The sequence below is a fragment of the Amblyomma americanum genome, chromosome 2 (assembly GCF_052857255.1).
Source record: "Amblyomma americanum isolate KBUSLIRL-KWMA chromosome 2, ASM5285725v1, whole genome shotgun sequence".
NCBI classification, from domain to species: domain Eukaryota; kingdom Metazoa; phylum Arthropoda; class Arachnida; order Ixodida; family Ixodidae; genus Amblyomma; species Amblyomma americanum.
The window spans coordinates 151,997,230-152,069,318 of NC_135498.1; the positions used below are offsets into that span (position 1 = coordinate 151,997,230).

At 47.1% G+C, this 72,089-nt stretch overlaps 1 long non-coding RNA gene and 3 pseudogenes across 8 annotated transcripts; 1 reads left to right on the forward strand and 3 right to left on the reverse strand.

Annotated features, from left to right (window-relative positions):
• Window positions 1–5,683: 5,683 nt before the first annotated feature.
• Window positions 5,684–56,410, forward strand: LOC144121910 (uncharacterized). 8 transcript variants are annotated; one of them, XR_013312728.1, is made up of 6 exons: window positions 5,684–5,757; window positions 6,433–6,518; window positions 7,214–7,303; window positions 7,373–7,417; window positions 11,490–11,629; window positions 34,419–35,700. It is a non-coding gene; the product is annotated as an uncharacterized LOC144121910 (long non-coding RNA). The 8 variants fall into 8 exon arrangements; XR_013312733.1 differs by lacking the exon at window positions 34,419–35,700 and adding an exon at window positions 53,157–56,410 and having other exon boundaries at window positions 7,214–7,417; XR_013312734.1 differs by having other exon boundaries at window positions 7,214–7,417; window positions 34,510–35,700.
• Window positions 23,160–28,861, reverse strand: LOC144121907 (uncharacterized; annotated as a pseudogene).
• Window positions 47,672–48,752, reverse strand: LOC144120153 (uncharacterized; annotated as a pseudogene).
• Window positions 50,393–52,747, reverse strand: LOC144121908 (uncharacterized; annotated as a pseudogene).
• Window positions 56,411–72,089: the final 15,679 nt, after the last annotated feature.

Here is a 72,089-nt window from a genome sequence, read left to right on the forward strand (position 1 = left end):
TAGCTCGAGGGTACACCGAGCTCCCCCCCCCCCCCCCCCCCCCAAGCGACCTCGAGGAAGCCGAACCTGTCCCTAGAGATTATTCGGAAATCTTAAACCTCTACAAGGGCTGCAGGAAACGGTACCCCCCACCACGTAAACCTCTCTCCAGGGAAGATGCCGTCGCCTGGAGGCTGCTACAGACGGGTTCATACCCGAATCTAAATACCGTCAACAAAATACAACCCACACAATACACAGACAAATGCCCATGGTGCCATGAAATACCCATGCTCTATTACAAAACGTGGGCCTGCCAGAAAATAGAGGTGGCACCAAAAATACCAAACACTAGTGGGGAGCAATGGGAAGGAATGCTCTCCAGCGACCGTCAGGACGTCCAACTTGGGCTGATCCGGCGAGAACAGCTGGCAGCGGCATCCAGCGCAGCCCTGGACTAGGGGCAGACGACCATTGCTAAGAAGATGGAAGACGCTATCTGACTCCGCCAAATTCCTCACCTACTCTCTAGAGCTCAATAAACGTTTTCCTTCCTTCCTTCCCCATCTTGACGTCCGTAGTGCAAACGGTAGAAAGACTGGTATCCCCTGTACCATGTACAGGCACAGACGAGGACGCAACAGGAATAGGAGCTAGGGGAGAGACACCAGAGAGGCTATGGGAAGGACTAGTTGATAGAATGGGAAGGCCAACAGTTGAATGAGCAACCTGACTTGGAATGACCTGGGACAGAGCTTCACTGAATGTAGTCAGCATACGGTCCACAACACCTGCAAGCGCCTTCTCGACAGCTGACACCACAGACTTTGTCAGCAACGCCTCTTCCTCAGAACCAGATGATCTTGCAATACCCGCATAAGACTGCTTCTTTCGGTGTAATTATGCATAAGCATCAGCTCTAGAGCACCTTCTCTGCTGAATGATGTCCAGAACATTCTGCACTTCTGAACGTTTGGGACAGCCAGCATCATCAGCCGGATGAATGCCGCCACAGAGACTGCAAATGGGGCCTTCAGATGTGCAGAGGTCTGCGGAATGATTCTCCCCGCATAGTCGGCAACGTGTCGCAGATTTGGAAGCTTTGCTGCTATGACCGAAGCGCCAGCAATTCCTGCATTGCAACGGACGAGTATGTAGCGGGTCGACTCGGTACACTATGGGCCAAACCTTTAGCTCAGACGGGCATGAATATCCTGCAAATGTTGCAATCACAGACTCTGTCGGCACACGTGAGCCATTAGCATCTCTGGTGCCGCGGTAAACTGATAACACGCCAACACCGGCGTCCGGAAAGTCGTCAAGTAGTTCCTGAGGAGAAGCCGATGGGTCCACGCCGCGGATGATCCCTTTTGAACATGCAAGTTGCTCTGCAATAAAAGGCTTCACTGGAAATGACGCGAAGGATGTGCAGCACAGCAACTCTGACACGCACTGCACACCCGAGGATCGGCACGGAATGCGCCTACGGCCGAAAAGGCGCACTTCAGAGATTTCTAGGTGGCGGCTGGTAACAGCCTTCAGCTGCTCCTGGATCATTTTAGAATTTTTCAATTTTAGTGCCCCGTCTTCAAAGAGCACAAGCGCCACTGGGATGTCTCTGACGCCATTTCGACTGAAGGAATCCAAGGGCAAACTTTGGGCCGGCAGACTGGCGAACCAGGGAGCCGGACCCCTACCCGGGGAAGCTAAAGACATTGCACTAGGCCTAAGGGGACATTGCCCATAGCTAGCGGGACAGCAATAAAAAAACACCTGGCCGAAACCCCAACACGTGGAACGGCCTCACCGAAGAAGGTAGAAGGGAGTCCGCGTCGGTCGACCTTCGGAGAACTTCTGAAGAGAAGACCTGAAGAGCCTTCACGCCCACACACACTCGAACGCCCTAGCTTGCCCAGTTATTGTTATCCTCGGGGTTCGCAAACGCGGCGCCTGCTTCTTCATCGTCTGTGTCGTTCCCCGATACCTCATAGTCAGTGTCTTCGCCAAAGTAAAGTTCTTCGCATTCCGACTAGGAGCTTTTCACCATTGCGACTTGCCCTGCTCCCGTCTCTCCGTGTTTACGCGCACCACGTGCGTGTCAAACAGACGACGTGCCCATAATAATAATAATTGGTTTTGGGGAAAGGAAATAGCACAATATCAGTCTCATATATTGTTGGACAGTTCCCGGGTTCGAACCCGACCGCGGCGGCTGCGTTTTTATGGAGGAAAAATGCTAATGCGCCCGTGTGCTGTGCGATGTCAGTGCACGTTAAAGATCCCCAGGTGGTCGAAATTATTCCGGAGCCCTCCACTACGGACCTATTTGTTCCTCTCTTCTTTCACTCCCTCCTTTATCCCTTCCCTTACGGCGCGGTTCAAGTGTCCAACGATATATGAGACAGATACTGCGCCATTTCCGTTCCACCAAAAACCAATTATTATTATTATTATATTGTTGGACACCTGAACCGCGTCGTAAGGGAAGGGATGAAGGAGGGAGTGAAAGAAGAAAGGAAGAGAGAGGCGCCGTAGTGGAGGGCTCGGGAATAATTTCGACCACCTGGGGATCTTCAACGTGCACCGACATCGTACAGCACACGGGCGCCTTAGTGTTCTGCCTCCATAAAAACGCAGCCGCCGCGGTCGGGTTCGAACCGGGAACTCCCGATCAGTAGCCAAACGCTCTAACCACTGAACCACCGCGACCGTCGCGGTTTTTCGGACCCGCGTGACAACGCATTGTCTGCTTTTGACGTCATGTAAAAACCTGGCAACTAGGAACCGAAACCGAAAGTGATGGGTTCAAATAGTACGATTATTAATTATATCGTATACGAGTTCGTGCTTTTAACATCGTGTAACGTGCTTACAGAATCGCTATTCATTATTTACAACCGAGAGGTGCAACAGCGAGAGGTGGTGTCTCTACCTCTTTAGTGCTTTTTCTTCGTCCTCTTGTCTGGCATACTTGCTAGCTTTCTAGTCGTTTTCCGCCAGTGTGAGTCAACGCTCTTCCTTTATAGGTATTTAAATATCTTAGCTGCCCACCTGTTATCGTCCATTTTCCTCAGGCGTTCTTCCCGTGCTTCGAACGATGCCAAGCCCATATCCCCCTGTACTGGCTCGTTTCTATTTTTCCCGTGGGCACCTAGAGCTAGTCTTCCCTCTGATTTACTTCTCTCGACTGAACTTCAGCCCTTAAGCACAGTACCGCATGCCCGAAAGTAACTCCCGGTACCATTATTTCTTTCCAAATACCTCTCAGCACTTTGTTTGTTGTACCCCCATAGTGCCCTATGTTTCATTATCCCAGCATCCCTTCGCCCTTCTGCTATAATAAGAGACGGTTCGTGCTTTTCCATGCCGTGTACTTCTGCCCTTCGTTTACCCATACCGCGAGATATATGTATTCAGCCACTCGGGGTATTTCATGACCCTGTATTGTAAAGCCCCTGATAAGTTATTGTATCGTCGAAAATCATCTCACCCGACTTATGGTGAATTCCAAACGCAGGCCCGGAGCGGTCTGCACGCTCTGTGACAGAGCGCCTGAAACCGGCGGAGAGCGTGTGACCTAAAATTGCGATTGGAGTACGTTTGCTCTGGCCGGAGCATGTAGGTGGCGCTACAATGTAGGTGGCAATACACCAAATCAGGGGGTACAAGGTGATATGGGATGGGTGTCTTTCGAGAGCAGAGAGGCTAGCAGTAAGATAGCATTTGAGGAACGATTGAGAAAGATGGAGGAAAAGCGGTGGCCTAGGAAAGTTTCCAGATACCTGTATATAAAGAATGTTGACACGAAATGGAGAAAGCGAACTAGAAAATTGACAAGCAATTATCTGGACAGCAGTAAGGGGGCAAATCAGCAATTATCGGTTAAGAAAAAGGTTAAAGGAACAGAGAGAGCTTTGTGGAAAACTGGGATGCTGACGAAATCGGCACTGGAAACATACCGGACCTCTAAACAGGAAATTGTCAAAGAAAATATCTATGATAATTGTAGGGGAAGTTCTTTGTTGTTTGAGGCCAGGACTGGAGTTTTGCGGACTAAGACGTATAGAGTCAGGTACCAGGAGATAGACACTTTGTGCATTGCGTGCGGAGAGGAGGAGGAAACGGCTGAACACTTGATACTTTTCTGTAAAGGGCTTCACCCGACAGTGGAAGGCAGCGGGGCTGACTTACCCAAGGCATTGGGGTTTAGGGATAGTGAAGTGAAAGTGGATTTTAAGAGCTTAGAAGTAACCAAGCGAAGGTTATCTGATTGGTGGCTAAAAGCAAGACAGGAGTAAAATTTCACAAGACATGGCTAGGTGGCTTGAGCCACCGCCCGATGTAAAGGGTTCAGCCGTATCCATCCACCCATCCATCCATCCATCCATCCATCCATCCATCCATCCATCCATCCATCCATCCATCCATCCATCCATCCATCCATCCATCCATCCATCCATCCATCCATCCATCCATCCATCCATCCATCCATCCATCCATCCATCCATCCATCCATCCATCCATCCATCCACCCATCCATCCAGAAAAAGGTTAATAAACAGAGAGAGCTCTGTGAAAAACAGGGATGCTGACGAAATCGGCGCTGGGAACATACCGGACCTTTAAACAGGAAATTGTCAAAGAAAATATGTATGATAATTGTAGGGAAGCTCTGTTTGAGGCCAGGACTGGAGCTTCACCCTACAGTGGAAAGCAGCGGTGCTGACTTACCCAAGGCATTGGGGTTTAGGCATAGTGAAGGGAAGTGGATTTTAAGAGGTTAGAAGTAACCAAGCGAAGGCTATCTGATTGGTGGCTAAAAGCAAGACAGCAAGACATGGCTAGGTGGCTTGAACCACCGCCCGATTTAAAGGGTTCAGCTGTATCCATCCATCCATCCATCCATCCAGGAAGTACCCGTCATTCCTTGCGCTTGCCCGCGCTCTTCTCGCGATTCACTTTTGAGTTCATAGCGGCGGGCGAAGCTGATCGTCTGCTACGGAGCCCGGAGATGAGCCGGCGCGGCGGACGCAACAAGCCGCCAGAAATGCAGGGCGCCGCTGAAAAAGAACATCACGCAAACTCGCGGTCGGATCCGCCGATTCCGGCGGAGCAGTCCCGACTGCTCCACGGAGCAATCTCGGCTCGGCAACCGCTCCTTGCCTACGATTGGAAGACGCGATCCGTGGCTCAGATCTGCGTTTGGAATACAGTTGCTCCGAAAAGAGCAGAAAACGTCGCTCCCGAAGTGCTCCAACTCTGCGATTGGAAGACACCATTAGTTGCGCTAAAACTGAAACTTAGAGCGTCTCCTTCGTCTCCACAGGAATGTACCAGAGTTTGCAAACCTTCCTAGCTGTCTGCTAACAGTACAACATTGTCCGCATACATTAAACCCGCAAGTCGTTGCTCAACAACTTTCCGCCTAATTTGTATGAGGAACATTCGACGGCGCGGTTCGTGTGGAGAAGACGAGGAAACTGCTCGACACTTGTTACCTTTATGCAAAGGCTTCACCCTGCAGTTCAGAGCAGCACGTGGGACTTATTTGTTCAAAGCATTGGCTTTTAAGGAGAGTTGGAAGAAAAATAGACATTAAACGGGTAATAATCTTACGGAGGTGTGTCCTTTTTCTGCAATTACAGTTACGGCTAGGTGGCGTGAGCCGCCGCCCGTTTTCAAGGGATCAACCGTTCAGCTTTTCATCTGTCCATTGTTTCCATCGCGGCAGCATTCTTTGCGCGGGTAGCACGGAGTGTTGTGGCGTGTGTGTTCATAGTAAGACGGCGTTTTGTTTCATTTCGTTTAGGCCTTTTGACTCTTTAACTAAATAACTTAGAGGCTGTCAGTTCACAGGGCACATTTTTATTCATAAGAGCGCAACCGCTGGGCATGTCAGTGAGCTCATCCAAAGGCTGCCGTGCATTTCGCCCAGGGTGCACGCAGTTTGTTGCGAGATGAGGAGATTGTCAGGTGCAGCGTTGAGTAGTTGAGTGAAGGTGTGCTTGTCACTTGAGCCTTCGTGTTTGTAACCTTGCGGGTGAGCTTGCCCTTCTGTTTCGCGTGGTTCGCTTGCAGGAGAACGCCTTTCGGTCTTTTCCTACGCATTACAAACACACTTGTTTACATGATCACAAAGTGTTCACATTTATCCCAGATGCATGCTGGCGGAATGTTGGTTTGGTGTCTGTGTGCAATAATTTCATCCCGTGCCTCTGTAGTTTGACTCGGAAAAGCATTTTTCGATGTCTGTGAGTTTGGAGTGCTTTGGTTGCAGGCCTGGGAGTGGAAGTTAATGTGAGAAGCAGAAAACTACGTAGTAACTCGCGTTTTACTGTCATTCGTGTTAGTTGTGTGCTAAAAATGTGCATTCCCAGCCTTTGTGGCGCCTGATTTAACAATTTAAACTTTCAAGCCAACTTCTCAAGAAAAGTACTACTACATTGTTTTCAGCTGTTCTGGTCATCCTTTTGTCGTATTGCGAATGAATGTGTGGAGCCTGCATCGTTTTTACATTTAGTACCCAGTACGACCGAAAGGTGAGCAAAGCAAATTGCTTTTGTTCACACTTTTTTATATCTAGACAAGCTATGTTAGAGGAGTATGTTTTTTCCAGTTACTACTGAATGTGAGACTAATTTGGCAGGACTGTGTGGACATATTGGAACAAGTCTTGCACCTTTTAGCACTTTTTGTTTGTTGTATTATTATCACAAAGGACTCCCTCTGGGGTAGACAGAGCGCCTTTCAGCTCGTAACCTTGTCTCAAGTGAATATCTGGTTTGGGCAGGGAGCATATGAGAGTGTGGCACAGGTGAGGTGCCTTGGAGTAGATGCTGTGGTAAAGTAGGAGGTGGTAGCTCGGTACAGTGGTTGTAATGACAACCACATCCAGAAGAGGGTGAAAAGTCTAGGAGGCTTTTATTGCTGCAACAATGTCTGCAATTCCAGAACTTGTTTGTTGTTTGATGACTATACGAAACAAATTTTGTATCTCTTTCCATTGCATTATTGTTTGATAGCTACGGTGCAAGTGCACACCTAAATGCTCACATATGGTTGCCTTGGTTGCATTGAAGACAAGTCAAAAATATATGCCTGGTGAACCTGAATTTGATGGGTGAATAGGTGACACGCTTTTAATTGTCATATTGTCGTTCAAACCATCTGCATTAGTTTGAGCATGCATCAGAAGATCATGCCAAGTTGTGAGGGTTTTTTTTTTTTTGCACAGGGGAAACTGGATCCTCCTTGTGCTTCAAGAGAATCAGGTCATTCCCTTGGCCTTTATGGGGATGAGGCCTGGACTACTGGTGACAGCACTGTGAGTGATTGGGATTTCATGAGTAGCCAATGCAACAGAGGCCAGCAGGGCACCGGTTCCTTCATGCAGTCTTCTGCATTCTGCTGGAGTTTCTTGAGGAAGCGTCCTGCGCTGGTAAGCAACATTCCCATCATGTGCTCGCGCCATACCATGTCATACCTTACCCCTCCAGCCTTATTTGCATAGCATTTCTTCCACTGTGATGTGATGAAGATAGCATGAAGGGAATGCACACATGATGACAGAGTGTGAAGTACTTTGCACATGTAGTATACGTATGGGTGCACGGGCGGCATTTAGCCTGCCAAGTGTTGGTGCGGAATTTGTTTGATAAAGCTGCACCAGTGTAATGCTGAAATACTATTAAAAGTCTTGGCAAGAGCTTCACCAAATACCAGATGGTAGAAGCGGCAGCCGATAAAGAGGGGAGGCTCAGGCATATATTCACTTCTGTATATAGGGTGACCCAGCTAACTTCAGCCAAGGTTTAAAAAAATATGCCGCGGCACTCTAAGACGACGTGACCAAATGCATGTTGCTGACTATTCTGTGGAGCAACTGACACTATTTTTTGTATTGTGCCTAATTGCTTAACTAATCGAGATTAATTAACTTTGCAAGCAATGAAGATAGGTGAAAAAGTCTAATGAGAAAGTTGTAGAACAGTCCGCGAAACTTCCAATTGAACAGTTTCTAACTTTCTATCTGTTACGTGTCGGCTTTTTTTTTTGCTTGCTGCAAATGCCCGCGAAATACAAAAAATACCACGTGACATGTCCACTTACGTGCCGCGATTGCAGTGCTCTCAAACGTTCTGCGTAGGAACGAACAGATCGTTTAGCCCGGTATGCTGCTGCTTAAAAAGGTGACAGGGCTGCCAAGCAGGCACTGGCTGTGCGATTTACGCAAGCGCAAGCGATAATGACTGTGTCCGCTTGTAGCTATCAAGCGCTGCAAGGGAAGCATACCGCTAGCCTATATTGCACAGCCAGCTTCTGCGTCGCTGCCCCATCATCTGTTAAGCGGCAGCACACCGGGCTAAATGATCTGTTCGTTCCTACATGGACTGTTTGAGAGCACTGCAGTCGCAGCCCGCAAGCGGGTATGTCGCGTGGTATTTTTTTGAATTTGGCGGGCGTCTGCTCTGAGCGAAAAATAGCCAATACGTAATAGATGGAAAGTTAGGAACTCTTCAGTTGAACGTTTCGTGGACCGCTCTACAACTTTCTCTTTGGAGTTTCTTGCCTATCTTCATTGGTTGTGAAGTTGGATAATTAATCTCCACTAATTCTGGAATTAAGCACAATACAAAAAATAGTGTGAGTTGTTCCATACAATAACCAGCAACATGCATTTGTTCACGTCATCTGAGAGTGCCGTGGGATATTTTTAAACCCTGGCTAAAGTTAGCTGGGACACCCTGTATATATGGTCCTCGGTTTAAAGGGGAAACCCGATTTTTCCCAGTATTCACATTCGAACCATGTTATAGCTTGATTTTGTTTAACCGGATTTGCGGCCCCAAAAGGTGCCTACGTGATGCAGCTTTCTAGTGTAAAAAGCTAAATATATCCTGTGGGAACTAGTACATAACTTGAGCCCATTCTATTACGATGTTTCTTAGATAAAGGGGTTGATACACCAAATTTTTAGGCTATAAAAAGCTTATTATGGGCTACCTCGTATGCTAGGTTACCCACAAGGAAGTATTGGGTGCAACAAATGCTTGTAATACGTTTTGATTCAGCTGCAAAGAGCCCTTAAAGGGAAGCTGAAGCATTTTTTGGCATTTTATAGCTTTTAGCCTGCTGAAGAAGGATATCTCATTCAAGAAGGGCAGAAATAATTACAGACAGCTGTTTTTTAGAAGAAAACTTGCACCAGCACCTCAGGGCACCAAGCGAGCGCCGGTGCTGCCCGCGATTGGCCGGGACTGGTGTGACGTCATCCATGTGGATCTCAGGCCAGAAATGACGGTGTTTCTGTGTAATGCATTGCTTCAGCTGGCTTGAGAACGATGCTTAGAAAATTATAGATTATTCAAGCATTGTTGAACAGTTTGGACTCTCACCATACATGTTCGAGCCACCAGCGGCTCCAGAAAATGACGGAACCAATTACGCCATGGAGTGCGCTGACTGCGAAAGTGAAGTCGCGACATTTTCATGTGTTGGAAATTTAAACTGGTACGTATGGTTTGCATAGGTGCATGTATGTGCAAGTGGCAATTAAAAAAAAGGAAATTGCGTCGAAACGCTGTTGTGTACTCGCTGCTGCATAAACTTCTTATAAACATGATAGAATTCAAATAGCCGGCATAATTACACGAGTTGGGTAAGGTAAAATATTTGTTTGTTTATTTACTTATAGTGAGGTGCCTGCTTACACCCGAAGGTCTTTTAGAACTACAAAAGAATGCCATACTGGATGAGTTGGAGTGGGTTCACTGCTGGACTGCAGCACGAAGAGACGGGGCAATGGAGGAAGCTTTCGTGTGTTATTTCTATATTAGAACTTGTGCAAAGAATTATGGTAGTGAGATTATTGCACCGCCTGAAACACCTTGAGGCTTTGTCTGCATTTTTCATATTGTTTTCATTGGTTTCACGTTTGCTTGGGATCCTGTGCAAAGTTTTGGTGGCCACACTACAACTTGGAGGCTTTTATCAGCCGTTTCAGGAATATTCTTTGAGCCACCACCTGTCTCTGCCATGCTGTCTGCTACAACCTCTTTGCTTGGTGATGGTGGTGTTGATGCGGTTGCTTCTTCTTCAGGAGCTCTGTTTTCAAGCATCTCTGCAAGGATCTGAAAGAGCATAAGATGCTGAAAACACAAATATCAGCTTATTATGAACAGATGCGCATGCATGAGAATGCATGAAAAAACACAGCCTAAAGTTTTCTTTCTTCAGTATTGGTAACCCCATTGTCTAAGACATCGTCCAAAGATTGTTCAGAATGTCTGAGACCATTGTCCAGAGACCATATCCTCAAAGGATATACTATCCTAAGACACTCTACTCGGCATCGTCAAAGGTGTAGTTCCAAGAGATTTATATTGGTTAACAGCATAGGCATGAGTTCAACTTTACTAACATGTATAGAAAGTCATTGCACCAATGTGGTGCCATTTAGAGCATCGGAACATGAACATTTTGACAGATATATGGTCAGAGGGTGAATCTGAGAGAAAAAAAAGTAAAACTCCTACAAAAAGTCGTTTCATGCCGCATAGCTAAATCTCCGTGTACTACAGTGCGGCTAGTATGAATTCCATGACAAAAAAATTGCCCTGCCTTGGCGGCTTAGTGGTTATGGCCCTCTGGTGCCGATTTCTAGGACGCCGATTTAGAGAAAAGGGGATTTGATCTGGCCACGGCAGCTGCATTCCAGTCTGGAGAAATGCAAGGGGCCTGTGTAATTTCCGATGTAAATACGGATAGGTGAAATATATCTGGAGCCCGTCGTTACTATATCCTTCATATAGCTCCAGTTGGTTTGTGGAACTTACATTGAACCACACAAACAAGAAACTACTAAAGGTTCAAGTGTGCGTTAAAACACTTATCTCACACTGCTTTGTTTTGGTGAAGACTGCTCTTAGAGGTGGCGAGGCACTTTTGTCGTGCAGGAACACTGGCGGGACGACTCTGGCTTTCAGTTGCGCTGATTTAATTGAAATTCTGAGTCCCCGCATCCTTTGATAATATCGTATATACTCACCTAATGAACCTACTTTTTTTTCCAGAAATGTTGACATCAGTTTGGGGGGAGGGTTCATTGCACGGGAAAAAAAGTTTCAACAGATTTTTTTTGAAAGGTCGATAATTCTTATATCTCCATCCATCCTTCCGTCGTCAACAAACGCAGGTAGTCAGACGCATTCATGCTGCTGGTGTTACCATCATTCACTTCCACGCGATTCAGATTCAGCAATTTCGGTAGCCGGTGCGCAGGCCAATCACATGGTGATAACGCGAACATGCTGAACACCCGCTCTGAACGTCAGGCATGTGTATATGTATAAAACGTGGGTTAAGGTTAAAAAAAAAGTGATTGCGTTAATGCAAATGACTATGCCTTAGCTTACAGCACACAACCTCTTGGTGCTCTGCCAAGTTCCCTGAGTGCACCACTCTCTAACCCCCCCCCCCCCCCCCCCTCCTTCCTTTCACCCCTCTGGCAGGAGCTCTCCTAGGCAGCATCTTGGTGGCTGCCTTAGCAAGCTGGCAGCATCTGGGCTGTCTTGGCACGCTGCCAAGTAGTGCGCAGCACCCCCCCCCCTCCTCTCCACTCCTTCCTTCTGGTGGGAGCTCTCCTCAAAAGGTAAACAAGTGGTGATGTTATGGGCGGCCAGCAGCATTTTGGCGCGCTGCCAAGGTCTGTGCTGTGGACAGCACAAAAACTGAGCAACCAGCTACGAAAAGCTGGCCTACAAAAGGGGGTGGGCGGGCTCATTATGTGAGTGGGTTCATTACGTGTATATATCCCCTCAATGCACCAGTTAAATCTGCTAAAAGAAAAAATCATCTTTTGCATAAATGACGATCAGTAGACTAAGCAGAAGTGATGTGCAAAAAGTTACGCAGAAATATTCATATTTAAGCATATTTCATTCGCGTCCAGATTTGTAAACACTGCTACATTTGCTTGCCTTTTCTAACTGATCGTTAGACATGAATAAATGTTAAGCTGTCAGAATGTACGCTTCAGGGAATGATTCTGTAGTTTATGACTTATAAAACAGATAAAAGCAGTCATTCTGCGATGACAGGCAGAGTAAAATTCGGTATTTCAAGCACAGATGGTGGCTTTTAGATATGCAGCCTTCACGTCGGCACCATGGTGTAGTTAACGTGTTCAGAATTTGGGGCCAATGGTTGCTTTCATCATAAGTAATGCTTCAAGTCCAGCTACACGAAGGGGTCTCGAGTGATCTGAGCACAGGTGGAAAGAGAGAGAGAGCGATAACATCTTGCGGCCTGTTTTACACATGGTATTTACAGAGATGAGAAATGATTTTTAAAGGCCGTTGCTTGCTTAATTTATGTCAGAGACCTGAAACAAACGGTCTCCTTGCTCTACCAAAGTGCTGATTGTTGTTTTGTAGCGTTGGAGCTGAGTGGCCAGCTCTGAACTGACCATGGTGTGAGGGCGCGGGCTCCCCTTTTTCATCCCCTCTTGTGTGTGCTGTGCTGGTACTTTGTATTTTTCTCCATCTCAGGTTTCATAAAAAATGTAATGATTCTTGCTAAAAACTGCAGCGATATTTTTAAAACGAAAGAAAAAATGTTTTGACCGCCACAAAAATGGTTGCTTCCTCTGGATTCTTCCGTTCTGCAACCTAGCACAGGTGGTCTCAGATCCCTTTTTGAATAATGGTAGGGGCCTAAGACCTAGACCTCCCTGACATTATTCACTGGTCATAGCGCACTGTGTTTGTTGGCAGCAGCTCAGCTAAGTGGCGGTTCTTTGCGACCATCGGCGGGTCTTCATTGCTCGGTCGGCCACACTTTGGAGGCGCTTCTACATCGGCTATTTTCATGAAGAACGCTTCATCACTGGAGAGAGAGAGGAGGACTTTAATGGAACAGGAGAGGTCTGCCTGGTTGTCGGCCTCGCATGCTACTCCTGGTGAGGGTGAAAGAAGAGAGGGTGGGGGAAAAAAAGAAAAAGAGAAAAGAAAGGGTGAATGGCGAAATCAAGCACACTCACGCACTCATACACACACACACACATAATTGTCAAAGAATGTCCGCCAAACCCGTGTCTCTTAAAAACACTAAAAATGCTTTTGTCCCCGCGCACACCTGAAGCCGCGTCCCTCCAGGGTCCAAGGACATGCTCCAGGTGCACGGGGCCATCCTGTCGGAGTCCTAAAGCACTTAAAAGCGCCTTGCGATGATTATTGAAGAGTTGGCAGCGGGAGATCAAATGTGGAAGATCCTCAGGCACACCACTTGTGGGGCACAGTGGGCTACTTGATGCACCAATTTTATGTAAATAGGATTTAGTGAAGGCAACGTCCAGGCGAATTTGTGGATTCAATTTTGATCACGTCTAGCTATATTGTGTGGCATGCGGAAGTCACAAGTGGGGCTGATACGTAGAACGGGTCTATATTGATGCTGCGGACTTTACCACAAAGAGCGTTGCGTCTGCCAGGATTTTGTAATTAGAAGCCTTGCGCCATCGCTGCGAGAAAATGGTATAGGTATAGTGCTGGAATCATCCAACGTTCTCTTTGTACAAGCATTGTTTTCAACGCCCGTGAGCAGTAAGCCCATTTCCTACCGCATGTGCACAAAAAAATAGCGCGTTGTGGCGAGAAAATGCCACTGATAATTTGGCCATTAAGGCGCCATGTGCACGTATGTGGACACGCCACTCTGAACATCCACCGCAGCACTTTTTTTCATTATCTGTGACAATGAAAATTGGTGTGCCGTTCCTGCATTTACCTATCGACATATTCCGAGCCCTAAATTGCATCATTCACGATCATTTCTAAAGATGGAATGCAAAAAAGAACTAGTTACTTGTCCCGCCAAAGAACAACGTGGTGCACATATTTTCTTTTTTTTTTACACACGCATTTAACTGTAACTGCAAGAGATGGCTCCACAGACTTGACAGGCAGGGTTAAACTGGTAAGAACGCGGTATTCAAAGTTGGAAATTCGCCTTTCGTACAAAATTATGACGAGGCTTAAGTCACGTCCACATATGTGGACCTAGCGCCTGAAGGGGAAATACGGTAGTCATTGTCACGGAAATAGTAGCAGCACAACCAATTTGGTTTCATAGGCATGGAATATTTCCTTTTCACAATGGAGACCCACCGCGCTGAACGTTTTCTATCCTTTGGGAACGAGTGGAAGTTGTGGAACTTCAAGTCATCTAGGCCATCAGTGTTCGTGCAACCTAACGATGTGCAGAATGAGGGCTTGATGGCCACTCGTCGCTGCACGCACTCAACACAGAAAGCCCAGACCAGAGAAAGCAAACGGCACTGGCACATGATTTCATTTTGTTTGTCGATCACCAAAGCGTGGGACGCAGCGAAGCAAGCAAAGCACGACGGCTGGCTCACTCTCCGTGAATGGCGTCACTTCTGCTAGATCTCTCTTTGCCGTCCCTCCACCCGGTGCTTCCGGAAGCGACGAGGGCATGTTGGCGGCCTTTTTTTAGCGACTGCAGCTCTTTTTGCCGACAGAATCAGGAAAAGATTTACACACATGATTTTCAAGGTCCATTCTTCCCAACCACAGCATTTCACGCAAACCATTTCAGCTTCCCTTTAACTGCTCTTTCTCACAATCGACACCGCCGCCGCGGTGGCTGAGTGGTTACGGCGCTCGGCTGCCAGACCGAAATACGCGGGTTCGATCCCGGCCGCGGCGGTCGAATTAGGCGAAATTCTAGGGGCCCGTGTACTGTGCGATGTCAGTGCATGTTAAAGAACCCCAGGTCGTCGAAATTTCCGGAGCCCTTCACTACGGCGTCTCTCATAGCCTGAGCTGCTTTGGGACGTTAAACCCCCATAAACCAACCATCACAATCGACACCAGTTATAAGCATGATAATTAATAACGTATTAGCTTGGTGTCGATATCAGTTAATATTAGTGATGTCATACCACAGTAATGTGACTTACTATGAACAACGGTGCATGAGATCAGCCAGGTGCTGCGCCAGAGGTCAGTTGGCTGATCGGCAGATGTGCTGTCGCTGATACACCAGCTGGCACCAGCATCAGTGGCTGTGTGAAACCTGCACGCCAGTGAGGTGACTACCTGGCTGTACCCATCCAGCAATCTCATATCCATTGGACATTCAGTAAATATCTGCGACAAGATATGTTCATAATTGTGCACCTCACTGCCAGGCCCTACCTCTCTTCCTTAAGTTTAAGCCTGTATGAAGCATGCTGAAGCCACTTCTGTATATGACACCTTCAGCTTTGCTCACCGCCGTGCCAAAGTGTTGATTGAAAATAACTGCATCTGTAATGAATGAAAGGTCAAAATATTGCCACTCGTCTGCGTTGTGGTCTGTCTCCTCTTGTCGACACCACTATGTGACAAAATTAGTATCGGGGAGCATTGCTAGAACTATGGCATAGATCACTATTACTGGCTAAAGGCACAAAATTGCACAAAAGATACAAAACATTTACTCACATCAAGAAGAATCTATATTACTCAAGACACTGCACATGAAATAAGACTTATTCCTAGCTGTTTTATGAGTACTGAAGTTCATAATTTATTTCCAAATCGCATCCAAAGCACAAATGAATTTCCTGTACATTTGAACCTTGTTGTAACAGAGTTGAAAGGGTCCAACTATTACATCGTTAGATTCATTAATCATTATCACCATTGCTCATTTAGTTATATTGAGGTTCTGCTGGGGTTGAATAGGCACACCACTAATGTGAATCAGTAAAAACTTTGGCAAACTGTATACCCATTACGATTGGCATAACACGCAGGTCACAGAATTTCCTCCTCCCTTTGTTTTCCAATCCACCTTAAATGCTAGGCAACTTCATCCTCCATCAAATATGCCAATATTCTTTTCGTGCTATTGGTCAATTGTCTCCCCGTGGAAACTGAAACTTATGAAGCTGAAAAAAAAAGTAAAGGAGGGATTAAAAGTGTGTGTTTGATGCCAAAAATTTAACCCTTGAACATTGTGGAAAGAAGTTCGTTAAGTAACCTTGTATTGATTCAAATTTGACTCAGTCAGCAATTGTGTATTCCTGATATTTTTATTCTGCAACTTCAAACCAATATTTTGTTTGCACAACTCATACTGAACCCATAATGGACAAGGAACAATCCTATGCACATTCAGTACCTGCAGAAGGGTGCTACCATTCTTCATGACTGCACAGGACAAATGATTTGATTTTAAAATACTTAGCAACCTGAACATTCAAAGTTGGAAATTCGGCTACCATACAAAGGCGAGTTGAGCACATAGCGCGTGTGACCACGTTGCATGGTCAGCACAGAATTTTTTTGCAATTTGAATACAGAATAAGCATACCACTCTGTATGCCTTGATACCGCTAACTGAACTGCACAATTTCTTTACAAAAAAAAAACAAACAAAACATTTGTGTCTATAGACAAGCATCAGGCCATGGCGTCATGGAGATTTGGTGGCGCTGGTGTCAGCAGTGACTTTCATTGTGTAGGCAAAAGGCGAGACCATGTGCCTCGGGTGTGCCTCGCGTGCATGTTTTTGAACGCATTTTGCGATACTCCAACAAGTTGTGGTGTGGGTGGTTGAACCGCAGGGCTGATGAAAGGCAACAGCATAAGTTTCCGCAAGTTTATTGCAGTTAGATAGGGGTTAAAGCAATGGGTGGAAACCATGGAACAGAACAGGTTTGGCAATGGATTGGCTGCATGGCTAGTATTGTATTTCTGCATCTAAATATAATAGCATCTCTTAATGCGCATGGTTTCTCTTCAGTCACGCGGCAAACAGTGCAAAATTGAATCCCTGCAGCTTGTTCGCATTCTCTTGGGCTCTCATTACGAGAAGCTTAGACATGATATTCTGCTTGCGTGTGATCGTAAGTTGAATGCAGGGGACCATTTTCAGATGGCAATCGCCTGGACTACGTCCTGAGCATCTCGTCATGGTAAAAAAAAAAAAAAGCGCCGTAAACAGTTGCTGCCAGATGCCTTCAGCATTCATAGCGGGCCACTAAGCTTGATGTTTGAAGCAGCACAGTACTTTCGTAGTAGGAATGTGCAACGCATAGTTTTTTCTCTATTTTCACTCTCACAAGCTTGAACAAATGTGTCCTTTCGACACACGTCCTAGAAAACGATTAGACATCGCTAAGACCGTGGCAAAATATCACAGTGCTATTTCCCTAATACCTGAATTTTACCATTGCAGGATGGTCAGAACCCAGCAAAAACTGCAAATACCAAACCAAAATCACTGATCATGCAAAGTCAGGCGCGAACTAGAATGCAAATCTTAAGCAGAATGACTTATTATTTAGGTCTGCAAAGCAAATGTAAATTTCGTTGGAAGCTCAAGGTAAACTATTATGCATGCACTTGTGCAGCAGTCCTAAAGCCAAGCGAACAAGAAGTTTTTTTTGCAGACATTAGCAGTGAAGCGAGGCCTCAACTCCTACCACAAATCACTATTTCATGAAGCAGAATAAAGCATTTAAGTTCACTGCGCACTCGTCAAATTTCCAAAGAATAGAGAGTTCACATTTGCATGCCGTATATAAAAGTAACTGTATGACTTCAGTCTCCAGTAAACTGTTCGACTTGATTGACCCTTAATATTCGGCGTTCTTCACACTGAAGTGGCTCGACGAACTCGGGAAGCACATGACAAGGTTCGTCATGTAAAAAAGCTGCTTTGTGTCGCGAGTTCTGTCGTCCTACTTCTTGCATTTAGCAATCGAGTATGCTGTATCGGCTTAGAAGTTAAGACTGCAGACAATTAGTTGCCCCGTATACCTCGTGCTTTCTCGGTTTCGTTTAAAAAGTCAACGTATAGTCGACCGCGGTAGCCACGACGTTTGTCTATAGTTAAGCTGTATGACCCTGTGCTGCTATTTTCATACATCAAAGCACTCGGCCCATTTCGATCTTGCAGTGTAGTGAAGGAGAAGCAGCAATTAAGCAAAGCATTAATGATATCTAATGAGTTGTCTTTAGTCAGCAAATATTTCATTTTAATGTGCAAATGGAATCTTACCAGTTGCTACCTGACTGTCTTAGTACTGCCATCAAATTCATCAAACTCTTGCAGGTTTCTGAATGCATGCTGCACCAGAGCAGGTGTTACACTGGTGCTGTCAGGAAGCCGTGCGGGTGAAAGCTTGTCTAGACGGTCTTGCACTTGCACGTGCTTGCCTCATTACCTGTGAGTGACGGAGGACGTGCTTCTGGAACTTTAGAAGTGCATATAAGAGAACATAGGATGTAAAATTTCTGTGAAATCAGTAAAATTTAATTGTATAAATGCAACACACAAAAGTAAGGCTAACTAAAGAATTTACACTACAGCAGTGTTGAATGGATCATACCTCCTTCCGGAATGGCATTCCGCTCTGGTGGACATTTTGCAGAATACGAACTGATTAGATACCAGGTCTTTTCCCCCAAAACAATAAAGCTAGTTTTAACTAACCACGACCGGGTTTATTACTTGGCGACCTGCTCACTATGCCGGCTCCTATGGCAGTGCGTGTCCAGGTAAATATCACGTGACTCTTTCAGGAGGGACAGCGCGCCACAACCGGTGGCGCCACAAGTTACCCTCATTTCGGCAGCGCCCGCCGTATACTTCTGCTAGCTTCAGTACGCTTGCACTGGCATGTGGCCAGTAGGCCGAGTTAAACCGCATTGTTTTTTAGGCACGCACCACAAAGGTGTGTTAATATTCATCAGATGCAATAATTGTGGACCAGTTTTTGTATACAGTGGTAGTTACGAGAGAGAGAGAGACTCTTTAATGAAAAAACAGAGAATTTAGCCGGCGTTTCAATATCGCTGGCATGCTACTCTGCGTAGGGAGGGGAATTTGGGAGATAAAGACTGAAGGTGAGCAGCGTGAAGAGGTGGAAGGGGAAAAAAAAAACGAAGATAAAATGCAGCCATGAAATGGGTACTAAGGATGCAGTGGCGAGTATTGATGTAACCTATGGAATGATGGAGTGCATAGTCCGACAAATGGGCTGACGAAGTTCACTGCAAGAAGAATGCATGAAGGTAACCTGCAAGTGAATTTAGAGCTTATCGAGATGTCCAGTGTCTTTTAAATATGTAAAAAGAGAGTTCATTGCAAGTCTCTGTTGCCTGAAGCAGGCTAAGGGGCCTAAAACTTTGTCCATTGTTAGGGGCACTGGGCAGAGCTTCTGCATTCAATGTTCATAGTACGCACGCTCGTTAGCATACGCAGGGCACTCAAGCAGGATATGTTCCACAGTTTCTATCGAGGCACAGTTGTCACAATGCGGACTGTTCATTTGTCCAAAACGGTAAAGCAGGCCGTTTGTATATGCAGCATTCAGACGAAGTCGGTGATAAAGTGTTTCGAGTTGTCGAGGAATTCTGGGTGAGAGTCTTGATCTAAGATGTGGGTCGATTGAGTGAAGAAATTGGTACTGATGTGTCGGCAAACTCCAAAACAGATACGTTTCTTCGTACGCAAAACTTTTAGCCATTTGGGACACATCAGATTTTGTGAGAAAACTTCGAATGTATCTCTGACCTTGATGGCCCTTACGGGCCGCTTCATCTGCTTTTTCATTAGCCATAATGCCACAGTGAGCAGGTACCCACTGAAATGTTATGCAGTGGCCTGCGGCAATAGCTAAATGATGGATATACCCAATGTCCAGGGAAACTGGCTGGTGATTCGTTTTCTTCAGCAGGTTGGCCAGGATCTGCAGAGATGCTTTTGAATCGGTGAAGATAACCCAACGGCCGGCGGTTCGGCGCAGGATGTAAGAAACAGCTTCCTTAATGCCGTGAAGCTCAACTGTTGTAGAGGAGGTCCTCCGCTGCAGTCGGTAGGAAAGGGCATGGCCTGTTGAGGGTACATAAAGGCCACAAGAAGAAGTTTCTTTAGTAGTTGAACCATCGGTGAAGATATGGGTGTGCTGCGTATATTCTTCGATTAAGTAGGCGAGAGTAGCTTGCAGAAGTGCTGCCTGTGGCATGCGGCTCTTTGCATTCACACCTGGAACAGACTTCTTCACCTTTAGAGGAGAGAGTGTCCATGGAGGAAAGGCCAGAGGGAGTAGTTTCTGTGGCTGATTAATAGTAGGAAGGGGCAGGAGCTGCACTGCCTGGCCAAAGCTAGAGTTGCTGTGAGTTAGGTGGACACGGTGTAGGAAGTGCTTCTTCCCTTGCAGGACATGGCGTAGATGGGTACGCATAGTTTCCTGGGCGGCAATTACCTCTAGTGGGAGACATCCTGCCTCCGCTACTTTTCCTGATGCAGAGGAACCCTTTGGGAGGCCAAGACATATTCGCAGGCAGTTGTTCCGTGCGGCATTGAGAGTCTTATTGCTTGATGTAGATAATCTTTGAAGCACTGGTAGACAGTAGCGCAAGGTTCCTTCAACATAGGCTTTTTCAAGCAGAAGCATTGATCGGCAGTTGCTACCCCACCTTGTTCCCGCTATGAACCTGAACACTTGCGATGCTGCAGTAATCCCCTCGCGGAGTTTTTTGATCTGAGGTGACCATGACAGATTATAGTCGATTACAACACCCAGGAATCGCTGAGATCGTACATATGGCAGCGATCGTCCGCCTAGGAGCAGCGGATATCGGGTCATCGTTTTTCTTGTAAACGCCATTGCAACACTCTTTTCTGGCGAGAGACGAAGACCTCTGGAGGCCAGGTACATCGAAATGTGCAATAGCGCTCTCTGAAGACGTTGCTGGGTAATATAGCGCGAACGTGACGCGGTCCAGATGCAGATATCATCAGCATAAATTGTTATGCGGACCCCTCGCGGAAGGTGTCTTCTTATGTGAATAAGGACAATATTGAACAGGAGAGGGCTGAGCACCGCTCCCTGTGGTACGCCCCTCTCCACTGCGTGAAAGCGTGTTGGACCGTTTGGAGTGGTAATAAAAATTTGTCGTTCTTTTAAATAATGCCCAATCCACTTGTATAGCCTTCCTCCAAGGCCAAGACTGCCAAAGGCTGCGAGAATTGCATGGTGAAAGACGGAGTCAAAAGCGGCCTTGATGTCTAGGAAAACGGCTTTGGGATGTACCCAGCATGAAGGTACTCCTCAATTGATGAGACGAGGGCGATGATATTGTCAGTCGCAGACCTGTTTTGACTGAACCCGTTCATTTCTTGGGGGAACTCATTTCGGCTTTCTAGGAACCAAGTTATGCGCTTGCAGATCATGCGCTTTATGAGCTTACCTACGCAGCTCAGTAGGGCAATGGGCCGGAATGATGCGTAGCTTGTTGGCTGCTTACAGGGTTTCAAAACGGGCACGATTTTCGCCAGCTTCCATTCCGTGGGGACCTCACCAGCCATCCAGGAAGAATTGTAATACTCCAGGAGTCGAAGACGGGAGGTGTGGGGTAGCTTTGCAATGGCGTCATAGGTCACCTTATCATGACCCGGAGACGTGTGCCTGTTTGTCTCCGCGATAAATGTGGATAGTTCTTCCATAGTGAAAGGCAGGTCTAACGATGGCACTGCCGCCTTTGGGATGCCTGTTTAACCATCTGCGGAGAGTGTCGAATGCCCTGACCCTGCCGACAGCAGCTTGCAGTATTCTTCTGAGACTTTTATAGATTTTTGTTCGTGAAGGGAGAGTGCAGCGAAGGGGTGGAGTTGTTGAAGTGGCGTGCGCATACCTCTAACTATCCGCCAAATATTGGTTACTGGTTTGCGCACATCCAGCGTAGAACAAAAGTCACGCCACTTTTGCCGACTGAGTTTATCCATGTAGCGTCGAATGTGACGCTGTGCCCGTCGGCATGCACGTAGGTCACCGAGGTTTTTTGTGCGCAGAGCTTTCCTTTCAGCTCGCCTGCGTATAGCACAAAGCCTTTGGAATGTGTCATCATTTGAAGGTAGGTTATCATTTTTAGCTGTAATTTGTGTACTCGCCCTCAGGCAATACGCAATTGTCGATGCTAATTCCTCATTGCGAGTTGCCGCAGTAACTCCTCTGCTTACAGCGTTTTTTTATGCGTCCCAGTCTGTAGATTTTATAAGGAATTTCTTTGGGTTCCTCTGCACATGGAAAGCCGATATGAGGATTGGGTAATGGTCGCTTCCACGTGTCTCCAAATCAGTGCACCAGCCAAAGTTGTGGGCGAATGAACTTGTGACAAATGTCACGTCGATGCTGCTGGTAGTCGTCGGGCCTCGGACGTAGGTGATGCTGCCGTCATTTAATGGCTGAACTGAATGCTTGGAGAGAAGTATTGCAAGCTTGGCACCTCGGGCACATGTATGTGAGCTGCCCCAAATTTCATTATGAGCATTGAAGTCTCCGCAAATAATATGCGGAGAGGGCGTTCTTGCTATCAAGTCTTCAAGTCTCAAAGCATCAAATGGCGTGCCTAGCTCAAGATATACTCCAATCAGAGTGTACTGTTGTCCGGCAATAACTGTGACAGCGCATACGTATTCATTGTCGCTGTGAGGCGGGACATCAACCGGTGAGGCCGGGATATCCTTGCGAAAGCCAATCAGCAATCTGCTGACGTTATCTGGTCATTGTGAATGATGGAAATAGTATCCATTGAGTCGGAAAGTTTCCTCGACGCGTGATTCACAGATGACTATGAAGGGGAAGCGGTACGCTCGCACGAGCTGTCAGCTAACATGCCTGCGTCTTTGGCTCATGAGCGCGCGAGAACAGCGCAGAAGCTGGTGTCTTGTGTTTGTAGCTTCCCCTGCATAGCCACAAAAAGCTGTAACCGACTAGAGGCTGCTAGTGGTAATATTTTTTTTTCTCAGAGCAGCAGTTTTGGAGTTAAAACAAGCTCAAAGAGCGGTTGTACTGGTGGGCGTGGCTCTGGTGCTAATTGAGCGGCGTTTTTTTTTTGTGCACACAGCTGCACAATTTATACACGATTGCTTCTGCACTGTACCTAGCAGCATCCCAGGGTAAAGTAGCGCTCCTTTCCGCCAATTTACAATAAAAAGCGCGCTATGGATACTTCTTACTCACTTTTAGGAGCGTTAACCCGATTGTTAATCATTCCAAGATGCACTCTACATGAAAAATAAATAAAACCAGACTCGAAAAGCTTGTTTGCCAGACACAATAGCCGGTCGTGGCCAGAACTTATTTGACGCCAGCCAGATCCTTACACATTTAGGACCTTCTGTGATTTTGGTTTGGCATTTATCATTTTTCGTTTGGCGTGCTCTTCTGTCAGATCAGAGGCAGAATTGGACAAAAATGGTCTCATAAACTTATGGACAATCACCTGTAGCAAGGCCCTTCTGTGAGGCGCTGTGGGGTCCTTTGAGCACACAAATAGCGGATTTTTTGCAAGTGATGGCAGCACTAGGTCTGCAGACTTCTTAAGCGGCCTTGGCCCCCTAACAAGCACAGGAGCCACACTTGGTGCAGCACTTTCCAGGCGGTTGACAAACCCTACGAAAGCCAAGGTAGGGTACGACAGCCCTCCTCGGTCCATGCCTGCTATGATGGCAGTAGTAGTAGACTGAGAGGCTGGAGCCTGCAAATTAATGAGACAGCCCTCACATGCAATGCAGTCTTGCACCGCTCTGACCAAGAAGCCAGCAATCATTGCCAGTGTGCTGGCTCGAAGGCTTTGTTGAGGGTAACCTGCAAGAATGAAGGCAAATTGGAACTGAATGACAGTTACTCTGAAAAATGCTATCGGCAGCATTTGAGTCCTAAATCAATTTTTTGCTAGCACAGTGCCCAAATATTGGTAATACAGTCGAGTCCACTTATAACAATGTTCAAGTGCCACGAAAATTCTATTGTTATAACCAATAATTGTTATAAATGGGTTGCACGAAAAAAAGCACAACAACTGCAAAGAGGGGTCACGGACGGCAAGTGACATGCGAGCTCCGCCGAGGCATCGTTTTGGTGGCACCGAAAGGGGCATTGTAAAAAATACGAAAAGGTTGCTGCGGCTGCCTCCCAGCTTGAAAAATCCCTTAATGCCCGAAAAAAAACAAAGGAAACATGAAAACTTGAAAGCATTTAAATAGGGCAAAATAGCTTGCACTTCTCACTTCTTTGCTGAAACAAACCCGTAATCGGTTAGTTTGACTGTTTCGCGGCAATCTTGCTGACATCGTTCTGGAGGGCATCCAAATGTTGGACATGTCCGATTGAAAGGTTTTTTGCAAAAATGGAGTCCCACAGAAACTTGATCATTCTTGAGGCCTCCTGATGAGAGACAACTTGTACAGGCTCCGGTTCATCTTCGTCATCGCTGCTGTCATCGCGCCGGTGACTGCTGCAACGATCGCCTCATCAGTCAATTCTTCGTTTGGGGTGACTGCATCGTCGGCGTGCAAGAATTCTTCAAGCCCTTCCGCGTCGCCGTCATCACCGCGCACCATAGACCAAAGTTATGTAATCGCTCCATCGGCAGGAGCTTTGCGACACTCCGCGTCACTGATATCCACGGCAAAGCCCACTTTTCGGGAGCAATTCATGACGGTGGAGGAGCTGACTTCTGCCCATGCCCCAAAAATGAATTGAACAGCCATCAGAAGCGAAATCTTCTGATCTCTGGAGCGGGTCGGCATTCACGCACAGCAATGTCCAGGTTAAAAGCAAGCCTGCTCAACACGGCAGCGATACAATGCCTTGAAGCACGCAATCACGCCTGCGTCCATGGACTGCAAGCCTGCAGTCGTGTTCGGCGGCAGGAAGAAAATTTTTACATGCGACAGCTTCTGGGCAGTCTGGTGTGCAGTACAGTTATCAAGGACCAACGCCACCTTCCTGCCTTCATGCTGCATCCGCTGATCAATCTCGCACAGCCACTCGTGGAAAAGTTCACGTGTCATCCACGCTTTCTTATTATGACGGTAACGAACTGGAATCCTCGCAGCACCACGGAAACAGCGGGGATTCCTAGATTTTTCAATTGCGAAGGCGGGGCACTTGTTGCTGCTGTCCATTTCGCACAGAGGAAAACGGTCGCCCGCAATTAGCTGTGCTTGCCGCCCTTACAGGGATCGCCTTTGAGTGCATGCGTCTTCGACGGAAGCATTTGGAAGAATAGCCTGGTCTCGTCACCATTGTGCAAGTCCCGGTCTGCATATGCTTCGCGGATGTACGGCAGTCTCTTCCAACCACTTCCGTCTAGCGTCAACATCGAGCGACCCTGCCTCGCCCACGACTGCCTTGTAGACGATTCCGTGCCTCTCTTTGAAGCGCTGAATCCAGCCACCACCAGGCTGGAAATCGGCGTTTTGAGTGAGATACGCAAAATGCTTCGCCTTCTCCACTAAAATCGGGCCACTAATTGGCAAGTTCATAGCACGTGTGCTAAGGAACCACTGATGCAGTGCCTCCTTCACGTCTTTGTAGGCACCATGCCGAATCCTCTTCCGGCCGTCCTCCATAGCATGGCCAGCACTAGCATGGCATTCGTTTTCAGTCATCTTGAGCGCGTTGCGGATAATGGTTGAAACCGTCGGCTGTGACAGGCCGTACTTGCGTACTAAGTTGCACACTTTTTCACCACCTTGGTGCTCCCTCAAAATGTTCCGCTTCGTTTCCAAAGATATTGCCGCTCGCTTTCTCTTTTTCGGCAGTTGATCCAGTAGAGCCACGCTGGCCGCGCTTCCTGAAGGAGAATCGTCCATTGTTGAACTCTGGGGAGGAATCCGATGGGCTTGCAGAACCAGCAGGGCCGAGGCTGGTGATGGCAGATGATGAAAACCACGCTGGCAACGCACGCGCTTTGACGCTGTACGCTGCCTTCGGAACTTGTGCAGCTCGTGAAGCAGGAGCCAAAAAAAGTGGGAAAGATGGGGCAACCCACGCTGAAATGCCGTGACGCGTTTTCAACGGGCGGCGCACCCTCAGAATGGGCTGCTCCCGGCGCGGATACAAAAGCAACAAAAGGAAGCGCCTCCCTACCCTCTCCACCTCTGCCCAGAGGAAAGTGCCCGTCTTTTCTCCTCCGAGTCATACAAGCTTCTCCGGCTCACCCCATGCGCCTCGCCTCGTATGCGTCATCACGTGATCTTTTCGCAGCCGCTGTGGCCGCTATGCGGGCGGCTCCGCATACGCGCGTGCGTTTTTTGTGCCGTAAGCGTAGTTTGGCTGGCGTGGTAGCTGCGTTTGTGAGTTTTTTTTCTTGGAGGGTTGGCTCCAAATGACTACATTTAATTATTATAACCGACAATCTTGTATGATATCATTGTTATAAGCGGTTTATTTTATTATAGAACACATTGCAGAGGTGACGGTGCCGCGGCTGTCTATTGCTATATCCGATATATTGTTAAAAGCGGTATTGTTATAAGTGGATTTGACTGTATGTCCTTAATTCATGCAAACAGATAATTTTCAATGGATATAAGGATGAGCTGTTTAGGCGACAACACTTTTCGGAGGTTACCGTTCAGGCACAGCTAAGTGCAGAATGAACGCTGTCCCTTCCTCTTGGTTGAAGCCTCAGTCGTTGATCCCCTCATTCAGACCCTAAAGGTCATTTTGGGACAGCACCTGAACTCACTGTTTTACATCAATATCTCTACTTTTCTGAGGAGCAGAACCCTTAAAACTTGGATGACGGAAATGGCACCAAGCCTTCTAGCTTTTCCCTTTAAATTTAGAAGCTGCATGTGCACATTTAGCATACAAAGCCCAAATTTTCAAAGGGTTGTCTCAGCATACTTGGATAGCACTTCAGTGGAGCGAGATGTGGAAGCAGAAGCTTCTTGATAGCACTGTCAGAAGTGGCCTTCACAGGAATGAGAAACAGATTTGATGTCTTCCCCAGCGAGCCCATCACACTCCCAGCATTGGCACTGGATGATGCGTGGAGGATTCCAGTCACCAAGATTTTCAGTAGAGATGATAGGGCTGCGTACGCGTTGGTTTGGTCTTTGCACCCATTCAAATGTCGTATTGTCGAAAACAGTGACTTTACATCATCACTTGAGAACTTAGCTGTCAGCACGAAATGAAACCCGGACTTCAAGAGGAACCTTGTGCATAGCACTGTCGACATGCTGGTCACTCTCAGTTCCTCATATGTTTCGTCAGACAGGAATTCCATTTTATATGATGTGCCTTCTTTCCATTCCATGAACTACTACAGAAAGTCGTTTTCTAGCCATGAAAGTCTGAAAAAGAAAGGTTTGCAAAGTAGTAAACTAGCGCATGTCACAAGAAAAGCAGCAAAGACCTCTTCAGTAGCTGTTAATAAAGGAAACCTACTCTCCATTAGCTCCGTACTAGAAGCCGAAACTTATTAAACTCTACAAATCCATGCATTCAACAGTAAAATACGTCGATGGCTGAGTAGTTATGGTGCTCGGCTGCTGACCCAAGAGACGTGGCTACGATCCCGGCCACGGTGTTTGCATTTTGATGTAGGCAAAATGCTAGAGGCTTGTGTATTGTGCCACGTCAACATGTGCTAAACCTCAGATGTTTCAAATTATCTGCAGCCCTCCACTACGGCATCCCTCATAGCCTGTGTCGCTGTAGGAAGTTAAACCCCGCAAACCATAAATCGGTAAAATACGGTGAGCGTAAACACTGCCAAAACTAAGACACATCTCTAGTGTTCTGCAGAGTAAAACGGCATCCTCAAGGCATCTCTGCTTATTCAGTGGAGAGTGGTGCTGTTAATATTATGGAGCACAAACCATTTGCGCACCAATTCCATGAATTCCACTGTTGGCAGACAGTCTCCGAAGCTAGGAGCTCCAAGACTCTGTCCATGTTGTTGCAAGAATCGCAGGACTGTGGTGACCTAAACGAGAATAAGAGTAAATGATGATCATTCCTATAATATAGCTAATCACCCTGCTTAGTGCTGTGAAGTCGAGGAGGAAAATGTTATTCAGTGCGTGCAGTAACCCAGAAACTGATCCTTTACATTTGAAGCGTGCATCCTTTACACAGCCAACAAACTATACGTTTGCATACTTTACCTGTGGCGAAAAAATCTGAACAGCCCTGTTGACGTTCATTTTTTCGAAATTTGTTGGCCACAGGTGCTTCTTGGTCAGGCACCTCACCAATTTGAAGGCATCTTGCTTTTCCTGAATCTTGTACAGCAGTCTGTAACAAGGCGAAACATTAGTCAAGTTTGAATAGCTAAAGCAAAAATGCCATCTTTGTACCTTAAGAAGTCTGGAAGGTTGAATTTTCCATTTCTTCTGAACAGTCTCTTCACTTCAAGGAACTGGGATCTGATGTTTTTCATTATGTGGCAATAGTCAAGAGACAGGAAAAGTTCACGACCTGAATTCAGAGGGTGCCTGAAAAAAATTATATTAACAGAAATTAGCCTAGCTATGGTGAAAGTTCTAAATGACATGCTTACAATGAAGGCATGCACACGTTTGAACTAGCATTGCTTACTCAACAACAGGTTGTATGGGGCCACCCGACAGGTTCGAGAACTTGGTGTTGCATTTGTGGTTATCTCCAACAAGGCGTACAACTTTGAATCCCGATTCTTCAACACACACTGTGTTACCTTTAAGGCAAGAAGCTGAAGTTGCTCTCCTGACAAGGCCTTTGTGAAGTAGTACCATACTGGGAGCTTAAAGAAAACAATAGTTGCATTTGCAAATGAAATTCGAGAGACATTTCTGTCTTGGTTTAGCTAAAGAACTGCTAACCCAGGTAGAATATTAATTACCTGTAGTGGATAGAGAGTCCTATGAACACAAAGCACAAGAGATGAGTTGCCAGTTGGTCGTGAAGCCCGAAGTCTACTTCTGCACCTCCCAGGTCAACAAAGCCATGCACAGCATCTGACTGCTTTTGGCAGGAGGTAGTTCTCTTGAGGGACATTCCGTCCATCACCAGGGAGCCAAAGCATGCCTACAAATGTTAATATCCAAATGTGACAGAATCCTTTTGATATAAAATTAAAATATTTCATCTGCTCAGAGTGTAGTTTTGCCTTCATATTTATTTATTTATTTATTCAAGTTACTCACAGGCTCCTTTACATTGGAGCATTGTGTGAGTGGGGCAGTACATAGAAGTTAGAGAACAGCGCAAAAAAAAGGACAGAAGAAAAACTTTATACAATAGTTAGCAAGAGGCACTCAGAAGAATACAAATAAAGTAATACAACACACAATAATTACGTGTTTCAAAATGTGGCAACATGGAAATGGAACACGATTTGACAGAGAGGCTAAAAAGTGCACAAGTTAGTTCACACTAAGCAGCAATAAAACACTTTTCGCAAGAATACACAGAACTGAGACAACTAGGCGAAGATTGCGGTTATTTTATCACGAAATGTAGCAGGATTTCTGGTATTAGTAGCATCGTCAGGAAGGCTGTTCTAATAGTTTATGGCACGTGGGAGAGCAGACATGTTGAATGCTTTTGTATGACCAAAAATACGCGTAAAGCTGCTATGATTATGGAGGCGATGAGATGTGCGACATGGCCGTGACAAAGGTAATGTGTGACTGTGAAGACTGAAAATCATTTTATGAAATAAGCAAAGAAGGGCTACGGTACGACGTGATTCTTAAGACTCAAGTGATAGCGATAACTTGATCTTAGTGACGCTGGAATGCCGGTTATAATCACGAGCGATGAAGCGTGCAGCACGGTTCTGTATAGATTCGAGATTACGTGTTAGATACGCTTGGTGAGGTGACCAGATGGGTGATGCAAATTCTAGTTGTGGGCGGACAAACGTCTGGTAGGCTAGTTTTCGAGTGTCAGATGGTGCACCATGAAGATTACGCTTTAAGTATCCAAGGGTTCGTGAAGCCTTAGCTGTAATTTTATTAATGTGTGTCGACCAGGAAAGGTTTCGATTTAGGTGAATTCCGAGATATTTATATGAGGACGCTGTTGTCACATGATTACTGCTGAGCGAGTAGGTGAAAGAAGAGTTTGAAAGTTTACGGCTGAAAGTCATTAATTTACACTTATCAGTGTTGACCGGCATTAGCCACATGGAACACCAGTTTGTTATATGGTCTAGATCTTTCTGTAAAGCGATATGATCGGTTTGATTAGAAATTCTGCGGTAAATAATACAGTCGTCAGCAAACAAACGGATGTTAGAGGTAATGTCGGTTGGCAGATCGTTAATATATATTAAAAATAGTAACGGGCCCAGGACACTGCCCTGGGGAACACCGGACGATACTTCAGAGAGAGAGGATGAACAATTGTTTATACTGGTAAATTGTTTGCGAAATGAGAGGAAATTTCTAATCCATGATAGCGTTAATGAGTCGATATTTAAAGCAGAGAATTTGGCAATTAAACGACAATGTGCTACCCGATCAAAAGCCTTAGAAAAGTCGATGAAAATGCAATCAGTCTGTTGGTTATCATTCATGTTAGTCAGAACTTCGTGCGTAAATTCCATGAGTTGAGTATCGCATGACAGTCCTTTTCTAAAACCGTGCTGATGAGGGTAAAAAAAGCGGTTTTGTTCAAGGTGCTGCGCAACATTTGAACCAATGATATGTTCTAGGAGCTTACATGCAATACTGGTTAAAGATATAGGTCGGTAGTTACTGATGTTACTTCTGTCTCCGGATTTGAACACGGGGATGACTTTGCCTATTTTCCAATCAAACGGAAGTTCACCTGTAGATAAAGACTGCTGAAAAATGTGATACAAGATTAAGCTGCTCGAGTTTATAGTGAGTTTAAGAATTTTGGCGTTGATTCCGTCAACACCAGAGCTAGTGGACATTTTAAGGTTTTTGATAAGTGACGCGATGCCTTCAACAGTTAATTCGATGGGGGTCATATATCTGTAGTCGATTTCGGCGGTGGCAGGAATGTTAGAAAGATCTTCATGGGTGAACACTGAAGTAAAATAATTGTTAAAGATAGTCGCACTTTCTTCGTCAGTAATGAAATTTCCGCTATTGTCCTGTAGAGCGATTTGGGCATGAGTGTTAGTTGGGGATATTGTACGCCAGAATTTTTTAGGGTTGTTGCGCATAAGGGATTGAAGATCATGAGAATAAAATTTATGTCTCGCTTTACGAACGGCACGGCAGTATTGTTTTTCGCAGTCTTTCTGTTGCAGTTTCAGAGAGGGAGATCCAGATTTTTTCATTGCTTTAAATAAGCGCTTCTTTTTATTCTTAATTGTGCGAAGTGACCTATGATACCATGGCTTAGAAATGTTGACCCGAAATGAAGTTTGTGGTACATGAGCAACCATTAATGACAGCAACTTTTCTTTAAATAAGGTCCAGTTTTCATTGACGGTACGGGAAGAGAAAGTGGAAAGGTACGAGGAGCAAAATTCTTGCAGACCAACGTTAAGAGCTTTGCAATCAGCTTTTTTATAGTTGAAGATGAGCTTAGACGTTAGATGCCGCGTATGTGATGGAATGCTAACTGCAAAATTAAGAATCAGATGGTCACTGAATCCCTCACTAGTAGAGACGATGCTTGAATTGTCGGGGCATGAAGTCAAAACAAGGTCAAGAATATTCGTTCCGCGTGTAGGTTGGTTTACTAACTGAGTTAAAGAAAAATCTAAAGTTAAGTCGATGAAGTCTTTAGAACAGCGAGAGTCAGAGGTGAGGTTAGACCAGTCAATGTCCGGGAAATTGAAGTCCCCCATCAGAAATATATTAGCTTTAGGAAACTTGGTCCTTATGGCACTGAGGTTATCGCGCAAGTGAGATATGAAAGCAGCGGAGCTATCTGGTGGTCTGTAACATGCACCTATTATTGAATTAACGAATGATGACGTAATGCAGATCCATATAATCTCAAGGGGACTGGGTAAATTAACAAGATGAGATGCTATACGCTTCTTGACGGCTATTAGGACACCTCCTCCTCTTTTGTTTTCTCTATCTTTGCGGAAGATTATGTACTCGTTGGTATCGGGCAGTACCTCAGTGTCAGAAATATCAGGATTAAGCCACGTTTCAGTTAATGCTAAAATGTCACACTCACTGTTATCCAGGTATGAACATAGTTCAACACGTTTGGGTAGCAAACTACGCATATTAGTGCATGATAAGTGTAATCGTGATGGCGTGTGATTACGACAAGTAGAGTTTGAATGATCGATTGTACCAGCTATCTTTTCCCTTGTGAGCTATCTTGTAGATCGAATGACGCTCCCAGATGCAACATCAAATACGAAGGTGACGTCACCGATGTGCAGTCTGTCTGCGCTAAGTTTATACGTGGCGTTTTGTGACTTCGCAAAATCAAGTAGGTGTTTCCTTGATATTCGTGTTTTTAACGAAAAATCTTCTCGTATAGCATAATTTGTATTCTTGAATTTGGGCCCCTTTTCCAGAACGAGCTGTTTGTCTTTGAAAAGTGCAAATTTAACAATGACAGGTCTGCATTCGCCTTCCTGGTACTTCCCGAGGCGATGTGCGCGCTCTATTTGAGACGGCTCGACTGTTACACCGAGGGTTTCCGAGCATAAGTTTATTACTTTTGTCTCAGCGGATGACCAGGTTTCGTCAGAGGTGTCAGGTAGGCCGAAGAAAAGGAGATTGGAACGGCGTAGACGGTTTTCGGCGTCATCGCAGCGCGATTCGATAGACTTTAACTTGTCCGAGATTTCGAGAGCAACCTCGGGCGCCTGAACTGGTGAAGCACTACTGTTTTTTAGAGCAGCAGTGTCCACCTCTAGCACCCGAATTCGAGCTGACAGCTGTCTCAACTCGACATCAACGGACGCCTGCCAATTCTTTAAAGCGCGAAGGTCGTTGCGGATATCATCCTGGCCTAATTAAATTCTTTGCACAGTTTGCAAGACAGTTGCTAGAACTTCATCCACTCCCGGGCCAGGATTCGATTCAACATCCCCTGACAGAAGCAATAGGATTCTACACAGCAGGTCTTTAACAAAGTTGTCACAATTCATGAAAGCAACAGACCACTCACTGGGGCACAACACCACAATAAGAAAACGATTGTCGCTCTTTACGCGGCAGTAGGAGCAGTCAAGGTAACTGACCTGAAAGAGCAACATTGGTGAGCGCTCCATTGCAGTCGTGGTGCTGTGCCCCAGCGGGGCGCGGTGAAATGGCGGTTGATATACTGTGCATCCTGTGGTGATAGCGTCGACACGTGTGGTCCATCCCGGTTGCCAGCAGAGGCGGTGGCAGCTGTCCAGAAGTGGCGACCGCTTCCAGTTTTCGCGTACATCATGCCCGGGAGAGCTCGTGCAGGATTTTGCGGACTGTGCCTCCAGAGACGCGCCGAGAAAAAGGGCCACCTGAAAGAGCAACATCGGTGAGCGCTCCATTGCAGTCGTGGTGCTGTGCCCCCTTGCTTTATAAGTGACGACATTGCTTTATAAGTGACGACGCCACTTCTCCAGTGCATGCACCAATAAATCTCTTCAGTGTCGAGTGGCTTGCCAATGACAGAACCCCAGTTTCTCGAAGCAGGTTGTATGCAGATGGGGACTTTGCGTGCCATATGACGCAATTGCGGATGGTGTCCTCCCGCCACGGACCCTTCGGTTGGCTCAAAAATGAAAAGCTGTTCTTGCAGGAAAAGAGCCTTTGCATCATCTTCCTGCACCTTTTCCTAGAAAAGAATGACATTCGTTAAGTAATATTATTAGATTAACCGGAGCATCTCAAGTTAATTCTCAACGCTATCCATACCTGAAGAATTGCCAAGTTGGACTTCTTCATAGCTGTTTCGGACCTTTTAGTCTGCTGTCTAAGCACAGAAATCTCAGCCTGCAGCTCATCCCGCTTTTTTATGAGCCTCCGGCATTTGCGCTTCAACGTGTTTACTTGCTTTAGAAGTTTTGTCATGCGTGGAAACGTCAATCTTGTTTGCACTCCGTGCATCATTGTGGTCATTTTTGTACTGAAAGTGGGCTCAGGGGAAACATCAGGTGAGGACTGTTGCACAGGCTCAAGTGAAGTGCCTTTTTTAGATGCCAAGACTGCACCCAGAGAGAGTCCTCGAGGAATTACTTCCAATTCATGGCTGTCAGCTGCTTGCATCATAGTGGTAGTGGCTGTTGGTGCTGGAACCTCTGCCATAGTGACCGAGATCTCATCTGGAGAGCCATCAGTCATATTTGCATCCAGCCTGAAACATGGACATTATACTGAGGTTTTATTTACGTAGAATGTAATTAATGGAGAATGTAATTAAAGTGTTAACTGCTTTTATCCCCATCCCCTCCAACACTGCATGGTGATGGAAATAAACTATTATTAAATTAAATTAAAATGGAAGAAAGCCAAGGAAAATTATTTTTGCCTACAGGATTTTTAAAAGCAGCTGAATTGAGCAATATTTCTTGATGAAGATAATTTATAGCTAAAAATCGCACTTGCCTCGCGGCCTTGGCATCTCTCCCTGTGGGCGAAGCTGGTTTTGCAGCATTACGCTTTAAAGGACGCCTCTCCTTTTTCGCCCCCTGCTGCAGGTACAACGGGTATTGGGGAAAAACCGACGGCACAGCGTCTGGCTTCAGCTTCCTTATCTTCAGGCCTTCTCTGAAGTCCTCTCCTTTAAAGTGCAGGATGCAAACTACTGCGGTCCCTTGGAGTCCATGGCGCTTTCCCAGGTCCTGCAAATATCCGTCGATTGTAAAGCAAGCACGAAAAGAGAGCACGGACTGAAGCCCTGACGACGCGGACCGCGCACTGTATCAACGCAAAAATGACAGGAGAGTAAACAAAGCCAGTCGTAGAGTGAACATTTAGAACACAAAAGAGGCCCGCTGACTAGGACGCATTCCATGTGAAGTGTCAACGTTGCAGGTGTATTTTTTGCCGTCGCAGCCGCGTAAAGATATATATGGTTCCCACTGCTTACCTTCTGCTTGGCAAGAAATTCTCTTGAGCCACTGGGTCTGCAGTTCTCTCACGGGAAACTCGTGGAATGTAATTCCTTTTGCTGTGCGCCCGCTTGATTTACAGAGCAGAACGCAGCAATGCACCATCGCGGGCGATGATTTTCACGTCCTACGAAAGCTAAAGGCTGTCAGATATAATTAAATTCTTAGCACGTATGCTGGAAGCAAGCAGAACAGCCAGAAACACGGTGTGCAGATGCGCACAAAAACACAACGAAGAAGGCGCGACTGCTACCGCTAGGCCAGCCCGCACTCGGCGGGGGGGTAAGTTGTGGCGCCACGGAGAGCAGCGGCGGTTGAACGAACTAACAAATCGGGTGCTACGGAGGCTGCGCCGGTGAACAGGTCGCCAAGTAATAAAGCCGGTCGTGAAACTAACCGATTGTGTTTGCACTACTCATGGCTTCACAGGGCACACTGGTACCTGAAAGTCAAATTTCAGCTGGGTTCATAAAGTTGGCTGATGCTTTCAGTGCCAAAAAAAGGGAAATACTAGAGTCACTAAATAAAACTAAGTACCAACACTGTAGCACGGCGGTAAGCAGGGGCGGCCATTTTCGTGTTTATATCATTGTTGTCAGATTGCCGCTTCTGCGACTTCGCTGCTAGCTTTGGCCCGACCATTTCGTAAACAACGCTGCTAGCCACCTTGACGCTGCGGCAGGAATTGTGCGGCTTGGAACCACTCAGATGCAAAGGGTACAGACTGCTGTTACCATCAGTTTATACTTTCGTCGTGGGGAGACACTCCTTGCATTATGAACTGAAATATTCCAGGTTATTGTTGATTATTCTGGGCAAATTTTTCTTGACTCTGCACAATCGGCGTTGCGCTGTTCGTATGCTTTATTATATACCGTATTTACTCGCGTAATGAACCCACCTTTTTTCCACATAGATTGACATAAATTTAGGGGGTGGGTTCATTACGCGGGAAAAAATTTTTCGAAATTTTTGAGAAGGTCGAAATTTCATGTCACATTGAGGAAAATTGCGGTCACAACCTTACCTTTATAGTACAAACACGTACGCGATGAATGTGAATAAAAATACATTTTTATTCACAAGCCTCTGGCTACTTAAGACCTCACTCGGTCTCGCTATCTGAGTCACTTCGACTAATGTCGCTTGCCACATCGTCAGCATCGGCATCGGCCCACAGTGCGTCGTCTTCAGTGCCGTCAAGGCTGTTTGAGATGCCGGTCTTTTTGAAGCTGTGGATGATGACCTCAGTGGATATCATGCTCCACGCTTCTAGGACCCATCGGCACAGCATGTCGATGGTGGGCCTCCTGATCTTGCCTGCGGGAGTCAGGTCGTGGTTCCCCGCGGCCATCCACTCAGCATAGAGCCGCCGCACGTTGTCCTTGAAGGGCTTATTCACTGACACATCAACGGGCTGCAGCAGTGATGTAAGGCCACCTGGGATGACAGCGAGGTCCGTGCGCAACTCGGTCATTCGGCGGCGGACATTTTTTTCGAGATGACCGCGGAAGCTGTCGAGAACAAGCAGCGATGGCAGAAGCAGTGCTCCGGGCCCCCGTCCCCAGACTGTTTTCAGCCAGTCGGACATCAGATCAGCCGACATCCACCCCTTCTCATGTGCGCGAACGTGGATACCAGCCGGAAGAGCTCCCTTTGGCAGAGTTTTTCTCTTGAAGATAACGAACGGAGGCAGCTTCCTGCCGTCCGCTGTTATCGCCAACATCACGGTACACCGCTGCTTCTCAGCGCCCGTCGTCTTCACCAGCACACTTTTAGAACCTTTGGTATCGACCGTGCTGTTTCTTGGCATGTCGAAGCAGATAGGCGTCTGGTCCGCGTTCCCGATCTGCGAGAGCAGAAACTTTTTCTCCTCACGGACACGAATAACAAAGCGGTGGAAATCACGCACTTTGTCGTCGCAATCCGCCGGCAGCCATTGGCATAACGTTGTGCGCCTTCTGAGGCACAGCCCGTTCCGTCGCATGAAACGCGTCGTCCAGCCAAAACTGGCCTTAAATTCATTTGCGGGAATGCCATGGCCTCTTGCAGTGGCCCGCGCGTGATTCTGTATGAGCTCATGGGACACGGCACATCCTTCATTGCGGAGCCTCTTGACATAATTCAAGACTTCTTCTTCCACGCGAGGAAACTTGCCCTGCTTCGGCCCTCGAAAGGCGCGGCGATCTTTCTTCGTCGCTCTCAGTTCGTCCTGCTGGTTCCTCCAGTAGCGCACACGCACGGGGTCCACACTGAAATGCCGTCCAGCCGCACGGTTTCCATGCTCTAAGGCATGCTCCACAACCTTGAGTTTGAAAGCTGCCGTGTAACTAGCGTAACGCCCCATCACACCACGCACAGCACGCACGAAATAACGCCAAGGCCGTACACAACGCACAGCAAATGCAGAGGACGCACGAAATAACGCCAAGGCCGTAGCGCGCACTCAACTCCAACAGCAACAAAGCGAAGTGCTAGCGAAATGGCGACCAGCGCCGTTGAAGTGCGTTTGTCTTTACTTCGCACTGCCGCCGCAGCGCAGGCATGGCGCTATAAGCAGAGGTTTCGTTTTCGATTTCATGGAAGCGACATTTCGGCGACGGAAAAAAAAAATTCATTTCTCGTCTAAGAAAGTGGGGGGTGGGTTCATTACGCGAGTGGGTTCATTACGCGAGTAAATACGGTATTGCAATAGGCGATCGCCTGCTCAGTAGAGGCTGTTGCTATAACACTTCGTGCGTTGCCTTTTAAACTTGCTTTTATTTTGTAGGAGCTAATGTATCAACACCGCGGGAGTATTGCTAATGGCTCATTGTAGGCGGCGGTCAAGTACGTTGCTACTACTGGTATCTTCGCGGTTACTCCAAACTTTTGCAGCAGAAATATACGAACGCTCCGGCTGAGCAATTCATGGTGATTAAGAAAGAAACACGTGACAATATTTCGCTGTTCCCCAAAAAAGGTTTTCTGTGCAGGCTATTGATCCGTCTGTATTGAATCATCCTTATCTTTGTGTATCAAAAGTTTCCTCATTCATAGTATATAACTGAAGAACCCACTCATCAAATAATAGAGGGGGTCACATTTTTGTGCCATTTTGTCACCTGCATTATTGTCTTTTATTTTGTTTCAACTAATAAGCTAACCAGACATAAATTGGTGAGAACACTGTTTAATTGGAACTTTCAGAGCTTGGGTTCTTCAACAAAGATTCCGTCTCCAATGCTTAATTACAGTCTTGAAAGCTCTATGTGCACTGGTATGTATGTCTTGACCATCTTCCATTAACGGAGATTAAGGTTCTTGGACAACGGCCACAGCAGTTGTTGGCCTTGATGGCCTACCAAACACTGTTGTGCTTCTTGATAGTGTTCTTTTTTTTTGGCTCTGGGCTATGGCTTTGCTGTATGCAAAGTTATTTCTGTTCTGTGCTTAAATTTAGCTCAGCTCTGTTTCCTCCTTCCTTTTTATATACCACCACCTCCTTCCCCCAGTGTAGTGCGGCAGCAAGTCGGTATCTTCTGGTTAATGTCCGTGCCTTTACTTCTCTCCCTTCTCTTGGGAGCTTCACCTAACTGCATGACCTGAGGCATATTGCTCGCTGGCATACTAAATTTGATATATATTTTATTTTGCTTTTGCCGCTCACATGGCCCTCACAAGTATGCTCAGTGCCCTTACTTCTCCCTTTTTTCGCTGTTAGTTTTCGTTTTCCTTGTATATTTACGACAGTGGTCTTCTGCAAAGATTTTTTTTTCCTGCAAGATGGAATTGCGACTCTAGCAGCGAACATCTGCACACAAAGACTGCTGTCCAAACAGTAAAATCATCGTTAGATCACAATCACAAAAGAAGCCCCGTATGTACAATTGGTAACAGGCTGCTCTAGGCCCCAGAATGAGCCCAATCAGTTAAAGCATGCAGGACGGAATTTATTTACCCGGATGTGACTTTGGTGGCTGTGTCATCCGAGGTTTTGCAAATTTAATTATTTTCAGAGGTGCAACCTATCACTCTAGTTTCCTCTTGGAAGCTGAGAACTGCTTTTGTGTAACCTGTGATCAGAAGCATAGCGGTTCGCATATCTGCCACGCCTTTTACAAAATTGCACATACCCATAGGGAGGACTAGCCGTGCAAGGAAGTGCCTCGATTTTGGCTCTGCCCATATACTTCTCTCGTGGCGTTTGCAATTTTTTGTTGTTCTCTCCTGCTCCTTTTCTTCCGTTCAACATTCTTGTCATTTTTTTATGATTTGCCCGTGTTTATTATTAAACAAGACATTCTCAATATATTTATTGCCTGGGAGCCCCTATGAATTTCTGGAAGTCCTCATGTCTTGGCTTGCATCCTATTCTGCCTGGCATTAATGCAGAAATGAGCACAGTCACATAACCCCTCTAATAATGGCAAAATTGAATTTTTGTTAATTCAGTTATAAATGGCTGCTTATGTAATGAATAATTATACTGTAATAATTTAAAATACAATTAGTCCAAAATAAAGTTAGCAAGAAACAAAGGGGGGTTGAGGCATCCATGAATTTAACTGCTTGTGGAATCAAACATGAGCTCCAAGAAACCAAAGAATTCACCAGAAACAAGTATGAGAATCTCTGCATTAACTGCTTACTTTCATACAGGTATAAATAGAATATGCTGATAGGATAATTTTATGGCAATAAACAGCACTGAACAGCAATGGAAGAATAAAATTTTACCTTGCAATAGTTAGAATATAGTTTACAACAGACACAAAGCCTTGCTACTGGCCCTTGAACTGCGTTAACTTTGTGCATTTCTGTCGAACCCTTTCATGATGTAGCCTATGTGTGATTGACCTGGCAACGTGATGCATTCTCACATCCAGATATTTGTCAACTATTGCCCTCATTAAATGAGCTGAGTGGCTCTCCAGGGCATAACTATTGAGCATATGCTCATCTAGACCCTTAAACAGGTCTCTGCCAATGAATGTAGTCATTGTAGTACGGGCAACCTTAGCTGAAAGTGTTTGGGATGGCAGTGAGGAATATGCAAGAGCCCTGCGCAAGTGCTTCTCTGTTTCTCGGCAAATCGTTAACACATCTCTTGAAGGATAGTTAAGTCCACCGGAGGACTTTCTTTGTATGAGAGAGTGTGCAGTGTGTACAGGGCCTGAAACAGTCAGTGCAGAAGCGCACTCGGAGCACTTGATGCGGGCCTGCAAATGACGAATAACAAAACCGGCAATGTGTGCAATGATGGAATCACCAAGATCCGAAAAATCTGCGCAGTACGCGTGATCTTCCGGCGCTGTGATCACTGCGCACTGCACATGTATGGCTGGAGCAGGGGAAGCATGCTCCCATGTTGGAGCCTGTTTGTTTGCAGTTGAGACCGGCATCAAAATGATGAAGTCAAGAAGTTGCACCCAGAAGGATAATATGTGGCTGCCCGCTTATGTCGAAAAAGTACAATATAAGCGACTCAAGGACATAAACTTCACATCATCTAAAGGGAAAAAACGGCAGCTTGATAGCAATTCCTTTGAGGCAGGTCCAGTCAAGGAGCGGGCTCATGTCCCGCCACTTTCAGAGCAGGAGCGTACCAAGCTTTACGGCTCAATTCAGGATGCCGGCATTGTTCCTTCAATTTTTTCAGTCCTCCCCGGATATGATGGACACTTTCAAAATCCTGTACCGATGCATGATGCCCGTTTGAGAAACCTCTACTCCGAAGAAATGTTGGCGCATGATTTGGATGTTTTGGTTAAGAAAGCCAATGATGTCATGCCATCAATAATTATAAATGAAGAGACCGTAAAGGCCGTTGAAGCTTTGACAAGGCAACAGAGCAGCTCGTCTAACTGGTTTTTGTACCGAGCGGGCAGGGTGACTGCTTCTGTAATGAAAAGGGTGTGCCACACAAGCATTGATAACCCTAGCATATCACTGCTAAAACTGATATGCTATCCTGAAAAGCAGTCGCTGAAGACGCCTGCCATCACATGGGGAGTGAAAAATGAGCCCCGTGCCTTCAGGGCATACCAAACCAGTGAAGCCGAGAAGCACGACATGTTCAAGTGCTCCAAGTCGGGGCTGCACCTGAGTACAAGATATCCGTTTGTTGGAGCAACACCAGACGGTCTTGTTTGTTGCGCATGCTGTGGGAAGGGTGTTGTTGAACTTAAGTGACCATTTTCGCTCAGGGAAGGGAAGGACGTTACAGAGTTGGCTACTGCAGGTTCCTGCCTGGAAACTGTCAATGGTGTAGTCCAGCTACGGCGACAACACGGATATTTCTACCAAGTGCAGACACAAATGGCTCTATGTGATGTTCAGTGGTGCGACTTCGTGGTGTGGACACCTAATTTGTTGCACGTGGAGAGAATACAGAAAGGCAGGCACTTTTGTGAGGAAATTCTGGCTGCTGGAAGAAAATTCTTCATTCATGCAATCCTGCCCGAGCTTTTCAGCACCTACTTCACCAGGCAGCATGCTGGTCCAGTGGTAAACTCTCCCAGTGATGTCTACTGTTTTTGCCATGGACCAGAAACTGGAAAGATGGTTGCTTGCGACAACGCATCCTGCCACTACAAATGGTTCCACTTTTCATGCGTGGCACTCAAGCGAGCACCAAAAACTACACTGTGGTTTTGTCCAGAGTGCGGAGGACCCAAAGGCTAAGCAACCTGTAACACAACTTGGACAGCTGCCTCATGTTTCAACCTTGGAAGTGCGTCTTGAGGCTGGAACACACGTGGTCCATATGGGACACGCTGAAATCTGGCGTTGAGAAATGACAATGCCGTCAGCAGATTCTGAGTTTGCTTTATTCAGACATGCAGGAGCAGGACTCACAATCACTTATCCATTGAGGCCGAAGCCTGCTGTCCAGTGCTTTATTCAGACATGCTGAAGCAGGATTCACAATCACTCATCCGCTGAGGCTGAAGCCTGCTGTCCAGTGGCGTCCTTTGGTGCAGCAACAATTGATGCACACAAGTTAGATAGCACACAACACACAGTTACAATTTTGTCGAGTGGTGCGACTTCATCTCCTGGCCGGCACACAACGTAATCGATTGGCACGACAGACTTCAGAAAAATAAACTTATTCCTAATGAGTCCAATTACTCTTTCCACGTGTATTCGCACGTTTTCCTAGCTTTCTTGTGCTCTGCACATCTTCTGCTGAAAGTTGTTTCTTTCCCCTGGTAAACGCTGGCACGTGAAGCTTTGCGCAGTAGAAACCAACGCTTTCGCTGATGTTAAAACCCCTGTCTACGAGTACAACGTCTCCAGGCACCAAGTTGTCCAAAAACCCACAGTGTTCGGTGATATGTTTGTCACTTGCCCTGCCTCCCCAACCTTCGGATATATATGTAACAACACCTTGTGGAGCAATCCCAATCAGGAACTTGGCTGTATTGCTACCTTTATACTGGGACCATGTTTCACATCTTGGAAGATACGATGATGGCCTTTCTATCTTGATTTCGAAGCAATCGATGATGACTGCTACATTCGCATCAAACGAGTCGTGGAATGCCTGTGGCATTGTGTTTTGCAAAGCATCTCGTGTGGGCCAGATTATTTCATCTTTAAGTCTGCAATACGCCACGTGCAGCCACTTGTCGAAAATGTGCGATACTGTAGCCTCTGAAATACTGAACCGAAATGCAAGGTCAGCGTTTTGCAGATTTACTTTTAGCTTCATCATGAACAGAACGAATTCTTGAAATTTTGTGAGCTTATTGTTGACATTGTGTGAAATAAAGCTTGCTAGTGCTTCGAACACAGCAAATAAAACAGCAAAGTTTGGCATCCCAGTGTACAGTCGCACCTTTGCTTCACAACTTTTCAGTGAGTCTTCAGTCACCTCGAGCTGCTCTTTCTCTTTCTGCAATGTGTACAGATGTTCATTCAGCACTACAGAATGCTGCTCCAGTGCCTGTATGTCTTGCATGGTCATGTCGGTTTGAACAGCGATTCCTGTATAAAAAAAAAAAAAGTTTATAAGCTCGTAAACTAGAGTGGCAGCCAGCGAAACTGCATGCTGGCTAGGCATCACAAGCACTAGGTAAGCGGACCGACGCACCAAAGGCCTTGGAATGCATCATAAGCAAAAACAAATGACCATGCATTACTATGAAAAAAAAAATGCCTACTGACCTGTCTCATTTTCATCGGCGCTGACTTCCTCGGCTTGCGGTGGCTGTGGGGAATCGGGACAGGCACACGGCGACGCCTCCGATGCCACTGCTGTCGCTTCAACATCGGCCCGTCGCTTGTGAGCGAGTCTTTTTGCTTTGCGATCGTGCCGCGCGGAATCAGCATGCCTGGTCCCGTGGCCGAGACTGAGAGACGGGGCCCAGTCTGGATTTGTCTCGTCGAACAGGTTGGACGGTTCTCCTGCGGACGCAAAGCTGTTTTCAAAGCGTTCCACGTAGTCGTGTTGGCTTTTTTTCTATAAAATGAAGATACATACAGTGGGCTCAGCTTTTATGAAATGCACACCGCAGACGCGCACATTGGGGCTTTCGTGGTTGAAATTAGCACGTTTTATGCGTGCTAACCACAAGCTGCGGCGCTTCGCACTCAGAGTCTTGGTTTGCTCGCACTGGTTTTCGATCACTTTCGGCAGAGAGAGAAACCTCGCGCTAGTTGGCCTTTTCTTTCTCCCTGTAACGTCGCTGCGATTGGAGCAGCCCACAACGGCGCAGTTGACCATGCTGAGACTGCAACGCTTACGCACACGTAAAAAACAACACGAGCTGGCACTACAGCGACCACTCCAGTGCGCACAGAGCGGCGGTGGGTCATGAATATGGCGGCCGCGTATCCCAGCATTCCTGTTGATGACGTCGGTGCAAGCCATGTATTGCATGTCCCATACATTGAAAATTGGTTGTTGGAGGAAGGAAATTGTGCAGGAGCTAGCTATCTCGCATCTCGGCCCCGGAAGGAATAAAGGAGGGACTGAGGGAAGGAAGGAAGAAAGGTGCCGTAATGGAGGGCTCCGGAATAATTTCGACCACCTGGGGATCTTTAACATCGCACAGCACACCGGGCGCCTTAGCGTTTTGCCTCCATCGAAACGCAGCCACCGCGGTCGGGATCCAACCCGGGTACTCCGGATCAGTAGCCGAGCACCCTAACCACTGAGCCACTGCGGCGGGTCTCATACGTTTGCCATTCGTCGTTTCGTCACTTGGGTTCCTCTGACCGCGTTGACCAAGTGGTGCTCACTCTTCATGAAGTTACATCCGTTCGTCGTTTTGTGATTGCATCCGGCGGTTCCGCTGCTTTGAACGAAGTGCCTTATCTTTGCGTGTGTTTGACGAGCGGTATGGTGCACACTCGGGTTGTGGACAACATGGCCCCGCATGGTCCGTCAAAGAAGCGTGGGAAGTATTCCAACTAAATGCGGTGACCTTGCTGTCTAGCGTGTACAGTGAAAGCACAACTTTGGTGCAAATACAGGCGCAAATCGTCGCCAGGAAGAGAAATTTGTCGCGAGGTAAAATCAGTGACATTTTTAAGCTGATTTCATCTCAATAAAGTGGTTTTTTTGTACTTCACGGATTTTTCGGACTGTTCGATTATTCGGACCATTTTCCGGGTCCCTTCGGGTCAGAAAAATCGGTCGGTGACTGTATTTGCTGAGAAATTGGTTCAACTTATGGCTAATGCCGTTTAAAAAAGAGGGTGAGAAAGGTGTTGGATCTATATGTACTATCATTCATACAAAAAAAAAACAAAAAAACGGGGGTGGATGAAAAGAAGAAAAAAAAATGTTAGGTGACAGGTGACTGTGAGGGAGGAAAGGAAAAAAAATCATTCAACCACATGACCTGAAAAAAAATGAGCTGGGTAGAAAGGCAGCAAATGTAAACCAATTGTGCAAATCGGCTGAGGACAATCAATGTGCCAATGATAGCACGAGTGCTTAACCAAATTAAGTCCCTGTCTGATAACCCAATTTCTTTTGCTGCCCTCCTAGTACCAGCACAAAGGAGCCCACGTGCTCCAAATGAGAGGCCTAGGACCTTGCAGCTCTTGTTTTGTCTGGCTACAACCTCTGGAAGGGTCTATACTTGTCTCGCTTGTGCTTGCACATGCGCTCCAATGTCTTGGTGTCATTGTCACAGGTGACTGCCACATCTAAAATGTACGTGCCATGGGGCAGCTCAAGAACGATATCATGCTTGAGCCGAGTCCCCGCACGGTCAGCGATTAGTTTTCAGTTGTCACCTGGGCACCGGGATACATCTTTCGAAGTTTAGATGCAATGGCATTGGAGATGAAGTTATGACGGCCAATTCTGATGAGGTGAACGGACATACATATGCCAAAAAGGCGCGCTGCAGTTTCTGGTTGGTACTTGCAGCGTCTACACAGCCGGGTTGACGGATCTGACGACATTTTGTTAGATAAAGACCTGGTGGGATAAAGATCTGACCTTAACCTTAATGCCTTTATTCAATGCCAATCCTTTAGGAACTTCGAGCTTGGTTTAAGCCACTTGTTGCCAAGTGGCTCCCTCCTAAAGGAACCCAAACCCTTATGTATATATCGGTATCCCTAATCCTTAAGTGTAGACCTTCTAGAGGTTTTCAGGGCCTTGTTCACTTCTGTAACATCTGAAAAACCATGTGGGACATCTAGGTGATGGTAACTGCCTCTCTCGTCCCGCAGACATTCCTCCACAATGGTGACTACCTGATGTGATCCCAACCTCTGCAGCTTGGCAAAGGCTTTTAATTGGACCTCTGGTCCTAACAGACCGAGGTGTAAGACGCCCAACCCCCCTGCTTATAAGGTAGATGAAGGATGATGTTGGGATATGACATTGGCAGGTGCAAAAGCCTCTTAACCTTGATACGGGAGTGGCGATCGAGATTTGTCCTGCATGCCTTAGCAGCGAGAATGTTGGATGTTCCATATAACAATTTTGGAACCAGAACACTGGTGAGACAATAAAGTTTTTGAAATGGTTTCAAGCTTGCAGATTTCAAGACAGCCAATTGGTAATTAATGACATCGGTGGAAACCCAGGGTGGCTTGTTGACAAAAAGATCAATGCCCAGATAACAGTGATGGGCTCATTTCGAGCTTTGGGTTTGAACACCGCACCCTCAAGCCAGAGCTCGGGGATGCGGTAGTCAAACCACTTCAGCCAGTGGGCATCGTAATGCCACCCAAAATGCTGAGTCTTAGCTGGATTCAGCATAAGACGTAGCTTAGCAAAGTACTTAATTGAAAACATCCAATTTTCTCCGGAGCTCGGCGAGGCTGCTGGCGACAAGCACAATGTCGTCAGCATAGGCCAACGCAGCCAGGTTAGTATCTTCGATGTGTAGCCCTAGACCGAATCCATTCAGCTCATGCAGCAGCGGATCAAGTGCCGGATTGAATAGGAAGGGATACAAATGGTCCCCCTGCTTGAACCCCTGCTGCATGAACATGCGGATCCCATCTGTGACCCCTGCATATGAAAATGTGGTCCTCTGCATCGAGTACATGTCCTTCACGACTTCTAAGTATGTGGGGCACGCACTGCGCTCCTGCAGGGCTGAAAATGACTAACGTTGTCGAATGCCTTCCGCAGATCAAGAGAGGCCGCATAGAAATCCTTTTTCGTGGGTCTTACTCCACTTCATAATGTCCTTTAACAGGAGTAGTTTTGATTGCGCAGAACGATCGTCGGGAAACCCACTCTGCAGAGGATGGAAATGACAAGATGATGTAAAACGACCCAAAATAAGTGGAAAAAAGATGAACCCAGACCGAGCTGATGGTGATAGGCCTTAAATCAGCCGCCGACGCTGGGGTATCACGTTTTGGAATGAATACAGTCCTAGACATTCGGAGGCTCGGGAAGGCAGTGCACCGAAAGAAAGTTATTCATAATTTATGTTATTATGTCAATAGGGACTTTTCCTAGCTGAGCCAGAGTAAGGCCATACGGTCCAGGAGCAGTGGTTTCTCTCATTTCCTGATAACAGGAAAGCACCTCGCTGGAGGAAAAGATTGGAGCATCTGATGGCAACACGCAAGGTTCTATCCCCACCCGAGGAACCTCCGGAGGTTCATTTTGAAAGAGGCTGTCATACTGTTCGTGTATCTCGATTAGAGAGATCTCCCGGCCCTTAATTTGGCTCTTACTAAGCTCGTCTTAACAGAATTTTTGGGCCTTTGTGAAACGGTAGTTGGCGATATTTATATTAAAGCTTTTTGCCGACACATTAGGGCGCTGGACAACTGGTTTACCCTCTTCTGGAGAGCTCTTTAAGGCCGCAGGTTGTGTTTCTTCTCTTGCAGAAGTTCTGTGTATTCGTCTAGGTCTAAATCGCGCTCAGACTCACCCAATCGTCTTAACCGCAATGAGCGCGTCTAATACTTTCCTGAAGCCTGTGGGGCACTCACTCATCTGGCTTTGAGGTCATTTGGCGAGGGTCTAGCGAAGCCAGGCTCGTAACTAGATGGTATGTCAGCGGGCTCTTTTGCAGAATTTTCTTGGGAGTACTGATAAGGAACTGTTTGCATTCCATCCTGAAGGCAAATACGTCCTTGGCGCTCACCTTTGCGGCTTTGACCATTTCTTCAGCTGCATGTGCAATGTCAACTTTCTCTAAAGATACATGGTTATTTGGGTTTACGAGATCCATTTTGAGAAAGCCGACAATTCCTGTCGAAGCTGACAGCACTGAGCACTTCATGAATCTCATGAGAAGTTTCCTTACGAGACACTGCACATCTCTTTTTGAAAAAAACATTAATGGTTTGTCCATTTGATATTCCATGAGGAATGGTTTCAGAATCATCGCGATGCCGAGAGCAAGGTTCAGTTTTGCCTACAGCAGTGGCTCCTGGCAAAATTCGCAGAGCTGTGTGAATAACGCACACTTTGGCAAGTTCACCTTTTTCTTTTTTGCACAATTTACATACCTTTTCACATCCCCTCACAGTGCAGTGGCACGTTCGATCACATTTTCTACCCAGCGATGAGCAAAAAAGCTGAGAGGAAATGTCATTTGGCCTGTCACAGTAGAGAAGACTTCCCTTCGCGCTGGCACATTATGAAAATTGGCACTGAGGCTTGAAAGAAGATTCTCTATGCCCCACTTGCTGGCAACAACACCCACCCTGTAAGCGTTATGTATTGTATGCAGTCCGCAAGTGCCCAGGTCCAAACACTGAACTTGGTTCTGCTGCAAGTATTCCTGCATTTCCCTAAAGCACTTTAGGTTCACATTGGGGTCATCCATAGACGGCTGGACAGCTTTGGCCAGTGGCAAATCTGCCAAGGCAGCCAGAAGCTTCTCCTGAAGTTCTTCGGCAGTCAAACGTCCCATTAACACCGACGTATAACATCTCGTGGTTACACGCTCGGGCATAGTACTCCAGTACCGCGAATGGATGTCCATCTTTTTTTTCTGCAGGCAGTAGTTCAAAGACTCATCAAACAGAACGGTGTAGCCGTCAGGTTGCTCTAATTCACGTTGTAGGCACGAGAGAAAAAATTGTCTCAGACCATGGCACACTATATATGCAGATTTTCTTTCCCCGCAGGAAGATGACAGCGATTTCGCTTTTCGGGAACATTTTCTTGAACAATTCTCCTGTGTGTGATGACGAGTTGTAGGAATAGTGTGATGTTACCATTTTCTGGGTCCACAGTATCTCCACGTCGGTCACACACTCGTGCGCTTTACACAGGCTGCTCACATCCGACGACATTGATGGAAGCCGGCTCGATGCGTTGCTCATAAGCAACTGCTGTCAAGTAGTTCCGCATGGTACTATGCGCCATAGTTGCTTTCGTGTTCGCGATGTGTTTTGCGCTCCTCATATGACTTTTGAGGGCCGACTAGTCTATTGATGATGCATCGAAGGTTTTCCCACTTGTCGTACTTTGCCCGATGCGAGTTTGACGTATCCGGAGAAATCCACTCCCTATAAGCAGCACTGTTTAACCACGACTGCTGGAAATTGCACTTTGCCGGCATATTGCAGCTACGAAAGACATGACAGCGATTATTCACGCACCATGCTTTCCCACAACGAAGGTAGGCTTAGCTGCGGTCGTTGCTGCCACTGTAACTATAGAGGCTAGAAGGTTTACCTAGTGTCGTGACCGGACAGGCGGGGGTGAAATATCTCGCTATGTATCGACAGATGGCGCTGCCGCCCGCTGGCGTGCGATGGGCGTCGCAGCCTCCAAGCCTCTACGGGTGAATGCTTCTTTTTTTTTTTTCCCGAGGACTTCTGGTTTAGTTGGTTGCTCGCTTAGGGTCTGTTAAAGAAAGTGAGAAATCTTCCGCAGGCTCCTTAGATGGTCAACATGTTAGCGCGCGCCGCGACATAACTGAAGTGTCGCCGATGAGCGCTACACGTCGCGCCATAAACACTAGCTGCAACGCAAGAAGCGCGGCTTACTTGCAGACGATGTCGAAGGGGAAGAAAAAAAAAAACTGGACATAGAACAGCAGAGTTTCGCGCAAGCATGTGCCGACAAGGGACTTCCTGAGGGCTCTGCGCGCTCCGCACGGCTACTGGCACCGCCTCATTTTAAGAAGCTTTTTTTTCTCTCTCTGCGCACCGCGCTCTTTGTTCACTGCTTTTACGAAGAAATGCAGTCTTGTCAGTGCGTAAAACTTAATCAGTTCTGTCGTAACTTGACGACCATGCACTTCGCAACCAACGTCTTCAAGTCCCCGCCCCTGAAGAAAATGCAGGAAACTAATCATACTATCTGCTTGTAGCTTGTTGCGGCTGAAAAAAACCGTAAATGTGTTTTCCAACTTTCCTACCAGCTCCTCAATTGGCTTTGCTGGGTACACTAAGCCTCCATGATCAAAAGTTTGAGTAAGCGAGGCATTTTTGTTGGACTTAGCTTGCAGAGGCAAGGTACTGAAACAACTTGCACATTCAGGGCAAGGAAACCTTTTAAGGAGTTTTCTCACTACATAACCAGCAACATAAAAAATTAACCGGCTGTCACTTTTTTTGTCCACACAACTGGTATGATCCCCCTCACCACTATGCTTGTCGAGTACCTCTGCAGCAGATGACAGGTCTCCACCATCTAGCAAGCCATCCACAAGTTCAGTAATTCTTGCGTTTTTTTCTTTGGGCACATCTGACGGCTGCAAGAGAGCAGTCACAACTTCTGATGACACATTTGTTCTTTTTGGTGGCTTTGCAAGGCTGTAGAAGGCCAAATTATTAATAATGATCAAAAACTGTCCCACTGAAGGATGATCGTTGCAGCCGAAACACTGACGCACAATTCCAAATACGTTTTCCATTCTGTCTTGACTCAGGTTTGCAGTTAATAAATACGTGTACTGCAGTGATGTTGTCAGGTATTCTAGAAGTGACAGTGTGCTCTGTAATGTCACTCGCAGCCCAAGCGCAGTCCCTGCACTTAAAAAGCCACCACCATGCTGTGCAGCATATTGCTCCCATTCTCCCAGGAAAGCAATGAAATCGTTTAGAAACTGCACACTTCCTGATTTAGCTCTAAGGCCTTTTGTTGGGACCCTAGAAGACATGACAAAAATAAGTTTCTCCATGAGCTTTACATATTTCTCCGTTGGTTCAGTGCGTGAGTTGCAGGTTTTCTCCAAGTGATCCCGATAAAAAAAAATCCCTTTGAGTACCTCCTCACTAAAGAGCTGGAATGCCAGATTTACCCGCATTTTTTCAAATGAATTTGGGCGTAAATGGGCCTTTGTGATATGGGGCATCACTTTAAGCGTGACAGATTCTTTGTCCAGCTTCCAAGCTTCTTCAATTACATCCACATGGACATGCCCACTCGGGATATGTATGCCTTTCCCCACAAATGCATTCCGAACGCATTTCACCAGGTGGGGAAAGTCCGAAATGAAGTGAATGCTTCTTCCCTTGTCAACAGGATGGGGAACTTTGCACTTGATCTCTGTGCATGAAGCTGCGCAAGAGAGAAAGCAGAACGAACATTATTGACAGACTGAAAAAGAAGAACTCCTGGCTAGTTTTAACAGAACAGCTAACATACCTTTGATGCCAAACAGCTTCCATAAGCACCGATTCCAGGGAGCACCATCACTCGTCCAGAAATCGACAAACAGGCCAGATTTCTCGGCCAGGATTGTGGCCTCCAGAAGTATTTTTGAAAGGGTAGATGCCTTTACGTTGCCCTTAGCTGCAAATACTCCGAGAATTTGAGTCCATTTTCCTGCAAATAGGGGAAATGCACTGTGAGTAATGTAATAATGAGCATCAGCAGTGTACATAAGGTACATTTGCTAACGTGAACTGCAGCACAAATATATATATATATATATAAACAAATATGCAGAACCATAAGGTATTAATTTCATTAACGCACCTTGGAATGGCTGGAACATAATCACAAGGCCATGGTCACTCAGGGTTGTCTTGCTGTTGTTGTCGTTGAATGGACCAAGGTCCACAAAACCACTCAGTTCCCCAGATGATGTCACACTGATGTTTTCAGACAGCTTGATCTCGTCAAAGACGAGACCACCATGAAGGCTAAATTCTTCCATTTTCCTTGTCTTCTCTTTAAGCGCAGAAAAGACGCTACTATTAAAACCAAATGTGCTCTTAAAGCCCTGCAGGTACTTGGCTAAGCATGACTTGCTTGGCAAAGCCATAATTTCGTGTCGTCTTAAATGTTCATACAGCTGCGGGCTTCGCATCCGCATGAGGATGCACTCCAGAATCCATAGCTGGTCATAACGCATTCCCCGGGTTGACTTCCTAGAGGCTGCCTCAAAGCGTGCTTTGACCGCAAGGCGCTGTTTTGGTGGGAGGCCACTGATTTTGGCTTCCAGCACAGTCGTTAGGATTGACTGGGTTAATTCTCTGAGTTCTTGAACACTCTTGTTGGCTTGAGACAGTTTTTTCTTTGCCCGGAATAGGTGAACGGATTTTCGCTTCCGGGCATTTTTTTGCTTGAAAGCCGCTGCTCGCTTCTTGCCCCTGTTCATATGGTTTAGGATAAGCCTTCTAGTGTATTTACATCGAAGACAAGGCTTTCCATCGGGCGTTATCACAAGGCAGCTTTTCGAGAAGAACGATTTCCCATACTGGGTGCATTGGCCAGGTGAGATAGGTTCAACCTCACAGCCTGGGCAAAGAAGCAAATTATCGGTCTTCCTCAAAGCTGCAAGGGCGTCCTCTTCACACTCTACGTGAAGCTCATCAACTTTAATGTTTCGGCAATACACTGTGCAAACATAATCTGCAGCTGCGGCACATGTCGAAAATGTTACGTGCTTGGTTACGCACACATCACCTGGCTCAGCACTTGTGTGCCACCCAAAGCACAGAACTTCTGGGTTGTTCGACAGAACAATTTTGCTGCATGACGGTGAGGGCGGGACGATGTCTTTCAACGGATGCGGTTAGTGCGGCGGCATATCTGATGAAGTGTCTTCGCCACCAAAATCTGCGGAGTCGCTGTTTGTTTGGCTGCATGATGCCCAGCGCTTCGGGGCTGGTGTACAGTTGTCTGCTAAGTTTCTCTTCTTCCTTTTTCGTGGGACAGGCTTCGTCATGTAGGAGGGAGCATCCGGAAATATTGTCGGGACGGCGTCGTCGGTGAGCGCTGGCCGCTCGCGATCTATTTCCACAAGTTTCCCGTTTATAAGATGCTGAAACGTCCTTTGAATATATCGTTCATCAAAATGCCTCGAACACACAACACAGCTGTCATCCAAAGTCTTGTCGTCTCGTTTTATGTTCCGAGCCCACTCTTGCAAACGAAGGGGGTCCGACGGGGCACGGAACAACGACACTTTTTCTTTTGACGACTTGTAGCCTCCGTTACAAAGTGGCACAAAACAAGTCCTACCTTTTTTGGTCGGCATTTTCACGTGCAATGCAGGTAAATCACTCTTTGAGCACAATCAGCGACGGGAACGACACAGTCACGCACGAATCGCGGCCCACGTGCATTTCCCGACGGAGCGAACTGCGAGAGAAGCGGCGCGCCCAGCTCGCCTAAAGGCTACAGCGCCACCTACGCTATGCATCCGAACCGGTTTCACAGCGGCCTATGGATATGGCGGCCGTTCACGACACTAGGTAAACCTTCTAGCCTCTATACTGTAACCAACTCTAACAATGCTACTGCGTTGTGGCTACAGAAACGGATTGGATTGGATGCTTTAGTTGGCTCGAGTACACAGTTGCTAAACGTTCAAGAGGCGTCCGCTAAAAACCAGCTGAACGAAAGCCTATTGAAGAAATTAAAGTATATTTAAGGAATTCAAAATAATTAAGGGTTTTCAAGGCCTTGAAAAAGTTATTTTTAAATTACAGGGTTTTCAAGGGTTTCAAGGACCACTACGAACTCTGGGTCTGGCACATGCTTACTGAATGTGTGGACATGCCAGTCATATCCACACCAGACAGTCAGAATGACTGAAAGGACGATGGCCCCAGGCCGCCTGGTGTCTCTGGCAAAAATAATGGTTGGGAAACAGACATCTGCACATCACCTAAAGCACCCGATGCAGAAGTGCGGGAAGGAGAAGAGGCATTGCCTTGGCTGCCCGGTGGGTTAGAAGTGCGGGAACGGGAAGAGGCATTGCCTTGGCTACCCGGTGGGTTACCGTGGAATGCCATATGGGCAACATGCCTAACCACTAATAATGGTTTGCAAACAGACATGTGCGCATCACCTAAAGCACCCTGGGCATAAGTGTGGGAAGGAGAAGAGGCGTTGTCTTGGCTCCCCGATGGCGTACTGCGGAATGCGTTATGGGCAACATGCCTAACCACCGGTGCTGTGGCATGAGAAGGTTTATGTGCAATACATGAAGTTGCAATGGCACCATCAAGAACGGTGCCACATTCATTGTTCTCCACACACCTATGTTGAGGCTGTGACGTTTTGCCCAAGACACAATTTTGAACAGTGGGCTGAATGGGTATGGTGACTGCTTTGCATTACGTGTTATTGCCCACCAAAGGGCTACTGCCGATAGACTGAGATGTTTTCCCACAACTCAAGGAAAATAAAGACGCCTGGGCAGAGGCAGTAGTAGCCTCTGTGGGAGATTCGCCAGAGACCGCAGACGTCTCTGCTTACGTGCCCTGTAAAACCTGCATACGCTTACCTTCAAGGCATGGAGCAGTCTCAGAGATCACAGGGGTTGCCTCAGGGTCAGTCGTGGAATCCCCAGAGTGAATCAAGCTGTCAGAGGAAGACAGCAACTGTTTACAGAACTCACTTACAGTTACTTTGGGAATGCCCGAGCAGGTGGAAGCGCGAGATGCGGCAGCCCGCGCGGAGTGGGAGGGCAGCACCGCGCTTGCCAGAACCTCTTGAGCAATGCGCTTGTACCTCCAGGTGGCAAGCTGCTGCGCAATACTCTCCGGCGTTCTATTAGGCAAGTATTGACTCAAAGCTTGAGGACCAACGAGTCTACCCAATTGCACCTGAAGTTCAGTTAATTGCCGCAGGTCCCCACCAGTCCAGGAAAAAGAATGAAGTTTAGCACGGGCAGAAGAAACCACCTCGCCGTCGTCCGAAAAGCTGGCACCCAACCTCACCAGGCCAATGCGCTCGGCTCCGAGAGAACCGCAAATTAGCGACACCTCCAGAGTGGTAGGAAGAGTGTCTGAAACTTTACATCTTGCATAATGGGATGACACAGAATTCAATTGGTCGTACACAGCAGAAAAACACCGCCTACATATCCATCTGACTGGCATGTTATGGACCTGGAGGTAATGATCTTGCAGGAGTTGGTGGCTGGAATCTATGTGATTGCAAGGAATGCAGTTGACTGCGGAAAGTGGGTAAAGCAGGCTTATTACCCCAGGCCTGTTAAGGGGAGGCAAAGGGCCCCCATGCGACTCCCTACCGCGAGCATGGCCCGAAACCGCAGAGGACCTAATGGCCTCCTCTTCAGGAAAGACACCTACAGCTGGCGGACAAGTAGTCAGCGGGGAGGGAACGGCCGAGTCGCTGTGACCTGAACTGGCTTGTGTAACGACAGACTCGGGGGCCAACTCGACTGCCTCGCCTGAAGAATGTGCAGCCGGTCGCTTGGTGCACTGATTGTAATGTGGGGCCAGGCTCGACAACTGCATACTGTTGTTGAGACAGTATTGGTACTTCCACACCACGTACAAGTCATGGGTCCGAGCGGTAGCACTTTGACAAGGAAGAGTAAGTTGGGCCCTCAAAGCCGCACATATGGCAAATGTGGGGATTGTTAGGATAAATTAATTGTAAAAGGTTGCTAGCCATTGAACAAAGAAAGGAGATCCCACCCCACAGAGACCCCTGATGAGCCACCACCACCGGTAGCAAGAAATGGAAATATGAGGAACCTGTATCACCATGCCTACAATGGAATATGGAATGCCGGGCATGGCATAGGCTCCGCGCACGGCCATGGGGATAAAGAATAAGAGCAGCACCTCACCTCTAGGCTGCCGCGCGACTATCGCACGGGCTGCAGGACGCCGCGGTGTGCAAGAGGTCATAGAGACCGCAGCAGGGACTCGTGTGAGAAAGAAAAAAGAAAAAAAGCTGTGCAAGGAGTCGAACCCACGCCGCTGAGGACGAGCAAGCACCGAGGATAGCCTAGCAGGCAAACGCACCAGGCCTGTAGACTGTTTGAAGAGAGATATCTCGGCTATTATGCAGTGAAATGAGATGAGCGAGAGGGGAAAAATGTCCGCAATACAGGCATTAAGCTGATCGGGACTGCCAGGAAGTCATATGGCCAAGCTGAATTCTGCAAGAAATGGAATGAACCGAATCAAGCCAGTGACCCTTGGGGTCACGAAGATCAAAAAGTAGTGGCAATGACATGGAAGTGGAGCAAGAACACATGGTTCATACTGTAGGAAAATGCTTATGTAGGAAACCTGAAATACATGTTTAATTGCCAAAAAAAACAACCTTCAACCCCATAACAGCCCTCAGGGTGTGGGTTATGAGGAAGGCTACTAAGTGATGCGTGCAAATCAAATAATACCTATTTAGTTACCCGCGACGCTAAATAACAAATATCCTACACGTTTACGCGTGCAGCTAAATGCAGCCAACACCATAACTGTTTATATGCAGAGGTAAATACAAAAAAAAGACATCCCAAGTAATTATGTGAAATGCTAAATATTGGTAATAGAAAAGCTGAATAGATGCACTTACAAGACGCAGGAGGCATTGGCCAGCCAAACCCTTGTGGTGTCCATTGAAAGAAAGGAGATAGTAGAGGGAAGGAAAAAGAAGAAAAAAAAGGGAAAGAGAAAAAATAAGGAATGAAACTCCACTGCCAAGGCGCTGCATCAAAAATGTCACCGGAACGCATATTTCACGAAATGTTCAGAAGTCTAGAATTGCATAAGAGGTGCAGAAGACTCCTTGATGTAGGACAATGGCAGGTGAGGGCAGATGACCATGAAGGGGCTTGATGATCGCAACTGGCCGACTGTGCATCACTGTCGGGTGGGAAAGCTGCAGTCGACCATGCAGGCTCCAAGTAGAGTGAGCAGGAACTCGTTCACGCTCCGCTTTTTGAAGGCCTGCAAGGACTGATAGGGCAAGGGTTCCCCCCCCCCCCCCCCCCCAGCAGAACCGCGCCCCCGGCATGTGTGAATGATGCAGCAATGACAGGTATATGATGAGAGGATGGCAAACCATGACGGAATGCAGTGTTTATGATGAAGGGAAAGTGAACCATAAAGAAAGGTAGCACAGGCACCGCACAGGCCTGTCATTGGCTGTTGCTGCCAAAGAGTGTAAGTTTAAACTACAGTAACCGCAGAGAACTTCCACCGTAAATTTATTAATCATACAAACACAGGAGCACACGTTCCTGCGTGTGCCTGCCACGCAGGCCGACACAGGGTGAGGCGAGGGGCAGCTGACCCTTAATCCCCCGCGATCCGCACGACGACAGGCTAAAACCCTACTGGCGCGTGGGCCGCGGTTGATGCCCTAAACAGGGCAGACCAGCAGCAAGTGAATGACAGAAAACTATTCGGAATAGTGGAATAACAAATAAAAGGAACCCTGCAGTCAAAAAAAGCGCAACAGACAGCCAAAAGAAAAAAAACAAATGGCTATAAGACTGGGCCGTAGAGAGGGGGGCGCTGAATCGAAGCAAAAATGTGATGGAAAAGCTCTAGCTATGCTACCTGAATAAGAGTGACCTGTTGTGCCATCTGTCTGCATAAGACAGAAGTACCAGTGCACCAAGTTTCAAATGACAAGCCCCAGAGGGCCCAACTGAGGAGCTGCACACGGGCCCCAGGACAGAACCACGTAGACCAAGCGAAGGCCTCGGCACTCCTCCCGTGACGTCACCACACTCAGCCCGTCCGCCTCCGCTTGAGGTGCCATCGAAAGAAATAAAAAAGCACAATACTGCAACATGTTCGAGGGTATACCTCCGGAATTTGTTTGCATCTAGTATAAATTGAGCACTGGCGTGATTTAAGGAGCTAAGACAAGTTCTTTCCACGCCAACTTCGGCATTTGGAGCAAAGCTGACAATGGTCCCTATAAAACAAAATGCACTACAGAATTTTGGACTAGAAAGACTATATGCCGGAAAAACATCTTTCTTTTTGCATTCTGTCATAGACAGCTGTACAATTCATGTCACAAATTTTATTTGGCATTGGTTTCCATTATCACAGAATGACATTCGAACGCACAATGCTCACATCAGTAAAATATGACATACATCAAAGCTTATTAAGAAAAATGTGCTGAACTTCACAGTGCTCAATAATTAAAAAAATTTTAAGAGAAGTCAAGACAACATAACACGCAGTTTATATATTGTATGTATGCAGCATACACATTTTCGAAAACAGCACACATCATTTTCACTTCAGGATAATCAACTTTCTCTTTTTCCCGTTATTCTTTTCTTTGTTTATCTTGTCGTTTTTGAAGGCTGCGTAATTCTTCAGCAGAGTGTTTACTGCTGGATTAAGGATGTTCTTAACATTGACTCTTGACTGTGACCAGTTGCACTAGTGTCGAAGTCCTCACTGTCACAGAGCAAATATTTCATCACACTTAGAAATGCTGCTCCCTGATTACTCTCTGCATGAAACATATTCTCAAATTTTTTGCCTGTAATATGTTCTATCACAATCTTGGTGCATAGCACCACATGAACGACACATGGCTGCGGAAAGTTGAAGCCGCCTCTGCTCATATGATCCATCAGCACATGCTCACTGTGTTCAAGCTCTCTCTCAGTAATTGTGAATAAATCACAGAAATCATTGCAATGCTGTTGATTCAAAGCAGCGTGGGCACAGTAGCCAGCGATGTACACCAATGCCGACATGTCTTCCCGGGGCTTCTTTAGGTCACAGCTTCTTAGCTTTATGTTATATTTGTCAATCAGCATTTCAGCACATGGCTCTTTGCAAGTGTCAGTGGATGCTGGCATATCTGGCAAGATCAGTGTGTTCTGGAGGCGGATCTTTGCTTCAGCTTCAAATACGTGTGTGATCGACACATTGGAATGGCACCCACACAGCTTCTGGTACTTTCCAAACCGAGTTTTGAGGGGATTGGTTTGAAATTTTCCAAGGAGAACATACTTAAAACCGAGCTCCTCCAAATAATATCTTTACACCTCGATAAAGGCGTATGCGGAAAGCCGGAGAGCTGAGTGGGTCTCCTTTGTCAACGCACCTGTATGCATACATCTACTTTTCCAGTCGTCAAGCCAGGTAACAAATGTGTCGAGGAACTGCAGCTTCTCACCATTGATTTCACGTACTGGCTCTTGCCACACATCTCTCACTTATGTCCCTTATGGGGACCAAATGCACAGAGTAAACAATATCAGAGTGGCTGCTGCAGGTAAACAATTTCAAGCTTCTGGGCCACACTGAACGTAGCCATTACTTTCCAGTTTATGGAATTATTGTCTGTGATGACTGCAACAATATTGTCACGTAGTGGTGACGGCAGTCGAAGCAGCGATGACGGACGAAAAGGTCTTCTAAAAGAAAACTGTTTATTGGGCTGACTTGCACCCAAAATGGACTGAATTACTCGGCAGCGGAGAAGCGACAAGCGTGCTCGGCGATCGTCGAACATAATGCCCGCTGCTGTCAGCCGTGCTCAATTTAAAGCTGATAGCGAACTTTTGAGTTAAAGCGTGCAAAGTTACTAGAACATTCCGGAACAGCGCAGAATCAGCTCTGCCTGGCTGCGATCAGTCGAGATAAATCTAGTCGTGTCTTGCGTCGCAAAGAAACCGATAAGGTGATGTGGCGGCAGATTTGAAAAACGAACGAACACTGCAAATATTCGCGGCATTACTCCCCTCTCAAAGAAGCATCGACCCGATGCATTAAAACAAATAATGCGACTAGTAAGAGAAAAAAAGAATGGATCTTGCGAAAGTAGAGCATGGAAATGCAGCGGCCTTTAGCGTGTATAATACGGCTTCAGACGGACAACATGGACAACTTCTGGTCGTACGTGGCGTCGCTGGGATGCAGTCATTGCGTCAGGGATGACTTCATAATCCAGTTCATCTAGCCGACGGAGAACCCTGTACAGGCCGAAATAGCGGCGCAAAAGCTTTTCACTAAATCCACGGCGGCGAATGGGCGTCCACACCCAGACTTGGTCTCCTGGCTTGTATTCCGCGTTGCGTCTTCGTAGGTTGTGGCGTCTGGTGTCGGACCACTGCTGATCTTTGATCCGTAATTGGGCAAGCCTTCGAGCTTCTTCTGCGCGTTGAAGGTAGGCGGCAACGTCGACGTTCTCTTCTTCTGTAACGTTGGGCAGCGTGGCGTCTGGCGTGGTCGTGGCCTCCCTGCCATGGACGAGTCTAAAAGGCGTCATCTGGGTGGTCTCCTGCACTGCGGTGTTGTAGGCGAAGACGACGTAAGGCAGGATGACATCCCAAGTTTTGTGTTCGGCATCGACATACATGGCGAGCATATCGGCGATGGTTTTGTTCAGGCGCTCGGTCAGCCCGTTGGTCTGCGGATGGTAAGCAGTTGTCCTACGGTGGCTGGTTTGGCTGTACCGCAGGATGGCTTGCGTTAGTTCCGCCGTGAATGCTGTTCCTCTGTCCGTGATGAGCACATGGGGGGCGCCGTGTTGAAGAAGAATGCACTCCACGAAACATTTGGCGACTTCTGCTTCTGTTCCGTTCGCCTCGGCGTAGCGGGTCAGGTAGTCGGTCGCTATGATGATCCACTTTTTTCCAGACGTCGACTTTGGGAAAGGACCAAGCAAGTCCATGCCGATCTGCTGAAACGGCCTTGAGGGGGGTTAAAAGGGGTTCAGAAATCCTGCTGGTTGCGCGGGAGAGGTCTTTCGTTGCTGACAATCTTGGCAGGTTTTCACACAATGTGCGACACCGGCAGACAGTCGGGGTCAGTAATACCTGTCTTGTAGTAGTAGTAAAAGACTTTTATTCGACCATAATTTATAGGCCGAGCATGTCGACTGCCTGGGCGACCAGAAGCCGCTGTTCTTCCCCTTCAGTGCCAAGCCAGTCGAGCCAGGTGGTGATGGATAGAAAGGGTGGGGGGAAGGAACCCGACTGCTGAGCAGCCGGGCAATAGAAAATGGGCCAGGTCCGCATAGATACAGGGGCAGTTGGGACAGGAAGGGTCCGATCAATAGCGATAGAGGAAGAGGCGGGACGGGGTGATAACTGCATTCATCTGAATGTGCCGAAGAAGGCGAGACTCCGGCACCGTGAGTGATGGATGAGGGGGAGGGTAAAGGCGTTTGTTGAGGCAGAGCTCAAGGTAGACCTCTTTTATGGTACGGCGAAGGGTGAGTCTCCCACCGTCCTCCGAGGGCTTGGGCCAGGGGATCAACGGTGCCCGGAAAAGTGTGTCGCGGGCGAGCTGATGGGCCAGCTCATTGCCGTCAATCCCTGAATGCCCAGGGACCCAGCGGAGGAAAACGATGGAAGGCTGCAGTGCGGAGACCGCTCGTTCGACCTCCTGTTGGAGAGAAGGGGTCAGGGTGCGTTTCTTTATGTGGTGTATAGCGGCTTGTGAGTCTGAATAGACTGTGTACTCTTGGAGAGAGGGAAGGAGGGCAAATGACTAGAGGGCATGCGCAATGGCGAGGACCTCGAGGGACAATGCGTCTGGAGGGTGTAGATACGGCCTGCTGGTGTGGGTTTCAGGAGCAGGGAGGTGTGTATGGTACAGGGCGTAGCCGCAGGAACCTCGAGGAGCCACGAAGGAGGCATCCGTGTAAGCTACACCCAGGGTATCAAAGAGAGGGGAATGGTGCTGTGCGGCCGCATGACGATGTCCGGCGTGCAGGACGGGGGACATGTTGGTCGGGAGGGGAAGTATACGAAGATTGGGAGCGGGGGTGGGAATAGGAGAGGTAAACGGGGAGATTGGAATGGGCGAGATACCCGCTTGAGTCAATAACCACTGACTCTGACGGGTAAGGGAAAGCCGGGCAAGCTGCGAGTCACGATGGAGACTGAGAAGAGAAGGAAGAGGGTGGAAGAGGCCTGTGGCAAAGAGCTTAGCGGTAGAGGTAGTGATAGGGAGGTTGAGAGCTGCCTTGTAGAGGCCCACAAGGGCAGTCTCGAGAGCGTTAAGTTGAGTCTGATTGAAGGAAGCGTAGGGTGCAAAGTACAAGACTTTGTTGAGGGCCAGCGCGTGGGCAACGCGGCACGCGTGAGCCTCGTGGAGACCTGAGCGTCGAGTGACCACGCGCCGCAGGAGGTGAGTTAGAGTGGCAGGTGGTGACAGCGCGGTGGAGGGCTTGCACATTCTTAGCCGCATGCAAAGGGAAGCCAAGAACTTTGCACTGTGTGACGACAGGAATGGGAGAGCCAGAAAGGTGGAGAGAGACGAAGTGGTTGTGTGAGCGCTGGTAGGAGGAATGGTTGAGAAGGAGATGCTCGGATTTCTCAGGAGCAGGAGAGAGGCCAGCGGTGGTGAGAAAGGAGCCGATGAGATCTAGGCCACGTTGCAGGGTGTCCTGTACGTGACCAGGAGAGCCAGATGAACACCAGTGAGTGATGTCATCGGCGTAAAATATATGATGCAGGTCGGGAATTTCAGCTAGCTGGGAGGCGAGAGGGGCCATAACGAGATTGAAAAGGGTAGGAGAGAGAACAGCACCTTGAGGAGTGCCGCGGGTGAGGTGGTGTGGGTTAGACAAGTGGGTATCTACTCGAAAGCGAGCCACGCGTTTAGAGAGGAATGAGCAGATATAGGAATACATGTGGGAGCCACAATCCAAAGAGGCGAGTTGAGAAAGGATGTGATCGTGGCAAACACCGTCAGAGGCCTTGCGAACATCGACAGTCACAAGTGCGTAAATTTGAGTGGGTGTAGGGGACAGGAACGTTTGCTGGAGAATCAGAAACATGTCCTGTGCACAGACGCGGCGTCGGAAGCCAATGAGAGAATGGGGGAAGAACTCCCGTGCCTCAAGAAAATCAGAGAGGTGAGTCAGAGCCATTCGCTCAAGGGTCTTACCAACGCACGACGTCAGGGAGATTGGGCGGAGGTTAGAGAGAGAGGGAGGTTTGCCCGGCTTTGGAATCAGAAATAAGGGAGGATGTCCAGGAGCTCGGCAAGCAGCCGCTCTCCCAGGCCTCATTGTAGGTTTGAAGGAGGAATTCTTTGGCGCAGTCAGGAAGGTTACAAAGTGTGGTGTATGTAATGGTATCCTCACCGGGAGCCGATCGTGTAGCATTAGCAGCCAGAGCAGATTCGAGCTCCCGGAGAGTGAAGCATTGGTCCAGATCGGGGTTAGGTCCACCTGAGTACACCGGGTAGGAGGGTGCCAGAGGGGGCGGGAGGTAGAGAGAGGCGAGTTGATCAAAAACTTCGGAGGGAGTCCCCTGAGTGAGGGCTTTAGCTAGAGTGGGAGCAAGGGCAGGCTTAGTGCCAAAGAGGGATTTAAAGAGAGACCATGCGGACCGCGAGTGCAATGCAGAATCAAGGCCATCACAAAGAGCACTCCAACGAGAGTGCTCGAGGGAGGCGCAGTGGGCGACGATCTCAGCCCGCAGAGCAGTGATCCGGGAGGAAAGTTGGGCATTGTGTGGTTGGGAGCGAAACGAGCGTTGAAGACGTTTACGGCGACGCCATAAACGGATAAGGTGAGGATCTGGGTCTTGGATTGGGTAACGAGAGCGAACGCAACGGCTACTGGACGTGAGCGCTGCAGAGATGCGCGACGTCCAGTCGTTGTAGGATTGAAAGGAGTCGGAGGCGAGATTAGTGCGAAAAGCATGCTAGTCAGTGTGAATAACCGGATGACAGCGAGGGATGTGGGAAAGAGAGGTGGTGATATGGATGAGAAAGTGGTCACTTAGAAGAGTTTCCGCTGTCACCTGCCAGTGAAAGGAAAGAACCCCGAGAGAAAGTGAGGTCGGGTGTCGTGGGGCGTTGTGAGGCAATGCCCACTCGAGTAGGAGAGCCAGGAGTATTAAGAAGGGTGAGGTGGCATTCCTGGGCCAGACAATGCAGGAGGCGGCTGGGTATGAGGGTTTGTGGGTAGCCCCAGAGTGTGTGAGGGGCATTAAAGTCACCACCAAAGAGGAGATGGGAGGTAGAAGGAAGAGAGTGAAGGAATTTGCCCAGAGCAGAGAATAAAGAGGAAGTGACAGGGGGGTTGTAAAAAGACAAAAGGACGAGTGAGATGCGGGAAGAAGGGTGGTAATAAACCACACAAACTAAATATTTAAGGAGGGTGGAGGGGATGTCAATTTGCTCTACGAGCATGTCACTGCGTACATAAATAGACGCAAGTAGTGTGGCCGTAGTGGCATGGTAGGCGCGGTAGCCTGGGACATTGCGGGCCGTCCGGGTCTCCTGGAGAAGGAGAAAATGAGGCAGAGAGGGGCGGGGTAGTAGATACTGGTGGAGGGGGGCTTATTGTGGCAAAGATTTCGGCAGTTCCACTGCACAATTTCGAGGTCCTCGCCAAACGCCATTATGAGAGTGGAAAGGAACGCGATGGTATGCGTTCCTTCCTTTTTGCCGGGGGCAGTGACTCATGGACGGATTGGAGCATAGATGTGAAAGATTCCAATTGCTTTGATTGTGCTTGAAGGGTGGTAAGAATCTGGAGAACTGAAGTTTCCAGCTGAACCAAGCGAGTGTGATGTGCCTGTGTGGTGGTTTCGACAAGGTCAGCCAAAGGGGCGACCTGGGCGCTGGAGGAGGGAGTGGGGATCGTGGCAAGGTGCTCATTTAGCTTGCTAAGCTGGGAGGTAAGAGAGGGGGTGGTTGTCTGGAGGGTTTGAGTCAAGGCATGTATCTGCTGTTGTAGATCGTGGGAAATGCGCTGCTGCTCTCGCTGCTGGCGTTCCAGCATTGCGAGCCGGAGGTCGAAGGAGCGGCTCGCGTCAGTCAAGGATGGAGAGGGTGGTGTAGTGGAAGAGAGGGACGCTGGCACCGAGGTTCCTTTAACTATGGCGGTGAAGGAGCTTGGTGGTGACGTGATCGGAGCTGATGGATGTTCATGATTAGAGGAGGAGGAGGAGGTGGTGGGTTCAGTGGCCCGGCGCAAAGCTAGGCGTCGGAGGTATGCAGCTTTAGCACACTCGCGTTGTTTAGCAAGGAGGAAGGGGCAAGTGGGGTCGAGGGAGGGGTGGGTGTTCACCTGGCAATGAACGCACCAGGGCTGGGCACACACATGAGCGGAAGGGTCAGCGGGTAGAGGAGCAGCACAGCGACGGCACTTTGCCGAAACGCTGTGCTGGGGGCATTGGTGGGCGCGGTGGCCTACAGTGAGACAACGGGTGCAGGTGGGAGGCTTAGGTTTATGAGGACGGCACCGGAAGGCAACGCGTTTGAAATATACAAAGTGGGGGATGACGGTACCAGCGAACGTTATGAGCACTGATTGAGTGGATCCCATCATGCGAGCAGCGAGAATATCTGTTTTGAAAGATTCTAGATCATGCATGAGCTCATCAGGAGTGAAGTGGCCACCGGCGTTATGGATGACGCCGAGGCATGAGATGGGAGGATGGGGGGATTAAGTTTTGATGCTGACAGGCTTACCGTGAAGGTGAAGGTGCGTGATAGAAAGTAGGAGGTGGGCGGTGAGAGGAGAATGAGTTTTTAAAAACACAAGGCTTTAGGCTGGCTTGGCCTGAAGGGTGATGTCTGCACTGGTCTTGGAGGAAAGTTGTGCAGTGGAGGTGACTGCGGCGAGCACGTCGTAGAGAGGCAGCTTGGGATTGAGGGTACCAGGAGGGAGTTGTATGCCAACAGTGATGAGCTCGGAGCGGGGTCAGGTGGCGGAAGCAGGCTTACGGCTGGCACCGATGGTGCTCCAGCTGATTTCCGGGGATGGAGTGTCGTCTACCGGGGACGCCATGAAGTCCATGTCTGCCGACGAATCGTCAGCCTGAGGCGCAATCTGCGACGCTGGTGCCGGGCTGCAGGTCTTGGTGTCAGCGGGTAATGTGGCTGGTGTAGGCGCAGCGGCACCGGCGGCGTCGACGAACGCAGGCGGCTGCGACGTGTCTATGGGCCCAAAGGTGTTGGCGTCCCTTAGAGCGTGGAGTTGGCTAGTAGTGGACGCTGCGGCGACGACGAACGCTGCCGGCTGCGCCGCGGCCGTCGATCTGGAGCTCCCAGCGTCGTTCACAGTGTTGGTTGCGACAGGATTTTGCGCGGTGGCGTGGGCGGTTGGAGTAGGCCCCGCGGTGGCGGCATCAGTGGGTCTGGGCTGCAGGGGCTTCGTCAGACGCTGCATTGCAGAGGTGCAGGCACGGCGCGTTAGGGTTAGCGAGGCGCCGCGCCGCTTCAGACTTTTGGAGGCGCTTGGAGGGCCAGCCCGGCAGCGGGCCGTGATGCCGAGTATCCACGTGCTTCGGAAGCCTTCCGGAAATGATGGAGAGGAAATCCAGGGGCGGGCAAAGCCCTGGACTAGGCCAGGCGCAGGTGAAAGCGGAGCACGATAGGCAGCCAGCTAAACAGGGCGGTGCCACCTAGCGGAATCCCCTGTCTTGAAAGCGGCGGAGAGTGCGAGTAAATCCGAGATGTCCAGCTGTCGGCTTGTCGTGTGAAGCCTGTAGAACTTCTTCGCGGATACAAGCAGGTACAACAAGGATGTAGGCTATTTTGTTCGCTGCGAAGTTCTTCTTGAGGACAACATTCTGTGCACAGAAGGAAGACAGTCCTCGCTTGAATGAGGTGGGGGATGAAGAAACTTTGCCTTCCAAGTACTCGATGAAGGCATTGCAGAGGCGGTCCAGTGTGTCGTCGATGCGGGGGAGGGGGTAGACGTCCTTCTTTGTTATGTTGTTCAAGTGGCGGTAATCCATGCAGAATCGAAGTGCGCCGGCTTTCTTTCTCACTAGAACAACCGGTGCCGCCCATGGGCTGTTTGAAGGCTGGATGACGTCGTCGCGAAGCATTTCTGCGACTTGGTCCCGGATGGCTTGTCGTTCTCGCGGCGTCACCCGGTAGGGGCTTTGACTGAGAGGTCGGGCGTGTTGATCCGTTATAATGCGATGCTCGGCAATTGGCGTCTGGTCATTCATAAAAATGAAAGTATATTTTTAGATAAATTTTGAAAGATTTGAATCACTTTTGTTCCCCCTCTGTAGTATCCTTCCCCTGGCATTAGTCATTTACCTGTAGTTTGTTTTATTGTTTTTGTCTCCCTTTCCACCATGCTTTCCTCTTGGGTATAAATAAGCTGTTCTTGAATTCAATAAACAGTTGCATGTACCGCCTGTCTCGTGTCTTTCTTTCCTGTGTGCTGTGTTTTTGTGTGCTTCATCTACTAAAAAAAAAACAATTGAAGATGATTCGGCATAGAGGAATGACGGAGTGACTCAATTGTCGTGTTCAAAAACAGACTGAAAGAATGAGTTAAAAGTTTCTGAAATGCTCTTGCTTTTGGGTTGCTGATCAGTAAATTTTACAGTTGAACACGAAAGTAAAAATGTTTAGCAGAATTTGTTGAAACACGGAGCTCTTCTTTCGCTTTGTTAAACTGGGCAATGCTTTCAGGTTTAGAACATGATCCCGATGACCTTAACCTTTTTGTCCGACGTGACAGATACAAAATATCTTGATTAATCCAGGGAGCGTTTAAGTTTTTCTTTTTATTTTTAACAGGGACAAAACGATTAATACAGGTTTTAACTACTCTAAAAAAAGTAACTAAAGTGTCAACGTCACTTGTTTTACTAAGTACTGAAAGTAAAAAAAAGCATCAGTGGAGGTCCATCCCCATCAGTGGAGGATGGAGATCCCGAGTCAAGTTCATTCTGGCCTTCCTGCCACCGTCCCGGTCCCTGGCGCCACACAAAAAACTTGCAATACGGGAGTTGATGCGGGCCACATCTGCATCAGGCACCCTTCGCTGCACAGCAGCTATAATCAAACAGTTTGTAATTATGAATGGGCAAAACATGAATTCTCAGCTAAGTGGTCAAACCTTGTAATAACAGAGAAGACTGCAGCAAAAACACGTTTAGTGTATTAAAAGTACGCACGAAATTTCTGCAAACCTATAAAGGCGTGCAAGTTCTACAAACCAAATTGAGCAGCAGTGTCGCTAGCGACTCACAAAATGAGCTGTTTTCTGAGACAGCAAAGGGAAAGGAAAAAAACTACAGCATGCTCTATTCAAAATTACGGCAAATTAATTCTACCTCGAAAACTTGAAAGCATTATTCCATTCGAATGTGCACTACACTTTTTTGTTAAGTAAACCGAATAAAACACATTTCACCCGCTATTTGTAATTTCCGAATTATTGGCACATCTTTATCAACACAATAAATCTCAGCTAATGCTGATAAACAATGAGCTGAAATCAGTAAATAAAATTTGCTGCTCGCAAACATGTACTTTTATGTTATAACCTGTGTATTAGTTCGAACAAGAATATTCAGCTAGAGTTGCATATCGTCTATAGCATATGTATCTGATCTACTTAGCCTGTGAAAGAATGTAATTCCAGTTTCCTGTAATGGCATTACTTTACTTAGAACTATTGTTAGCCTGTTTGAATAAATTAATGCATGCTAACCCTAAAAAAATTCACTCCCACTGAAAACAGCCTTTGTAAGCTAAAATCGGCAACCGATAAAAACAGGCACCACTGCTGCTCACTAATTACACAGCTGAAAGCAGCACCAACCAATTTTTAGCGTATATTCCACATGCCGTGTTGCACTGAGACTTCAAGATTCTGGTCATGGCATCTTTTTATTGTAAACATCACAAATTTGGATCAAGTGGTGGGAAAACTTTCAATTTAAATTTATTATTTTTTACATTAAATGCATTTTTCCATCTCACAGGCATCAACATACAAATGAGTCCCACAAAATCTTTACTGTTGACAAAAAAATAACAATAATGTCCTTAATGCGTCTACATTAGGCAAGCAAGTGGCAAATTGAGTGTCGCTGCAGAATTTGTCTGGTGCCGGCCCCACATAGTATGGAAAGTTTCTAGGAGGTAGTGTAACACTGACATGGTTTTCATTGATAATGTGGCATGCCACAGATTACCTCACCTTATTTGAAAATGCTTTGCCCAATGGTTTACTCCTGATCAGGTTCATTCTTGTCATCACGCTAAGAGGAACCTTTCTTTTTTCCACATGACATCTGACAGGCTTACCTCGACCAGAAAAGGAAGGAGCAAACAGCTGAAACGTTATAAAAAACTTTCAAAGCTAATAAAAAGAGGTGACTGCACCAATACAGGGCCTAAACCTAGCCCAGCTAGGAGGAGGCAGGGAAAATGCTAAACAATATTAGCCAACAAATGTCAGTGTCAAAATTCTTGTGTGCAACTCAACTGCAGTTTGATTTGCATTTTGCGCATTTACTTTTCTGGGCTCTAACTTTAGGGTGTCCGCTTGAAATCGAAGGTGGCCTAGATGTAACGGCGGACAATGAAGAGCATAAATTTAAGCTAAAGGGTAGAAAAAGCGGGGTTCAGAAAGTGGCCATCAAATATGTGCATTATGCAGTGAAAATGCTACTGAGCGTGGATGCCACGTATAAGTCGTCGAGAGCAAGCCGGTAATTTGCAACGTTCAAAAATTCGCGCTTTTGCGCCGCAACCCATGTCACCAGGCGTTCGCCTAAGATCGTGTGCATTGCAGTTTTTAATTGCCAAATCTCTGCTTCTATTTCAGCTATATTGAAAATTTCTCTAGGACGATGATAGGCAATTCAATATCTACCAGTTTCATCAGCTTTTGTTACCCTCGTTGCGCCCTTTTTCAGTGCCTTTTTAAGGCTCAAACAAGAATGCCACAATTTGTAGCTTGGTTTTGTACACAAGAGTCATTTTCTGAAGATTTCCCGATAACAAAACAAGCTTGTGAATTCAACAAATCGTTAAGCCATGATAATTAAGATGTAGTGCTTTACATCAACTCTCAAGCGAAACAGACCAAAAATAAAATTCAGTAATGTTAGAATTAAAAGGCCCTTTTAATGCACTGCATGTTGACAGAACCAAAGTATCAGTTGAAAGAAATCGAAGTTCAAATTAAAGAGTTCTTTTACTTTTTGCTGTTCAGTAATGCAACTATGGTGGCCCTGAAAGAAGTATCAGTCATCTCTTCAAGCAGATTATTCTGAAGGTTAAATGCTTTTTGCCAGTTAAATTGAAGCACCAGTATAAAGAAAAAGGGCTTATCAGTAGGCATCATTTCCTCTCAAAACAATTGCATTGCACATAAAATCAAAGCCACAGTGAATCAAGCAACCAGTTAAACACAACGCTTAAAGAAAATACGAGGGACAAGAAACATCACAAAGTGCAAACAAGACCAAACAAACATGGCATGCAAAAACTCACCCACAACCACACTATACAGACGAAGCTGCCTGAAAGGTCGCCTGTGCCCTCGGCCTTCCAGTGTAAACTGTAAGGCAACTGGCGTCTTGACATAAGTTTTCAGGATTAGGCGTGTAGCCTCATCCGCCGTGCCCCCTCCAATTAAGGCAAGCTGCTTTATCTGAAAACCATTACAGCACAAATTATCATAAGATGTTGAATGCAAATAAAGAATGAACGAGCATTTTATAAAGTGTCATATTTATTGCACTCAAGGCACAGCAAATAAGACCTTTATCTATGCTTAGCACCCCGAAATTTTTGACACCCATTTTTCCCCAATGAATTGCCGTTTCATGCACATGGTGACAAAAAAAAAAAAGGCATGTGCAACCAAAATAAATGCAGCAATACACCTGTCTTCACTGCATTGTTTAGAAGAATGTGCTGGTGCCAAGCTGATCGAAGCATACTCAAGCCATGAGCGACAGCTTTTCAGTGTGATGCGTCAAAGCATGCTCTATTCCTGCCCCCCCCCCAATATTGCTTATTTCTTAACTGTACCAGAAACCGAAGGATGATTTCACCTAATTTCATGCAAGCAGACTGCACATGCCACTACAAGAAATTGATGAAGAGTGACAAAGCTAAAAAAAATTGTACAGCTAAAGGATAAAGACCATGCTACAAGTTCCAAAAAATGCCAATCAGTGAGAGCAATAAAAATGCAGTTATCTTGCATTCCATATTCTCATGCCTGCACATTCCCGGCAAAGTTCCATTTTCTAGGCAGGCACATTTAATTTTCATTACTGGGAGGAGCCATAAACTTAAGCACAAACATACTGCATAATTGCCAACCTGGCGATATCAAAAACAAGGAAATTTTATTCGTGCTAATCAGAGAGTGGAGGGTGAATGCTGCAGCCTTCTGTGTCGAGTCCTTTCACGGCAGGCTGTCTACGCTAGCTTCATGCCATGGCAGCCACTCCATGAGGCTCACAGGAAAAGCTACATCTTTTCCACTGCAGCCTTCTGGAATGCTGTACTACAAAGCTTTGGCTTAAAGCTGCACTCAAGCTGATTCTGAGCTCGTCTTTTCACCACGTGAACTCGAGCGCCAAGTAACCACATAATTTTAAATAACCAGAGAAAACAGTGCTGACAGATACAACGCTGATTGCAGAATTTCCATGTTTACGAATAAGATTACAAAAACTTGCAAAGGGAAAACATTTCTTATAAAACAACCACTCTAAAACCTGGCTCACCAAAAGAGCCCTTTTGTTGGGCTCTGCGAGGCTCTCTTCAAGGTCCTCGACATCCTTCATTGAACCCAATGGGACCAACTCATCTCCTAGACAATGCTGCAGAGCGGCTGCGTGGTTCCCTTTGAGCTCGTTTAGGTCAGCTCGGATTTCCATAAGGAGCTGCGCAACTCAACTGTTCAACCCTGAAATGTTCAAAATCTATGATTATAGAAAGACTCCACGTATCCCTCTCAGTTCTTTGGTATGGCTAAAGGTATCGCAATTTGGTTTACACCAAAAATTGATTGCACAGCACAGAAGTGTAATTTTTTAATTCGGTGCCATTTGAAAACGGTCAGTAGCCCTGAGATGAACGCATTAGTTGCTGCACTAGAGTACAAGCTGTCGAGTTTTTTTAGGGGAAAAGAAGAGTAGAACATGAGTGCATTACTGTGTCCCATTCACATGCCTCACACATTCATTAGGTCTAACTTTATCCAGCTTGATGGAGCAGCTGTGTATTCTGAAAATGTTCGAAGTTTCTGGTATGAGCAAAACGCATGTCCACTCCCAATTTTAAGAATGCACTGCACAACCTCATTCACTATAGTTGAACCTATAGTTGAATGAACATGGATACAGCTAATTATTGGTTATAACAAAGAGGAAAGATTTCAGTATAAGTTCTACCGGTACAATGGTCATAATGGAGCAGTTTTTTGTATTTGAATGGCTCAAAATGCACAAGGAGCCGTAAAAACATCAAGAAGTGCAATATTTTGATCATTTGGATAGTCCACAGTAGTAGTGTGTACGAATCGATCGTGCATTCACATCCCGCACCATATAGGGGCAGTACGAACTAGCATCAAGCTGACAGACGCATAACTGGCATGTCATCGAACCATCCCCTCATCATGCTGCATGCCCCTTCAGCACATGTGCACATCTGCGCGCAAGTGGGCTGCACTCGATGCCTCCATCAACTCCGTTGCTCAAAATGGCAATCCAGAAGCACAAAGCAGTTTCATTTTAGTCAAGATTTTTTGGTAGTCTACAGTTAGTGCAAATGGCGACATTACCGCAGATTTCAGTGTTGCATCTAGCCCCCAGTTGACAATTGTGAACGCAAGGCAGAAGATTGAAGACAGCCGTTGACATCCGTTCCAAAGGAGAAATGAAGAATGTCATCACGTGAACTGGCGATTCTGAATGTTAC